At 35.9% G+C, this 56764-nt stretch overlaps 1 protein-coding gene across 2 annotated transcripts; it reads right to left on the reverse strand.

Annotated features, from left to right (window-relative positions):
• Positions 1-28894: 28894 nt before the first annotated feature.
• Positions 28895-56399, reverse strand: LOC129222173 (sodium-coupled neutral amino acid transporter 7-like). Of its 2 annotated transcripts, none has more exons than XM_054856634.1 (11): positions 56215-56399; positions 49514-49760; positions 42489-42656; positions 41684-41805; positions 38813-39011; positions 35943-36078; positions 34402-34494; positions 34262-34319; positions 32547-32809; positions 31232-31431; positions 28895-29496 (listed from the first exon to the last, which is right to left on the reverse strand). In XM_054856634.1, the coding sequence occupies exons 2-11, from the start codon at positions 49710-49712 to the stop codon at positions 29315-29317; spliced, it is 1620 nt and encodes a 539-aa protein (XP_054712609.1). In that variant the 5' UTR covers positions 49713-49760; positions 56215-56399; the 3' UTR covers positions 28895-29314. The 2 variants fall into 2 exon arrangements, with proteins under 2 accessions (XP_054712609.1, XP_054712608.1); XM_054856633.1 differs by having other exon boundaries at positions 49514-49764.
• Between the last annotated feature and the right edge of the window lie 365 nt (positions 56400-56764).

The raw sequence follows: 56764 nt of genomic DNA on the forward strand, positions 1-56764 counted from the left end.
TTGACGTAAACACAGGCAGTTTGTTCTGAGTATTTATTAACGCAATCGATGTGTCTTAGTTTGCTTTCAACTACAGAAATTAATTCGTCCCTTAGTAGTATTCTCGAGCTCCTCAAAATAATGTTAGTTTTCATTATTTCCTTAATAATAGGTGAAAGCGAACATTCTGGATTAACAAACTTGGATAGCGTTCTACAAGGTAAAAAATTTTATTGTTTTGTATGAATTTGTAAGAATATGGGAGTTTTTTTAATCTTAAATTAATTAAACTTACCATATTTTACAGCAGCATTTAGTTGGAATGGACAGTATGCAAAATATTTTCTTGAATATATTATCGTAGAACAAAATGAATAACCGAGAAAGAATTTACTTTATTCCTTTTATTCTCAGCTGAAAGGTATCGCCAAATTTGTTTAGGGTTATAATTTTGGCATTGTGCGAGCAAAGTAGCCTTGGCGAGATTTCGCGTTTTTAGTTAAACCATTTTCAATTTTTATCATGAGTGGAATAAAATGGTAGTAAGATTACAGAATTCGATAAGTAAAAAGAAATAATTGTCAATCAACTGAAAAGAAAACTACCACCATATATCCGTGAGAATTTTGTTGATGATTTGCATAACATGACACAATTAAATCGTAACTCAGAAATTAGAAAAATCGAAACAGAAAATTTTTAAATAAACCGATTCGGGAATTCAAGAGAAATAACTCAGCTACAAATGGAAAACAAGCGCTAGCCAAAGCAAAGCAAAGAAGTATCATCTTCTTTTGGTAATAATTTGTAATGTCATATTAAATTTTCTAGCATTAATTGTTATTCTTGTCAGGCCACAATTATTATTTAGTTTTATCAAGAATTGATAAATATCGAATTCAACATCGTGAAAATGGCTGCTTGGAACTACGAACTACGTACTTTGAATTAATGTTTGACGTTTAGTAATGCTTCTTGAATTCTCATTTCTTTCTACGTGGGTCAGAATATCAACAAGACTTTGAAAATTAATTTAAAAAGAATAAAGCGAAACAATCATACGTACGAACAAAAATCACAACACTTTTAGCATTTTCTTCGTTACCATGTGCGTTTGTTTTAGTTTTCAATTCCGCCATTAGACAGTGACTTCAGTGCCCCCTATAGTTCGTTGGAGTTGCGAATCATTGCGCTATAATATTGTTACAAATTCTGTAAATAGTAATTATTGTAGGAACGTAACCTGTAAATAGTTTCCCGTAATGAATATACAACCCCTTTTTCATTCGGCTAAATTATACGACCCCTATTTTCTTTCTTTTCATTGATAACGGTCTACTACTTTACAGAAGCGTGTGGAATATTTGAGAAATTTCTTTTCGGTGTATTTAAGCCGTTAGCGATGGATAAACAGTTAGTTTCGATTCAGATTTCGAACTGAGAAGATTTTTGCTCTGTTTATAGCGAGGCATTTCGCTGTGTTGTTTTCGTATTTGGAAGTAAATACGTGTGTAAACGTTGGGTTTACGGTGTTGTGTGATAATTGCTTAATTGCTGATGAATAATTTAGCAGTTGTTGAAGATCTTTCCTGTACATAGTGTAAATAAATTTCCTGTGTTTTTATCAAGAACTGTGTCTTCATTTCAAGAAAGTGGAAGTCGCACCGAATCCGCTACAATTTGGCGCCCAACGTGGGGCTACTTCAGGACTTTCTTGCAGTAAGTGTGACTTTGGACATTTTTTCATAAAGACTTTTTAAATTTGGACTTTATTTTTATGGTGATTACTCGCGCAATGGATGAACAATTAAAACAACTGCTTGATGCAATCAACTCTGTGAAGAGTGATATGGCGGCTAATCAAGAACAATTAAAAAGTGACTTGACTGCGAGTTTTACAGCTAATCAAGAACAATTAAAAAATGATATGGCAGCTAATCAAGAACAATTAAAAAATGATATGGCGGCTAATCAAAACCAATTGAAAAGTGATTTAACGGTGCTGAAAAATGACCTAGTTTCTAACCAAGAGGAAATTAAAAACGATCTTACTTCGGTAAAGACCGTGATGGAAAATAAATTTAATGAGATAGAGCATCGAGTTGATGCTATTGAAGGAAAGTTTGAGGCAGTTGAAGGCCGATTCATCGCAGTGGAAAATAAAATCGAAGAGAAATTTGAAGAAAAATTAAGTTTCGTTGAAGCCGATGCAATGCTGTAGAAAATAAACTGGAAGAAGAAGATAGAAAATTTCATCAACTTAAAGAAGACATCTTTAAAGACCTGGAAAGGAGATTGGCGACCGCGGAAAGCAGCTCTGTACAGTTTGGCGCTCCCACATCGGTTGCTCGACCGTCCATTAAACTTGCCACCTTTGATGGGAAAACTTCGTGGCAGGTTTACAAAACTCAGTTCATGATAGTGGCGGAAGCGAACGGATGGGACTCTGCTACCAAGGCCTGCCATCTTGCAGCATCCCTGAGAGGTGACGCAGCGGACATTCTTCAGACCCTTCCGGACGGCCAGCGCCTGGATTTCGCCGCCCTCACATCTGCGTTGGAGCTTCGCTTCGGTGAGAAGTGCCAGAAAGATTTCAGCCGACTCCAGTTGAAGTCCCGTTTCCAGAAAACCGGGGAAACCCTGCAAGAGCTCGCGGCGGACATCGAGAGACTGTCTCATCTTGCTTTTTGTGACTGTCCTGCGGATGTTCGGGACGGCCTGGCACTCGGCTACTACATCGACGGGGTTCGAGATCCGGAAATCCAGAAAGCTCTACGGATGGCGGATGTCAAAGACCTGAGTTCTGCTGTTGTGTATGCGATGAAGTTGGAGGCCGCCCAGCAAGCAACCCGCAAAAATCGCCATTCAGTCCGCGGCGTGAAAACTGATGAGTCTGATCCGGTTTCGTCACGCTTTGCTGAACTGGAAAAGCAAATAAAAGAAATTGCAGGAATCCTCAAAAGGACTTCGGCTCCCAAGTACCAAAATGGACAATCACTTAAGTGCTGGAAATGTGGCGGCGAGGGTCACTTACGAAGAAACTGTGAAGCTCGCCAAGAAACCAGAGGGAAGAGCACCTCTCCCTCCCAGGTCCAGGAAAACTAAGCCATGGCAATCTCGCGGGGCGGAGGTCGCCAAATTGGAATGAGCCCCATCTTAAAGTTTTCCAGATTTCATCGACGAGTGGCGGCAGTAATGGACTGTTTGTTTACGCATACGTGAACGGGTTTCCCTGCGAACTGATTATTGACATTGGAGCCAATGTTACAATCATTAGAACAGATGTGGCTCGTCAATTTGGACTCAACCTTCTATGGACGCCGCCCTGTGTTACCCTCCAAACTGTGACAGGTGACAAGATCGAGATTGAAGGTAAAGTAAACTTAGAAATTGTGTTTGGAAATGCCACTTACCATCATACGGCATTCGTTGCTGCTATCACAGACCCCTTCATTCTCGGATTGGACTTTTTAAAGAAGTATGACTTCAACCTCGACTTCAAGACTAACGAGCTGCACTCGACGAGAGAAGACATAGCAGTCTTTCCCGCAGAAAGTGATGTAAAATCCGCTCATCAAATAATAGCCCAAACAGATTTATCGATTCCCTCAAGGTCAGAATCATTAATACCTGGCTCCATTGAAGAAACCAATAGTTTTCGATTTGGACTCATTGAATACCCTAACCTAAGCAATAGCCTAAAAGGAGTGCTGGTAGCATCTACGCTTGTGGACCTTTCTAAGGATGTAATTCCTGTGAGAGTCGCCAACGTGAGTGAAAGGCCAAGGAATATCCGAAAAGGTGAAGTGTTGGCAACCTGTACTCCAGTAAACTGCATCATTAGAAGAATCAATTCCCCCGAGACTGTGTCTTCTGAGTCCTTGACATCGAAGTTAATTGGGAGTGCGCCATTATCGAAAGACCAAAGAACTGCTGCGGAACAATTGGTGGACGACTTCAAGCATCTGTTTTCATCTACATCGGAGGATGTGGGCCGGACGAATTTAACGCAGCATAGGATCTACACTGGAGAACACCTCCCTATTAAACAGCATCCAAGACGACTACCGTTCGCCAAGAAGGAAGAGGTTGAGACCCTCCTGAAAGAGATGAAGGAGAACGATGTAATCGAACCTTCATCCAGTCCTTGGGCGTCTCCCATCGTCTTGGTCCGAAAGAAAGATGGCTCCACCAGATTTTGTGTCGATTACCGACGGCTGAATGAAATCACCAAGAAAGACAGTTACCCTCTTCCACGGATAGACGATACCTTGGACACTCTTTCCGGACACAAGTGGTTTTCGACCCTGGACTTGAAGAGCGGCTACTGGCAGGTTGAGATACGCCCTGATGACCGAGAGAAGACAGCGTTTACAACTGGACAAGGCTTATGGCAGTTTAAAGTGATGCCCTTCGGCCTCTGCAATGCACCAGCTACGTTCGAGCGTCTTATGGAGACAGTGTTAAAAGGACTTTCCTACGAATCCTGTCTGGTCTACTTAGACGATATCATCATCGTGGGACGCAGTTTCGAAGAACATCTGGCAAATCTTAGAAAGGTGCTGCAGAAGCTTAAGGAAGCCAATCTGAAGTTAAGCCCGTCCAAATGTAATTTGTTCCGCCGGGAAGTGAACTACCTTGGTCACATCATCTCTTCTGAAGGTGTACAAACCGATCCAGAAAAGGTATCTGCAGTCAAGAGTTGGAGTCGTCCCGAAGACATCCATCAGCTGCGAAGTTTCCTGGGGCTCTGCACGTACTACAGGAAGTTTGTAAAGGGTTTTTCCAACATTGCACGAAATTTGCATAAGCTGACGGAGAGCAAGCAAAAGTTTCAATGGTCCAAAGAATGCGAAGATGCATTTCTACGACTGAAGGAGGCCTTAACATCAACGCCTATCCTCGCCTATCCTCAGCCTGAAAAATCCTTCATCCTGGACACTGATGCTTATCAAAGTCGGAGCGAAATTACTGCGTCACCAGAAAGGAGTTACTGGCCATAGTGAAAGCTGCAGAACACTTCCATCATTACCTCTACGGCCGAAAATTTCTGCTTCGGACAGATCATGCCTCATTAACTTGGCTTTTGAACTTCAAAAATCCGGAAGGCCAGATAGCCAGATGGATACAGCGACTCCAGGAATATGACATGGAGATCAAACACCGAAAAGGGTTATCTCACGGTAATGCTGACGCTTTATCAAGGAGACCCTGTCCTGAGAACTGCCACTATTGTTCCCGAATCGAGAAACAGTATGGAACGACTAGCCCTATCGCCTATCAGGTGACAGTGACTCCAATATCATCAGAACCTGATCCATGGAGTGACGACCAAGTTCGAAAAGATCAACTTGAAGACCCCGACATAAAACCAATTTTAGAGTTCATGGAAAGTGACAGTCGACGCCCTAGCTGGCAGGACGTTTCCATCTTCAGTCCTGCAACAAAAAGATACTGGGCTTTATGGAACTCACTCCATTTACGGAACGGCGTGCTGCACCGGAAATGGGAATCTGACGACGGCAAGACATCTAGGTGGCAGTTACTACTTCCTCGATCCAGGATTTCAGATGTTCTGAAAGAAATACATAGTAGTGCGACTGGAGGACATTTTGGTGTCTTGAAAACTCTCAATAAAGTTCGGGAGCGCTTCTTTTGGAGCAAGGCAAAGGATGACGTGGAGAAGTGGTGCCATTCTTGTGACGCCTGTGCTGCTCGTAAAGGACCGAAGAAGAGAAGCAGAGGGAAGCTACATCTGTACAACGTTGGAGCTCCTTTCGAACGAATTGGGACCGACATCCTGGGTCCTCTACCAAGAACTGCTGATGGGAACAAATACATTCTTGTTTCCATCGACTACTTCACCAAATGGCCGGAAGCATATCCCATTCCAGATCAAGAGGCTACTACCGTAGCAGAGACTCTAGTCCAACATTGGATCTCGAGATACGGAACACCTTTGCAGATTCATTCCGATCAAGGGAGGAATTTCATCTCTGCTGTGTTTAAGGGCCTATGTCAAATTTTCGGAATTGAGAAAACTAGGACAACACCACTACACCCACAATCGGACGGCATGGTGGAGAGATTTAACCGCACAATCCTGAATAATCTCTCACTTATGGTATCCAGAAATCAACAGGATTGGGACAAGAAGCTACCTTTGTTCCTGCTGGCCTACCGCAGTGCTGTCCACGAGACTACCGGATATGCCCCATCTCAGATGCTCTTCGGACGAGAGCTTCGGCTACCTTGTGATCTCGTCTTCGGTCGTCCTCCGGATGCGCCTTCATCGCCTGAGGAGTACATCCAGGATCTCCAGGCCCGGTTGGAAGACGTTCATAACTTCGCACGAGAGCGAATCAACATCGCGGCGGAGAAGATGAAGACCCGATACGACACAAGGTCTACTGGACATGAATTCAACGAAGGCGACAAGGTTTGGTTATGGAATCCCATCCGACGGAAAGGTCTTTCACCCAAATTGCAGTCGCATTGGGATGGACCCTACAAAGTCGTTAACCGACTAAATGACGTCGTAGTGAGGATCCAAAAATCACCTAATGCAAAACCTAGGATTGTACATTATGATCGGTTAGCCCCATACTATGGCCATAGTTCATGAGTATTACGTAAACAACCATGGTTGATAACATAAAAGTTGTAGATAATTTTTGCTTTTAATGTTTAGTAATATTTCTTGTTATTATTGTGTTTTCTGTATCTGTTAGTTATTAATTAATGTGTATATTTGTAAACTTGTGAAAGAAGTTTGGCACCCTTTCTGGGGATTGTACTGCCCGGGACGTGCAGTCCTTAGGAAGGGGGCAATGTTACAAATTCTGTAAATAGTAATTATTGTAGGAACGTAACCTGTAAATAGTTTCCCGTAATGAATATACAACCCCTTTTTCATTCGGCTAAATTATACGACCCCTATTTTCTTTCTTTTCATTGATAACGGTCTACTACTTTACAGAAGCGTGTGGAATATTTGAGAAATTTCTTTTCGGTGTATTTAAGCCGTTAGCGATTTATAAACAGTTAGTTTCGATTCAGATTTCGAACTGAGAAGATTTTTGGTCTGTTTATAGCGAGGCATTTCGCTGTGTTGTTTTCGTATTTGGAAGTAAATACGTGTGTAAACGTTGAGTTTACGGTGTTGTGTGATAATTGCTTAATTGCTGATGAATAATTTAGCAGTTGTTGAAGATCTTTCCTGTACATAGTGTAAATAAATTTCCTGTGTTTTTATCAAGAACTGTGTCTTCATTTCAAGAAAGTGGAAGTCGCACCGAATCCGCTACAATATTTTTATCTTTATCCATGGCCCCACTAGATGGCGTTGACACTTCACGACGTTTTTCTTTCTTTTTTTTTTTAAAGCGTAAGTGCATCAAGAGCGTCCATGCTTTATCTAATGGCAAAATATTGCGCTCAGCGCAAATGGCATCAGTGAATGACATTTTATCAGTTCTGATGTCATGCGCAGAAGCGAAAAGATTGAAACTGAATCTGCACACCGATTAAATTTTTTTAAAAAGATCATTAAACTTTGTTAAATGATTTAAAAATGGTAAAATTTCTGTGTTTTTAAGCATACTCTTTCAAGACAAAATACTTTTAAAATTTGGGAGACAACCCAATTCAACAACTACAATTTCTAAATGCTAGGGCTGCCATAAACTTGTAGACATCGCCAATCGCTTTAAGCAACTTTTCGATTGCCGCCGAGGTAGAAAATAAACAAACGCCAAATCAAGTGACGTAACTTTAACGGAAAAGTACCAGTTCATGTCTTGTTGTACTGCTATTGTTTAAAATCATAATTTAAATAGACGTGTTTATACAAGCATCCTTTATTTACAGAAATGCTTGCGCGATGTGTTTAAACCTAGATATTTAGTTTTACTACATCTTCTTGAAAAGTAAAGCGCTCGTGAGAACACTAAAATTTTATCAAAATTTCTTCAATCACGATTGAAGTGAGAGTTTCGGCTAAAACGGACGTTCACAATTAATTTATCCTGCTTTTGCGTTACTGCAATGATGACTAGCTTTATTTGAATGTGTAGTAATTTGGTTGTTAAGCAGCATGCTAAATTATTGCAGTTTGGGCTTAAAGGCATCATCCAGTCAGAAAAAGCATATTAGTGCTACTAACTTCGAAAACAACACAGAACAGAGGCTGAATAGTAAGGGAAAGATAAAAAGACATTCAGCTCCCAGTACAAAAACCGTTACTTTATATTTAGCAAAGAGTTTAGACGACAGAAGGAACATCCGGTTAAAGTCATCCATTATGTGTTGCACACCCAAACGTCGTGAAAATAAAAAATCTGAGAATGCACTATTCAGCACTGTAAAACAGGGTAAATATCTTTTTATGGTGATATTTTCGTTAATTGTAGTGAAGTTTTGTCAAATAAAAGACTCGCCAAACCTGCTGCCAATTGAGGATTTCTCGATGATTGGGAAATCGGCATGGTCGTCACATTTTTGGCGTAATAATTTCGATTTGAAAACGAAGTTACTTTACGGTAACCCTAACCCAATGAAAATAGATTCTCTCCCACTCTTATTTTTCGTATGCAAAAGAAAAATCTGTACCTCAGAGCCGAACTCAGTTTAGTCCAAAAATTGTGATTTTCCGTTTATTAGTGCATTTTATGTGGAATTTGATTAAATATCGGGGGATATTTCGATAATTGGGAATCTGGCAATCTTTCTTCATTGGCGTCAATTTTTTGCTCTATAGAGCAGGTGCTATAGCACCTGCGCTAGAGGTATTTTTCTTTGCAAATCAAAACAAAGGCATCGGAAACATCTATTCACATAGGGTTACTATAAATCAGCAGGGTCACCAAAATAAAATTATTTACGCCAAAAAACAGACTACCGCGCCAGATTTCCAATTATCCCTGCATCGAGTCATATGAATGCAATCCTTTAAAAAAAAAAAAAAAAAAAAAAAAAAAAAAAAAAAAAAAAAAAAAAAAAAAAAATTAATTTGAATTTTTGGCATCTTGAATTCAAATTATGTTTTTCGCAATCACGAGCGTATGTGTTTGTGTAGGCGCATGTGTGTGGGTGCGTAAGTGTATGTATGCATGTATGTGAGTGAGTGTTGTGTACGTGCGTGTGTGTAGGCGTTCGTGTGTGTGTAGGCGTTCGTGTGTGTGTGTGTAGGCGTTCGTGTGTGTGGGACATGGACGTCACCGCCCAGCAAAAGTGGATTTCGGGGGACAGTGCTCAGGACCAGCCGCGCCGCCGCCGGTGGACGGTGGTGCTGCAGGCCTGGTCCAAGCTGAAAAAGGAACCGGAACATCAAGGACTGTCAAGTGAGAACAATAAGCAATCGTGATTGCTCAAAAAAAAAAAAAAAAAATTTGAATTACGAAACTTTGAATTCAAATTATGTTTTTCGCAATCACGAGTTGCGACAAGACTCTACTGGTTAGAGTTATTGTTTCTAGAAATGGCTCCCCCGCCCAAGCATGTCCCTCCTCCTGGGCGCTTACGTGTATATATAGTTGTGTGCGTGTGTGTGTAGGCCTACGTGTGTGCACGTAGGCGTGTGTATGTGTGTAAAGGCGTGCGCGCGTAGGCGACTGTGTATGCGCATGCGTGTGTAGGACATGGACCAGCCAAAGTGGATTCCGGGGGACAGTGCTCAGGACCAGCCGCGCCGCCGCCGGTGGACGGTGGTGCTGCAGGCCTGGTCCAAGCTGAAAAAGGAACCACAACGTCAAGGACTGTCAAGTGAGAACAATAAGCAATCGTGATTGCTCAAAAATCATTTGTGATAATTTGCCAGTGTTGATCACGAGTCTAGTCCTTTGTATGCACTACGTGACCGTTTTTCCATTTTCTTGTAAAGTAGCGATTATGTGAATTACGTTAGTCTGACTCTGAGTTACAGAAATATTCCTCGAGCAGGTTTTGGTGCCCAAAGATTGCCAATTTCCTATAGTTATCAAAATGCTCTTTCGCTTTTTTTTTTACTGGGGTATTATCTTAGCGACGGGGTAATTATCTTAATACTTCAGTCAATAAAGGGTATATGTCAGAACAAATTAGGGACAAGCTGAATTTTTGCCAGTTGTAGCACCTAAGTAGGGGAGTATTTTCCCAAAAGTCCCCGCCTCTCCCCCTTGAGCTTTTCCCCCTAACCCCCCTTTCGTATAAAATTAGAAGTTTTTAAACAAACGCCTATATGTCCATTAAAATAATATCCAAGTTTTTCAACTTAACATATTTTTAATCTTTATAACATGATAAATGAGAAATTATCTTTTAAGTTTTTATACGATGAATATTTGTACATTTAATAAAAAGTTGTATTTGCTCTATGCTCCAGGGCATATGTGCCCCCCCCAAGGACGTAGCCAAGGGGGGGGTCCATGGGGTCCGGACCCCCCCCCCCCCCCTTCCCGAAAGACCACTGTCTGCTTTTTCTCAGTTGTTGCACCTCACGACAACAAAAATTTTCCAAAGAGAGAAATTTTATGAAACCCGGTATTTTCCCCTTAAATATTCCCATTTATCGACAATTTTCCCGCGTCCGAGTCAATTCAGAACACGAGAACCTCGTGAAATAACTGCGGGTTCCGAGTTGCCGCCGGTCTCTTCCTGTGTCGCGAAGAATCCGTCCGAAAACGATGAATTTCCAATTCAACCCAACTGGGTTGTGACCTTGAAATTCGGCCCCTCTCCCTCAGCCCACCAAATTGCCATCGGCAAAGTAATTGAAAACAAACATTCCCCAGTCTCATTGGGGTGGTTTTCTTTCTTTCTTCTTTTCGTTTTGACTCTTTTCCCGTTTGGACTTGATTTCCTAGACACATGCTGCACGAAGGACAGCCAGAGTGAGGTGCATCCCTGGTGAATTAGTAATTGAAATTCCTATTATTTTCTGTTTTAACACACAGTTTTTTTCTACCACGCACTTATAGGAAACATATCTTGAACAAAATTGTAATCAGAAGAAAATTAAGTGTACATAAACTAGGTAAGTTGTAGTGTTTCCTTAACAATACGAGCAATTTGTGTTAATATGTTTTCCCATTTAAAAACTAAGTTCCGACAGCAACGAAAAAAAAATTCTACACATTTCGTGTGATTGAGGATGAGAAAAAATAAATATTAATTATTAATTTATTTTTGAACTTTATATTTTTGGTATGATTTATTTCAGATTCATTTTATATTTTGATTAATAATCTTATTTAAACTTTTAGTTTATTTTTAACAATAATAGATTACTTATCTCCCCGGAAGCTTACAACTTTTAAACTGTTATCCTGAAAAGTTCGTTTTTTTTTTTTTTTTTTTTTTTTTTTTTTTTTGAACATAAGTGAATAAATAAATTTGAAGTTGATGCAACGAAATTACTTTTCGCTGTATCAAAATTTTATGAAGCGAAGAATGAAATTGAAAATTACTTGAATATTTTACTGTAATCAGTTTATGAAATTGCAAGTTCGGCCATATTAACACATGTAATTTAAAAGTAATTATTAGAAATTCGTACTTTTAAATCTTACTGAAATGTGAGTCTATGGTCCCAAGAGAAGAGCAGCTAGTCATTTTTAACTGAAGAAAAAAATCTTTCTTCGATGTTGTTCTGTTTTTCAAGAAAAGCATATTTGTATTTGTTTCATTGGAATAAATTTTCTGATTAGTATTTACCGCCTTTTTACTGAGGAATTATTTAATAAGCGTCTATGCATCCATCATTAGTAAATTGCGAAGGTAGCATTAAACGTAACAAAAAACGGACATGTGCATTTAACTATAAAATTACCAGGTGAAAGTTTCTGCTATCTACGCATATAATTAAAAAAAGGTCAATGCGAGGTACATTTTCTTGTGTTTTTCACGTCTATATTAGATTTTTTTTTAACTCTTAATTTCTTCAAGTTAAAATATTTGCTATTTCTTGCAATAGAATATCTTTTACTAACATCACATAAAAGAAAGAAAAAAAAAAGTCTATACGTTATAAAATATGATATGCTTTCGAGAATACATGATGATTACAAAATCGCTCCTAGAATGGAAGTTATACAAATTTGAAAATGAAAGAATCAGAAGTGTTATTATTGTTAGATGAATTTTGGAAGGTAGATTTAAATCATTACTGGATTTTTAACCACAATCATTCTAAGATTTTTTTACAAAAGATTGTCTTTAGGCTTTTGAACATCAGATGACTGTTGAGCAAAAAATTTATAAACTGAGGCTATACGAAACCTATAAGTTTTGATTTCAAAAATTGGCTAGCTTTATGCATATTACATATTGTTGAAAATGTATCTAATTTAATGCTACTGTATTATCGCAATCGCAAACGGGACGAAGATTACCTTAATGATCAAAATTTGACGTTTGACTCCAAATCATGGAATTTTCGAGTCGAACACTTGCTTACTGCTAATAAAGACAGTAAAGTAACCAAGTTATAATCAAATATTGACACGATAATTCGTAATAGAGTATATTGCCATTTTCCCTGTAGTTGTTTACAATTATATTTTTAATTTGAAAAAGACTGATTTGTACAGATGTTTTTTTTTTTGTATTGGCAGAATAAACTGAACTCGTGTTTGGTGGTGAGATAGGTGGGTGCGATGCTTCCTCTTGATCTTTTAAATGAAACATCAAATTGAAAACATCAGAGGAAAATCGCCAATAATGTTTAAATCATTCATGACCTTATAAAAAACATTTATAAAAAGCAATCATTTGCATTTTTTCCAAAATGTTGTTAAAATAAAAATACATAGATGCTTAATTTCATTCACCATACATTCCACTACTCGACAGGTAAAAGATCTCTCAGGTATTCGTTTGGCTTGACAAAATTAAACCCCTAGTGCAGTTTCGCACCGAAGAGAGCTCAAGTGTCTCCATCTGGTGGAAACTCGGCATCGAAATTTCCTATGCAGTCACATCCGCGCCTTAATGGTAGCATTTGAAAGACTAGATGCCATATCGGTGGTTCGCACTAGGTCAGAAAAGGCTAAAGCCTCCAACGAAGCCCCATTAGAAAGAAAAAAAAAATACCATAACGGATCCTAAGATAGCTTATTTTACCAATTCGTTTTGCAAAAAAATAACGATTTAAAAAAAACGGCAACACGCATTTTTTTTTTTTTTTAATGATTGCAACAAAGGAAGTCTCCATCCATCAAAGAGTTAATAGTTTGTTCAAGTTTTTAAATGATGGTTAAAAATGATAATTAGAAAACGGATAAAATTAGAAACTTCATTCAATTTCGTATAATCAAAAGAATGTTATAAAGTAGATAAATAAAGAACTAAATAACAAATAAATACCTTTGTGCTGAAACTTGGATTACTGATTATTTGAAATAAAGAACTAGTTCAAGCTTTTTAAATGAAACCTTGCTAATATTTTCGTCGAGAGGGTGGTTGAATTTTGCCAGAAATCTTGTTCAAATCGGACAGGGTGGCGGAATTACGTTATATTGCATTCATAGTTATACATTCGACTCGATAGATATAGATTTCTTTATTTTTTTCAAATAAAATGACTTGTACATATTTTGTTGAAATATATTACAAAGCTTTAATATTTTATTAAACTATTACCTGCGTTTTCCAAGTAATCCATAGAACAGTTTTCGTTTTCCGATTTTCTTTTATTGTGAACTTTTTATTAATAGGAATTATATCACTCATTTTCAAAGCATCAGAACAGAGGAAGCTTATGTGATGGAATTTTTCTATCCATGTATGAAAACTTAGTATGGGAAAACTTTTAGTTTAATGTTAATTTTATAAACTGAGTAATTTTTTTGCCACTTAATGTAAAATTTTTGTTAAATAATTTTTTAATAAATGCTCTATCACTTTCAATTATTTAATTAATTTTAGTTAATTATAATATTTTAATAATTAGTTTTAATTGGATTTATTTTTTAACGTAAATATGAGCTACTAATTTTGCTTTAGCATGCCTCCTCTTTTGAAGTTCGTGAAACCTCGGACCCCCCCCTTAACAAAATTCTAGCTACGTGCCTGCCCCCCCCCCCTATTACACAAAAGATAAATGCACTTAATTTCAAATACGTTCTAATTCTGATTTTTAGTACATTTTTGGAACATACATTCAAGGAACTGAACTAAAACTCATATTAAAAATATACATATATTTTTTAAATGATTGTTTAATATATTGCAGATACGTCCTCACCAAAAGAAAAAGATGTTCGCAGAGCTAGAAAGGTTAGGTGGGGCAAGAAACTTCTACGTGAGTTCAACTACTATGCTAATTTGGATGAAGCAAAGTCTTCGAAAAATCAATGGATGTCATTTAATGGTGCTGTAAGGTATTGTTACTTGTTTTTTTTTCTTCTTTATTTTACTTATTCAAGTTCTAGTGGTTATTTTTTTTTCTCGCGCAAGACTTATTTGCAGTCTCGATCAACCTAAACCCACTTTTAAAAAATTTCCTTATTTATTTATTTACTGCCGGCCCGCCCCGACCTTTTGTTCAAGTTAAAAAAAAAACTATCTATCTCAAATAAATATTATGCAGTTATTTTTTAGTTAAAAATTTAATAATAAGCGACATTTTTTATTTCGTTTTTATGAGATTTGAAACAAATTCATTTACCTCATTTCCTGATCAAGAAAGACCAATATATTACCTTAGTGAACAATGCAATCTTCCTGTATGTAACGTTGTATTACACATCGTATAGTTGTACGTTTGAACTTCAGATTTGATGATAGTAATGGCATTAGAAATTTTCTTTGCAAATTGTGATCACTTAACTTGGAAAATTTATTATGCAGGGACCATGGGGATGCAAGGAAAATGAGCCAACTGATATACTGCTGGTGCTGCAAGAACAATAATCTCAATCATATTATTCCTTAGTGATTTTATTTGGGGTTCAATTCCATTGCATAGATTATGCAATTTTAAGTTGCGCAATAAAACTTATTTGGGTGTCACTTTTTATTTTAATAGCATGAAGAAAACTCCTGAGGAGTTAAGGGAGTTAAGGAATTCATGTGCATGATGCACAGCGTTGTTGGCAAAAACTATTGTCCTCTCGTACATCCACATGCAATTTTCTGACAAAGAGTTTTAGTTTAGGATACACATTCAGGATTAAATCTTTTAGAGAGAATTTTCCAACTCAACTATTTTGATAAGATATCCTGTACCATGTGTTTTCCGGTTACTTTCTTGCAGTAAAAGACTCTAGTATTACCACCAACTCCTAAACGGTGTTTTCCAGTTCCACCGGGTATGCCGAGAAAAAGTGATTTCGTTCTTGGTTTTCATACACCAATCTTGTTTTTATAGAATTGTTTCCGTTGATTCTCTGCAGCAATGGGAAAAAAAGTCCTCAATTGAGTTTCCGCTTCATTGACAAATTTTACCATATATTTAAATTAGACTTCCGTTTAAACACTAAAAACAATTAAGAAACGTTCCTGGAAATTAACGTTCAGCTGATGTGCCCAATTTTTGCAAGAAACGTATCTTGCAAAAAACAAAAATGTTTTCTGCTAAAATTCAGTAACTTTCCAGTAAATTATCCTGGATTATTTCTGAAGAATTCCGTAGCCTTTCCGGTTAAAGCCAGTCGTGTTATCTGGAATTTTAGGTAGGTGTAATATAATAGCTTTTCACCTTCCTGCTTCGCCAGAAATTCTCTAAAAGGTTTTTTTTTCTTTTTTTTTACAATCATGGCCACAGCTATGACAAAATTGCAAGCGAGTACCATGAATCTAACTCGCTTGCGGAGCTACGGATTTTAGTGTCTTATTTGCTCTTGTACGGGCTTAGTCACTCTGGACTGGTCGTAATCGAACTGATGCCGATACGCTTATTAAATACGTTAAGTTAACCTTTATACTAGTAGCTAAAAATATTTTTCACAACAGTGGAAAGTATGCATTCGTACAACTTGTAGAAATTTAGGAAGCTTTTTGACAAAGATGCTTAAGTTCTTTTTTGGAAGAGAATAAAATCCTGTGAAATCCAGAAACGTTCCACGGAAATAATCACTAACGCTTCGGATTTTTTTTTACAGTGTGTTATTTAACATTGAACGACAATTTTAGTATTTCTGCTGACGTTCGCCTTGCAATATGTCGTCACAGTAATCTTTTTGAAATGTTTGCCATATAGCAATAGGATCTAAAAGTTGACATAAAAGTTAGAGTAGTTATAAACAGTTCTCAAGGTTAGTTTCTGAGGTTTGTCGTCCTCTATAAGACCGAGTTCTGTACTTGCTGCTTGATGGTTTGGCAATACCTTTAACTGTCAAAAGACTTTGGAAATGCGTTGGACCAAAAAAATGTTCTAAATGAATTCTTACATGACAAAACTCCGATTGGCTAATAGGATAAATATTGTAATTCGACTAAGAGTTGACTCTTTCTGAATCGCAGGATGCCGTTCAACCTCTTGTACTTGTTTTCTTCAAGAAACTTTTTTCACATGCGTTTATTTATTTATTTATTCATTTTTTTGGAAATTTCTTCTGATGTTATATTTGTGAGCTATGTTCTTTAATTATATCGTTTGAAATGCCTAAATACGATCATGAAGAATATTTCTCCAAATAATGTTATTTCTTTTTCATTTTGTCAATTTCTTTCCTATCGAATGTTCTTTGTTCATCATTTTTTAACTCTTGACTTTGAATGTATGGGGTAATTATGTGCAATTTTTCTTTAAGTGTAAGAATGTATTAAACTGCATGTACTTAAGTGGATTTATCAGCGGATATTTTTCATTTCGATGTATATGAATAAAAAACCTTAAAAGATAGCCCAAAATACATGCAAAATTACAACCTTTAGAAGCACAGATTAATATCGACTATCTGCACTACTTGAATTCAAAAACTAATTTGCTCGAAGCGAATCTCAGTTAAAATTTATTTTGGATAAATTTTACGGCATTAGCATTCCGTGATTCTAATTAATTTGCAATGTTCATTGCCAAGAGTATGCTATGTAACTTATCCTCGGCAGCCTCACAGGTTTGGCGGGATTTCATGCTGACATCGTGATATTCACTTCTTTCACGTGTTCCCAACCCTCAGCATTCAGTTCGTAGAGAACCGTCAACCATTTTGTCATTACGGATGCGGGGTTATCGGGAATTGCTTTTCCGTATATAAGAACAATACAGTACGAAACAAAAACTGGTAGCAAAGACAGACTATTAGTTTAAAAAATAGTATGAATACATATATGCATAAACGCATAAATTATAGCCTATGTCACTCAGTGAGAATGCACCTTTCATGTAGTGAAATGATTTTTCAAATAGTTGCAGTAGTTCCGAAGATTACCTCGAACATATAAACACACAAAAAACCGCTCTCTCTCTCTTTATAATATTAGTATAGATTTACACAGAAGCTAAACGGCTTCATAGACGACTGCGTACATAGTACAACGTGCCTTGCCTCCGGACACACAGAGGAAAGATTCACAACACAAGAGAAAGAAATAACACCCAGTGCACCTGCGGGAATTGAATCCACGACCTCCGGCTTAGAAGGCGAAGCAATTCAATTCAAGGCAATCATTCCCAGCATAACAAAACATTCACACAAAGGAAGACAAAGACTGGAGAGAGAAAGTATATCCATGCGCGAGCCGGGATACGAACTCGAGACCTCCCTATCGCCGGTATACTTCTCTGACCACTAGACTAGAGTGCCTTGACAACAGAGTGGCGACAATAGCGGTGTTTTTTCCCCCCGGACAAGTGCGGCCGCAACTTTCGTCCAGATGCGAGGAGAGAAAATTTTGACCGTTTGGCGATTTGCCACCAAGTGTGAATCGTTATCGCGGTTTTGGCAGCAGACGTGACTTCAGTTTCTGAAGCATTTCGTAGAGGCTACTGAGTTTCTCTTCATTCTTTCTTTTCACTTATCCGCCAAAAACAAATACATACATAAGATTTCTAAGAAAAACGAATTGAAAATGATAAACGGCATTACCATTTTCTTTACATATTATGTGTGCGTGAATGAAAACAAATAAATGACAAATTTTAACTTTCACAAGAGAAAAAAAATTTATAAAAAAACCCGATTGAGTAGCAACTGTAGAATCAAGAGGGAAAATTGAAAATCCTTTTAAAAGCCTTATATTATTAAAAATCAATGTCAGGTATATTATTTGCTATTGAATAGAAACTGGCAACATATTAAAATATCATTTTAAATCATTGCTTTTAATTTCCTTGTTGGCCAACAATGGATTCGTTTATCAATCGCGTGAATAAAGGCTCAGTCGTTATTAAAATCTGCTTTTAAAAAACGTTATATTTCGAATTCTATAAAATATGGAAGTTCCAAACACATTCTATTGGACGCGGAAAAAAATTCTCTTTATTTTGGTATTAAATTAAAAAAAAATTTAACTATGTTTTCACTGCAAAAATTGCGAAAAAACTTTTAGACGGGTTTAATTAATATCTTCGTTAATTAATGTCATCCAAAGATGCAGCCTAGCTAAGAACACTCTCGATCAGCTCTCCTTTCGAACATTTTTTTTTTTTTTTCAAAATCGGTCCATCCGTTTAGTCGCTAGAGTGTCTCAGACAGACACACAGATACAGACACGTCAAACTTATAACCCCCTTCCATTGTTTGTCGGGGGTTAAAAATGAGTCTTGAAAAAAAAAAAAAAAGCTATGATAATTGTTTTTCAACGAGAGAAAATTCGAAAGATAAATAATTAATTTTTATTACTTATTGTAACATGCAATAAAAAAAAGTTCCTCTTGAAGCAAATTAGGAAACATAATATATCTGTAGCTGGGCGGTTCAAGGCAAATCACCCGATTCAAGATCGAGATCGAGACTTTTGCACTATCTTACTCAACATTTTAAACTATATTTAGAAGTACAAGAAGAATTATATGCGAAGATATCAATGAACTAATTTTTATTCTATAAGTTCATAAATGGCAATCCAATTGAGTAATAAAAATTATCAGAAATTTTTTTTTTCTAACTCGTCATACATGCATACGAATAAGTTTAATTAATTTCTGCTATAACCAATTTTTACGAAAATAAGAATTGAAATGATCAAAACAAAGTATTAGCTATAGATAACTGAAATGTATAGTTTCTCACTGTATAAATGCAAACAAATTCTAAACAAAATGAACGATTCACTTCTAATGGTTATCGCAACGTATATTTAAAAAAAAAAACTTTTATCTTCGAAGAAATTAGAAAAAAAAAAAGTATATCGTAAACTGAATGCTACAACTAGGTAACTGCAAATTTGCGTAAAGTTGAATGTTTTACGAAGGGTTGGTTCAATGATACATTAATTTCGTGAAAAGATACTAATTCCTTGAGTTTTTTTCGAAACAGTATGAAAAATACTGAGTTGAATTTGCGTACTTTAGGATATACCCCACACAATGAATATGAATGATTTAAATTAATTTTAAACTTATTTAGTTTTGAACATTCACACTGTGAGTTATTGGAATTGAGTTTCACACCCATTCCCCTTTATGGTTTCTGTGTGTAAACAATAAAAATGTGCACCAGTTTCAATTTTCTCTATAATGAATCATAAATAATAAGCAGCTTCATAGAATAAACTTTAATAACATAGTTTCCATATAATAACTAATATATATTTCTTTTTCTTACAAACAAGATGCATTTTATTCTCAGATAATTATTTCATTTGAGTAAAAATATTACGGGATGAAACCCATTTACTAGCAAAACTAACTTCTAAAACCCGAAAATCAAACGCTCCTGAAACGGAGAATGGTTGTCGCAACGTTAGGGAAGCCAAAAAGTCCGCCAACACTATCGGAATCCAAAATCCCCAGATAAATGCTCTATAATTAAATCAATTTCTCGCTTAGAGTTCCAAAAATGATAAAAACTGATAGCCCATACATTTATGCACTTGAGACATAAGGTAAAATGTCAGTACGAAACTGATTATTCACAAAAAAAGCGTTTTTCTGAGACCCATCCAATCTTCCTATGTTAAGTCTACGAGACTTTCGTCAAGATGCCCTCCGGCGGACAGAGGCGCTTCCCCGCTTCTCAGGGGGGGGGGGGGGGGTGCTTGTCGTCACTCTGATCATTCAAGGCACTCTACACTAGACAAGGCGCCCGGCAATTTTAGTTATTGCTTAACAAAATCAAATTATTAAGCCTAAATCACAATATTTTAGCTATTCAAAAATACAAATCCTTTGTAAGCAAATACATCAAATTAGTCTTTGGGGCAAATCTCCCTGAGTCAAAGCTCCCTAGGTAGCTTTCTTTTGATCACCTTAAGTTTTTAGCGACTTACAATAAAGTTACATAAAACTGCTGCATATCAATATATAGCTAGAAAAGTGACTAAAAGATGTATATCTTACTCAAAACCGGAAGGTAAAAATGTAACAAATTCCAAAATCTGCAAGCTTTACTTGTAAGGTGCAGTACCATTTAACACTGAATTTTTTGAAAACTACTGATAATTTTGAAATGGCTTCGCCCTGCAAAATACTATGGTGCAAGGGCGCCCATATAGGGGGAAAGGGGGGCTTGAGCCCCTCCTTTGAAAATAAAACTTCCTTGTTTTTAGTATTTTTTTTCTTGGCAAAACTGTAGAAACATTTCTTCTCCAGCCATTAATGAATAAGTTATTAAAAATGTCAAATTTTAATGACTCTAAAATGTCCAGAAATCGGTTTCCATGGGGAAAATGCTAAACCATGGTTAAAATATCTGAGCCACCCCCCTTACAATTTTACATATGGGCGCCCATGCTATGGTATGAATATTCAACCAATAATATGACTAATATTTTCCCTAACTAACCTTTTCATGGAAAAAATACCCCATAGGTCAAGTCTCCCTGTGCCTCAAACTTCCCTCGTTTCACTTCTCTTCTTCTCAATAAGATGAAATAATGGACAAAGCTATTAAGTGTATATACGAGTAACTGTTCATACAAGTAAATACTTTGAATTTATGTTAATACAAACAAAACCGAAAGTTTTTTTTTCTACGAGTAGTTTAGTAAACCCTAATGTAGTTTACAATGTTTTCGCGGCTGTCACCAAAACCTATCTGTATTAAATGACTGATAAAAACCAGTAGTGTATTTTCTTTGTACAGGACTTTCATCGACAGCAGCGATGACGTGGTCTGCTAGTAATGAATCATTATTATTATTATTTGCTTATTTTCAGGTGGCTTAAAGATGCTGATCTATTGGACAACAAGCGAATTAACATCCATGATGTTGAAACACATTTCATCAATAAAACGAGGTAAGAAAACTAAAGCTATGCTAATTACGACAATAAGCTAAATAACTTGAATTAAATGCTATCACACAATCAAAATGAGAAAGTTGTTTAAAAATCTAGCTGCCCTTTTTTTTTTCAAGTATGTCCTTTTCCTTACATCCTTTTACTCTGGATTAAGTTGGTAAAAACCGGCTTTGAAAATATCATTTCTGCTCGGCTGAAAAATTAAGAAAAGATTTTTCCTTATGACTAGTATGGTCACTCTGGAAACTTACTAAACTCGGCTATAATATTCTTGTAAGGGGGAAAAGGAAGGGCGTAGTGTCATAAAAGATCGGCACTAGTTGTTACTTCGATTAAATAAAATTTATAGCTACTGTCTGACCACGGATTGTATGGAAAGACAAGCATCCGTTTTACAGCCAGAAATGGACGAATCTATTATTTTTTAGCGATGCCAGCTTTTGCAGAAGCAGAGTCTCATTCAAATGAGCGGAATACGCGCATCAAATTTTTACTTTTCCCCCTTATTCACATAGATTCGTCTTATCTAGACGTATGAAAATACCATGAAATCCTTGGCTGGACAGTAATGGGGTCGTGTCCGAAATTTTAAAAGTTTTTTTTCTGAAAGAACATGATTAAAAACATAAGAATTGACCATTTTTCAAACAATTTGACCAAGTTTAATATAATATATATATATATATATATATATATATATATATATATATATATATATATATATATATATATATATATATATATATATATTAATTGGTGTGCAGATTCAATTTCTTTATATGCTTTTGCACATGCCATCACAAGTGATAAAATGCCCTTCACTGATGCCAAAAGCGCAGAGCGCAATATTAAATTCGCTTCTTTACCTACATGTACTGGCAACGATATGGTTGATAGCAAGCGTAGAGCTCAATATTTAATTCGTTTCTGAATTATCATAACCAAGAAACGCGGTGGACAGCAAGCGTAAACATTCAGCTCGCAAGTGGAGTGCCCGCTTAAGTTCATCACTTGTGACGTCATAAAGATCACGCCTTGTATGAAAAATTGGACAGTTTAAAACATTAATAAAAAATTAAACGTTTCGAAAATAAAAGATTTTCCTTCCTGCATGTTTTTATTATTTTTTTTTTCTCTCATTCTATCAACTTCAGTGACTAAAAGTAGTAGTTTTGATTGATGGAAACAATGCCATTGACTAATGCAAATAAAATAATGCATTTATAAATTCGTTTTATTACGCGCCATTTCTTAACAATATATTTCCAATTTTTATTTTACAGGAGGGCATTTGATCTCAACATTCTGAAATTTATATTATTCTTAAAAACGCTTTGCGAAGACAGAGGTTTAGAGATGACATTTGTACTGGCACGGCTTATTAGTAGTAGAGTAAAAAAGGAAACTTTGGTAAGTATATTTAAGTAACCAAAGGTTGGTCATTTCAGAAAAACAAAGAAAAAAAATGAAAGATCATGGGACGCGGGAGCGTCCCGCCGCCAAGAAAACTAAACGTCAGCAGCCAACAAAAGCAAATCCACTGAAAAGAAAGAGAAAAAAAAAGCGACCAAGAACAGTTTACACTACAGAACAAGTTGTGGTTTTTTGGGTTTTTCACCCTTCTGCATCTATGCCCCATGAAGACCCCCCCCCCCCCCGGTGTTGATTTTTGGTATACTCAATCTCTAGTGGCCTCTGACGACGTAAACCAAAATACAATCCCCTGCACCATCAGGAGGAGGAGGAATTTAAGTTATAAATCGCTGTTCAAAAAAGTTTTCGTTTTCTTTTACGGGGCTACAGCCCAGACGAAAAAACGAATCAAGCTGAAATTTCGCACACACATTCCTTGTGCCCTACTGATGTGCCTTTTGACCCTCCTCCTCCTCCCCTCTTGTTTTTACTCCCAAATCGTACCTTCCCGGGGTTCTGCAGCAGCTCCCCCGGGCGGCTATGGTAATGATTTTTTGTATACATATTCTTAGGGACCATTGAGAGACCATCCCCTGTTTCACCGACAGTTCAAATTTCCTCCACCCTTTAATACATAAAAAGGTATGACTGAAACTAAAAAAAAGGGGAGGGGTTAATTTCGTGTCTGCGAAACTGGGAGGCCACCATTGTAAACTAATATTAATTACTAAGAAAACACGTTTATAATAAATCATTTTTTCTACAGGACAGAAAAAGCCTTGGTAACTTCGAAAGTAAAGAGGGGGATGTCACTAATAACGTGAATTCCACTGTACCTAGTAAGAGCTCAAGTCCCTCGACTTTGGAAAATCGTCTGAAATTTGCTACGCGGAACACTGAAGAATCTACAAAAAAGAAAAAGAAGCTTCCTAAGAAGTTGCTTAAATCAAAGATCTCAAGTAGGAAATTTGTTAAATTAAATTCTGTACCGATGAATAAAGTTCAGGTAAACGGCGTAAAGAAATCATTAGGTATGAGGAACGATCCGAGTCCATTGGATCATTTAAGAATAAATTTGATGCAGCAGGAGAATAGAAATAATGGAAAGATTAATGTTAATTCTGATCCTGGATTCGCGTTACGGGGAAAAACGACAAAAAGACTCGCTGAGAGTACTGTTAATTCCTTAGAAAAACGGAATTTACTTGGGAAGAAAAGTTCTGTCATCGAAATGCGGAATATTCACTGTCAAGAGATGACAAATAAAATCACATGCTGTGAAAAAAATAATGTTGTTCACGTGAAGAAAACTTCCAGCATAGACAACCGAAAAGTTCATGATTCTTCCTCCCAAAACAGATCAGAACCATATACATGTCTTGAATCACTATCATTGCAACCTGGAACGTCTTCAGAGGAATCATTGACAGAAATTGATCTGAGGCATTCTGATAATGAAATTCTGCGCTTAATTAATATATGTCTAAATGATGAAGAGGATGACGAATGTTTTAGAACTTCAAAAGCGAATCAGACAAATCAAAAGAGACTTTCGGAATCCGAAGACGAACAGATAGAAATTATTTGCAAGTCAATTGCGAAATTTAACGAAAAGTCACATTGCTTGAATCAAAGAGATTTTAAATTGGGTCCTGAAAAAAATGGTAAACCTGTTAAAAATGAGACAAATCAGTTTACTCCAATATCAGAAACACGATCAACAATTGTCAATAAATTGCGAGAAGATTTAAATAAAGACATCGATGACCAATGGAAAGTAAATACCAAGAATAGAAATTTCAAAGCCACTGATGAACTCAGAAGTAAGAGAAAGATGAAAGAGTTTAATAGAAGTATCAATAACAAGTTGCAGGACTGCAAAGAACAAACTCCTAAAACAGAAAGAAGCAATTTATTAGTTTCCAGCCATAAATGCAGGAGCAAAGAGGGCAATCGAAAGAATTTGGAAGGTAAAGACAATCTAACTTCCGATTTGAAACATTTTAAGAGTGAAAAAACTAGTGAAAAGGGAAGGAAAAAGTTTAGTAAAAATTTGAAAGTTGAGGAAAATAGCATGAATCGTGAAAATAGAGAAAAAAAATGCAACTATATTGTAAAGAAAAATAATGATTTGAAAAATCAGTTAAAACACAACAAGCTTAGAAAATGCGGAGCAACTGAATCGGACAAATGTAAGCGTTCTATCGAAAGCTCAAATCAGGCGACTGAAGAATTTAATAATAAGATAGATAAAGCTTGCAAAATGTTATCAATGGACAACGAGGACAGATGCGAAATAAAAGTAATGAAGGAAAAAGTTATTTTGTATTCAAAACAACAAAGCAACAGTACTGCTGCAAATAAAAGTATAACAGAAAAGTTAACCCGCACTTCAACTGAAAAATTAGGAAACAACGAACATTTACAGAAGAAAAATAAAACGGTTGCCGTGAAGAAAGGAAATTTTCAGAATGAAGATTTTTCGAACAAAAAGGGTGCTCTGAAGAGCATCGAATTGAAATCAGAATCCAAGTTACTGCTAAAACCAAGTAAAAATAAGAAACAATCGAATTTCGAGTTGAATAATCGTAATGTTAAGAGGAAAAATAAATCAAGTTCAAAAATAAAGATTATCACGAAATCCAAGTCCACTGTTACCAAAATTTCAAGCGCAAAAAAATCATTGGTCATAGACCAAAAACTGCATAATGAAATACCAGAAAAGGATGTTAAACCAAGAGTCAAGTTATTAGATAAAGCAAATACGGAGTTCTGAAACTGAAAACATATCCTCTGAATCTAGTGAAAGTAAGAAAGTAAGTGCTAATGAAACTATTGGTGTAGCTGAAAACACCATGTTGGAAAATATTAAAAAAGTGTACAAAGTAAGAAAACGAATAACTGTAACACGTAAAGATATAGAAGATCCAGAAACGATGGTTGAATTGTCTGTCTAGGTAATGTTGCAGCAGTAAATGTAATACTTTTCAAAAATTGTATTTCGTGATTTTTTTTAAACAAACGCTATATTTTTAGTTTAAAAACGTAAATGACTCATGCAAAATTTTCTAATGTAGATTTAAAAAAAAAGGAAGTAGAGTTTGTTTATAACCATTGAGTTTTAGTCCTCAATTCAAAAAGTAAGGTATCGAATTGACCGATACGCAACTGAATCCTTATAGGAACTGATGCTCATCAGTTTAACGGTTCAACCGCTCAACAGGGTGGCGCAATCGAAGTTTCGCTTTCTTTTTGTTTAGCATGATTGTTATCAATAAGTTATGCAAGAATCAAATAAATGTTGATATATAGATTCCCCGATTAGAACTGGTGCTGGTTAGTTTTGGCCGACAATTGCTCAAAGATGGTTCTATGTAGATTTCTTTCTTTCTTTTTTTATCAGTAGCACACGGTTCTACTCTAGTCTCATGCTGTATGCTTTTTTAGTGGTTTTTTTTAAAAAGTATGTTATGTAAAAAAGAATTTAAAAAAATTAAAGCGTCAGAATGAAAGAAAAGAAACAAAAGCAACGATCGCTCACGACTATGTGCACCGGTAGTAATAAGAGTATTTAATGCAAAATTTTAGTACACCATGTTATATACTAGTGTTCATCACTAGGGGGACGTCATCATATGCAGAAGTGCCGTTTTTGAACACCCCGTCTGCGCACAGTTCAATTAATTTATTAAATAATCGGTTGACTTACTATAAAATAGTTTTTTTTTTCAATACCCTCTTTGCATAATAATATTATCAAACTAGTATGTTGTGGCCATCACGAAACTTTCTTCTATATTTTTCCTTTTTCTGATCCCTCCCCATGCTTGACGAGGAAGCAATATTCCTAACAAAAACAAAATTACACATGCAAAAACTTGACGACCATCCCAATGTCTGAATATTGCAAAAGCAAAGCAAAGAGCGAAAATTGAAAGTTATTTTAAAAGCCTTGCTTGAATTAATTACAAATATTTTATTTGTTAACAAACATAAGATGGCAACAGTTAAAAATTTTAAATCATTGAGATAATATTTCCTATCATTTCCATACAATTAAAATCACGAGAAATACGCAGACGACAATCTATTACGATTTATCTTTCTTATTGTTGCATTAATAAAAATATTTTTACTCGCAAAAAAAAAAAAAAAAAAAAAATCAACACCTCTTGGAGCGATCGGCGTCAAAATTGAACCAGAGCCTGTTTACATATGGATTCACATATATTCCAAATTTCAACCAGAGCGTAGCATTACTTCTTGAGATAGGGCACTCAAAATGGAAAAAAAGAACGGGTGATTGCGCTACCCCCTTTTTAGCTGTTGACACAAAAATAAAATCAGTTCTTATACCCACTAAGGGCTACTTGCCGATAAATTTTTCTTTCATTCCGTTCATTATTTCTTGAGATACAGCAGTCACAATTGACGACAAAAAACGTTCTATAGCTCAACCCCCGTTTGAGTTATTGACACCAAAATTGAATCAGCACCTGTTCCTGTTAATACCAACATATGGACCAAATTTTGTTTGATTCCGCCAGTTACTTCCTGAGGAATAGCAAGCACGCGTAACTCGAAAAACGTCCCATTGCTCCACCCCCCTTGGAGGAATTCGCGCCAAAAACTAATGGGCAGAAGTTCACATAGTGGCACATACGTGTACTAAATTTCGTTCGATTTCATGCTGTAGTTTTTGTTGTAGAGCGGCCACAAAAAACTGGTCACACACAGACGTGACACACATACACACACACATACAGACAGACAGACATTTTCCAAAAATGGTCGAAATGGACTCAGCACACCTCAAAACGTTCGAATCCGTCAAAATTCGAAATTCGAAAATTTGCACGAATCCAATACTTTCTTCTATATATTAGATATAGAAGAAAGTAAAAATGGGAAACGCCCCAATTTGTGTTGAAATCTACGTGCTTTTTTTAAATCAATTTTGCTTCTACTGTTTTTAATTTTCAGTTTGTCTTGCAGTTGCTGTCCCCTTTTCCTTTTGTGCTCTTCTTTATTCTGTTAAGCGAAAACATTTTTGTATAATTCAATTATTGTTTTAAATTTTTTTTAAAGAATTGTTTCTCCTTTTTTACAACCTTTTTTGAAATTTAAATTCTTATCTTTCATTACGTCCAGGCTTCTGACAAAAGCCAACGAATTCAAAAAGTTGCAATAATAGCCCTAATCAAATCACAGCCGATCATTTATTCAAGGGAAAAAACTTGTCCTTTCAGACTAACGTCGTGTCACATCCGAGCTTACTTCAAATATGTTTTTACTGTACTATTTTCAAAATACATAAGGATGCAGCCCAAAAGCAGAAGCAATAAAATAGATACAGCAACAAGTAATACATTTTATTAACAAAATAAACGAACGACTCACATGTAAAACATCAACTTACAGAACAACACAAATTCTCTGAAACATATGAAACGTAACATATTTTGAAACACGAAAGTTCCAGCATCAAACGAAATCAAATACAAATTTTTGTCCATAACAGAACTTGAGTTAATAGCATTTTTCATTCGAGTTGAGTGCAGTGGAATTGATCGCAAATACAATAGTCGTTGCCAACTTTTCATCCAACATATAATTCGTCCAGGTGAAATTGCATACTTTATTTTTTCTATGAATAATAAATAATGCTGTTACCAATGTGAAGAAGAGATTCGGTTTTCACTAAGTTATGTTTTAATAGTTCATTCTTAAAAATATGATAGCTTTAACTTGAGCACAATACTCAAAAGCAAAAGGAATTCATGCGTTATCAACAAAATTTGTAGAAATTAGTTGAAGAACAATGTCTCCAAATAAAGTTTCAGAATGAAGTCATTGTTTGCGAGCTTTGAAAAGTTTTGTCTTTTGAGTGCGTGTGCAATTACATATGTGTTTGGCTTATTTCCATAAAATTACCCTAAATAACAAGATAAGTAATTATTTTACATGCACAAAAGATTCATCATGGCATCAGAAGTAATCTAGTTAGTTTAATAAGTTAGTAATTTGAAAGTTATTTCTAAAACCTGATTTCAACAAAGTTAAACAAATACCATTTTAAGACTGAAAGAGAATTGGAAATAAAATAAGGCAAGCAGCTTTGTATGAGCAAAGCTATACATATTTTAAAAAATGTCTTCTTTTTAATGTATATTTCTTTATTATGGGGGGGGGGGTGGATAGAAGAGTTTAATGAAGTTTTCGTTTCAATCTGCAAAAAAATATAATAAAATTCAGTTACTAACTTATATCTGTTATTACATCCGATTCGCTTCTTCACGATGGAAAGTTTGCATATTCTGCTGATCTGAGTTTCACCGGATTCAGATCAATTACTGTCTTCAGATGGATTTTTTATATCCATAAAAATTCCATTATAACAAAGTTTTCTCATGTACTAAACTTCATAATAAACTATCCTAAAGAGGAAAACTCATACTCTCGTTTCAATATATCTATCCCTGATATGCAAATACTCTTTTTTTGCAAGTAGAGTTGGATTGTAAATACAACAACACAATTACAATCCTACAATACATTGGAGGCTGCAATTAGACACAAGATGAACATTCAAATAATTTAGGAACATAATAGCTCGTTGTCGTAGCTAGCTTTTCCGGTGAAAAAAGTGTCTACAAGTATTATTCCGGCAAAAAAGGCGCCAAGTGAACACAACACTATAGCGCCAATAACGAGGAATACACTTCTCCATCGTCTGAAGTCTGGATCTACTTGAAGCACAACTTTCAGAAGGCATAAACCTGCAAAAAGAATAAAAACTGAAATTAGATAATTTGTAAAGCATTAGTTCAATGTTATTAAAATTACTTTTTTCTGTTATCTATATCATTTTATGATACAAAGAAACCTTGAATGGGTATAACAGAAGTTAACTAGAACGGAATTAATGAACAACCCCATTTGCTTCTTGGCCAAGTGAAATATGACAGTAAAAATAGCTATTAAAGTATTAACGGATTTAGTGGTAGTTAAAAAAATAATGACCAACAGTACGTCTATAAATGATGAAAAGCCAATTAGTAGATCTATTAAAAACAAGAAACATAATTATTAATATTAGTAGATTGATTTGAAGTAACACGAGCTAACAGTAGTTTTGGAGGCTCTACTATTAACAGTAGTCGTAGGTGGCCGGATCACCGAAAAGAAAAGGGGAGGGGGTCTAAGGGAGTGCGGACGGGCAGGTTAGGGGGTCAGCACCCTTACAGCTGACTTTTTTTTCAAGTTGGGCGATTAAAGTTTAATGTTATTAATTAAATGACCTCTAAACAAATTCGGGAAATGACGTCAAAATTCGGGACAGATGGCCACTTAAGTTTCCTTTTCTCTAATTCAAAGTTCCATTTTACTTTTTTTTTAAAAATTAAATATTAACATGAGAAAAATATGAAACATACACTTGTTGAGTCAATTCTTCATGTTTTAATCAAGTGAATCGATGAATTTTATCCTTTTTCAATCGATTGTTTATTTTGAACGTAGAAAAGTAGAGGAGCAAAGCTCCTTTTCTTTTGAAAGTAAGGGGCAACTGCCCCCTTTGCCTCCCCCCTCCGTACGAGCCGCCTATCACAGTAGTTAATGGTAGATGAGCCAGTTCTTACAGTAGTTAATGTTAAATATGTTAAACATTTCTAAAATGGGTGTCATAAGAAATTAGCAATTTCACTGCCAATTTTCACTACTGTCAAAACTTTGCATTTGATCTGTGCGTGTGAAAGCAATAAGCTGAACACCGATTCATTTCCAAAAGAAAATAACAGGTTCTAATCTAATATGAGGTCGTAAGAAGAAAGGGGTTTTTTGTAAATAGACATTTTAAAGTTGAATAAAACGCGTTTAAAGTTCAGTCTTAGGAGGGTTTTCATTTTTTTTTTTCTAAATTATGCTGCATAGCAGTACCTACCAAGACGACTTGCACTATCTGTAGTCCCGAAACAGAAGATAGGTTATCCTACCATTTACACTCATTATCTGCAAACTTTTAATTTCGGCAATTGCCCCTTCTCACTGCCTCATATCTCCTTTTAAACTGTTATATATATAAAACCAAGATGGATTATTAACTAGATACACAACTTGAAACCTGTTCCGTGGGGAATCAGACGAACTATTAGACCCGCAAAAGTCCTAAAAGAGCATGCGCGCAAACAACTTTAGCCGATTAGGAAACAAACAGCATTACTTCTTCTTAGGCAATGCTTTTGCTCGTTTAATTCAAGGCTCGCGCGTTATATCGTGGATAATGCTTTCTGCTACCCAGTTGTGTATCTACTTACACTACATATGTGGTTAAAACACTATGCCTAAAGTCCATTTCTTTTTTAAGGAGCAATTATTTTAATGAGCACCTCTGTGAGCAAAGCCATTATCTCGCATCAATAGTTAGATCAAGGTTTTACCATTGTATTGATTCAATAACCACTGGTCATGACAAGCTTTATGACTTTCATACGATTGGGAAAGATGTATATGCACCTGGATAAATAAATATGTTAGCTGATGATACAGCACCAAGGGCGTGGATTACAGTCCCGATACTGCTGGTATAGAGCGCCACCAAGAGTGAGCTTCCAAACCAAGTGCTTGCAATGATGATCCGCCGTTTTTTCTCACCGTGAATGAACTCTCCAGCCGACAATCGAAAGAATTCAGCGTAGAGTCCATCAACAGCACCCCTGAAAAAGATAGTTCCAAAATATTGAAAGGAGTAATTTTTTGGTAAGAATTATTCGCAATGACAGTCCGAAATAACAATTTTGGCTGACAACTGTTGCTGCAATGTTTTACCAACAGCCTCTACTCTTTGCGGAAAAGGAAAGTTGTCTGTAAAAGGGCAAGTTAAAAAAAAGTACATTACGTACCGTCAACTGGGGTAAATTTGGCAGTGTCTGATTAATGCTCGGTCCTGCAGACCTGCCAGGAAAAATATTGAATACTTTCGGTGTAAGGGATAACGTTTCACCGAGATAAAGCGTAGATAAAGCACATAACTAGCAACTAAGCATAACACCCTTAGCAACTAACACCATACTAGCAACTAAGCATCGTGAATATTCAACTCTTTCTCTTCTACCCAAAATTCTTTTGCTTTGGGTTTAACGGGATGTGATGTTGTTTTTACTCTCCTCTTTTTTTAGTGTGGCATCATTGCTTTCTGGCTTATTTTTAGCTCTAAATTTGGCGAGAAATCTCCTATTTAGCAACTTTTGGTCATCACTGTTCCGTGACAATTAAAGTCATGTGATACCCAATGGCCAATCAGAAGCGACTTTTAGCTGGACAATAGATACGGTTAACTTTTAAAAGTGTAGATACATATTTTCTGAATTATTAGCAATATAAAATTTGAACAAGTAGGAACGAAAATTTAAACCAAAATCCCCCAAAACACCCTGGGGCCTCATCAAATCAACTCAGAAAATTTTATATTGTTAATAATTTATCTTCTACCAGTATCAAAGTGCTGCGTATGACGCCTATTTAACTGAGTTGTGAAGCCTAATTCAAGTTCATTTCTTTGAATTGTCCAGGTTAAAAATACTGTTTATGTTAATGTTTCTTAGTACATATTTTTTAATGTATCATAGCCCATTAAGTGGGGCCATGAATGTATATTCATATACGGGAATTTATGACTGATTAAGAAAAGAGCCTTGTTCACTATTGCGTAACTTGGAGGCGTTACGACGATAAAAAAAAATTTATGACCTCCGCTTCCCCCTAACTACATTTCTGAATTTGCAACTGATTACGTTATTTTTTGCAAGAAAAAATTGGGTCAGCAATTTACCTTCCGCATAAAGCCAGCACGGGATAGGTGACAACCATTTTCAGGATGAGAGCTCCAATGCCGATCATCACAACAGGATCATCGGCGTTATACATTTTCATCACGTTTGGGGAAACCAAGGATCCAAACGTCAAGTATCCGAAGCACCCGATGATTGAATAAATAATCACAAGAACGCTCATTGCCAAGCAGCATGATTTAGAGAAACTACGCAGAGTCCTATTTTTCATGCAAGCGTAGACGGGAACAACAACTTCTTGACACTGAAAGAGAACATAAGTGTTAATAACTGATAGTGCTTTAAAACATGCAATCTATTCTAGGTCTCAAACAGCAATTAGACAAATACAGTAGAACCACAAAAATCCAGAAAATGTGGACCTAAAAGTGGCCGAGTTTGAAAATTCCGACTTAAGGGCTGTTCACTTATCGACCGTCCGTCCCGTCCATCCCGTTTTTTGACGTGACGGACTGCCGACGAAACCAGAGTAGCATTCACATACGGCCGTTCTACTTTTGACAGCCGTCAGGTATCAAAGTTCTTCTGTTCGAAACCGGTCCCGTCCAAGATGACTTGCTGTCATGGCAACCAGCAAAGAAAACCTGTTTCGAAAGGAAAAAAACGTGATGGACGGAACGGACGGCCGATATGTGAACAGGCCCTTATACGGATTTTCGCGCGAGAGTTCTGTACCTCAGAGACTGAGGAACGTAAGTCACATCACGATAATTTTACAGTAGAGAGGAAAAACTTTTTTTTCTGGCGTATGCAAAGGATGGGACTCACGCTCTTTTAACCCTGGTAAAAACAGTGGTAAAAAAGAATTTTTTTTTAAGGAATTGCATTCACATGGCTCGATGCGGAATAGGCTTCTACATACGAAGCACCAATAAACAAAAAATCGCAATTTTTGGACTTACGCGTTTCTGGTTCTGAGGTACAGAGTTTTCCGTCTTGCAAGAATGGCAAAGTTTTCTGAAATCGCCCGAGTTGTCGAGTTTGAGGCTTTAGTGCTCATGAATCAAAGTACATAAATTTAAAAGTAAACTAATGCAAACATTCAGCGATATAAAAATCTTAAAATCATTTGAAAAAAAATTGGAAAGGTTAAAAATCGTTAAAAAAGTAATCGAAAATTCAATAAATAAATTAATTTAAAAAAAATAATAATTAAACACTATGGAACCTGTCAACATAGAAATAAAAGTTTCTTATTTATTTTATGAAATAGTTTTGAAGAATGCAAAAGGAATTTGGCGAATTATCCTGCAAAGATATATTACACTGTTATGGAGACTATGCGCTAGATATCCGACAAAAGTCGGATGTCTGTTCCTTGTAACCGCAAAACACGTGTATGCAGTAATTTGCGACTTTGTATAATTAAACGTTGTTATTTCTTATTTTAATATGAAGATATTTTAATCAGTCTGGATTTATTGAAAGATCAAAATATTTATGAACGTCGAGAAATAGAGGGCACGATGGCTTGTCAAGAAATCGAGTCGAGCAAAAATGCTCCGTCAATAAACTGGAAATGGGTCGTTTTTAATAGTTCTTAAGTACTGAAAAATTTCAAAATGCGACATTTATAAAAAAGTAAGAATACATCCAGATTATATTTCCATATACTAACTTAACAACATTCAAGATTCCAGAAACTTGTTTTATTCTTAATTTGAATTATGTTTTTGAAGAGAAGTTCAATACTAACTTGGTATGCAAAGCAGAGTACCGGTACAACAACGAAGAGTTGAGCTATGCTGTCTGGTCTGTAAAAAAAAAGATTATATGTAAATAAATATCATGATTACAAGGCTCGGTACGGAAGAAAAGTGAAGTTTAATTACTTACTCTGTTTTGATGTGCACATTTTTAACATCTAGTTTAAAATATCCGTACACTGTTAGGAACACAGGGTAGAGCATAGCAAAAATGCCCAATGAACTGAAAAGAGAAATGTGCACATTCACATGAAACTGCTTAACTACAACTGCTTTCATAATTCGCATCTTTCATCGCATATGAATTTTCCGACTACAAATATGTACTTCAAATTACAAAAATGGTCAAAATAAGATACTGAGATAAGATATTAAAAGTGACAAATTTGAATTACAAGACAATAAGTTTCTTGGAGCCCTTGAGTAATCACCATGTGTGACTGGATTTGCTGAAATACAGGGTGATTCAAAAGTCAGGGCCAACTTTAAAAATGAATGCTAATTCGAATGGAGATAAAAAGATGTGGTTTGCACTGAACAAATCGAGAAGAAGTCGGGTTTTGTGTTGCAACGGAACAAAAATAGTTCGGTTTTCTTCCAACAGATGGTGTTATAGCTTTTTATTCCTCCATATTTCTTATAATACAGTTTAACTAAACGCGTTTTCTCAACCATGGACAGCGTTTCGATGCCTATTAGCTTCGACTACCATTACCTGCAGCCGTTGCTCCTTTTTTTATAGCTTATAGCTTCGCATGATCCTTGATCAGACATCCGACTGCGCCATCTTTTGGTCGCCAACAGAACTATTTTTTGTTCGTTGCCAGATAAAACCCGGCTGCTTTTCCATCCAGTTAGTGCAATACGCATCTTTTTATCTTTAATCGTTTTCAAATTACTTATTTTTAAGTTAGTCCTGACTTTTGTATCACCCGGTACTTAATAAACAGGTTTGAGTGGTAATGAATGAGACAATGGATTGAATGGATCACTCGCAATTTCATCGAATTTATTTCAAAAAACCTTACTTTTTGACGTTTCACCATTAATAAGCCTAACTTTAATAGTTAAATTAACCGTTAAACTTTTAAAGAAAGCTAGATGTAACCGAAAAATTGAAATTTCAATAACTCGCAAGACTTTTCCTACTTTTACAAAATTACACCACGAAACCCTCCTGGTTTTTACATTTTGTTATACATCTTCACTACGGTTTTTATCCAGTTTTATTGTGTGCATAAAATGTTGGGAAGTATAGCTAAATCAATTATATTTAAAATATAGTTTTATAAAATATATATATTTTCAAAACTTTCACAAGTTTAAACTTTCATAAAAGCTGCAATTTTTTACGGACTAAGCCTACTGCTCATTTGAAAAAACCAGCTATATTATCAGTGATAACAATTATGAAGTTAAATATCAAGTTTATAGAGAGCACTATTGGTAGCTACGACAAACTTGCAGAAATGTTACACAATTACTTGTCACTTGTTCTTAAATTTATTTCCTTGGGTTATTTGAGATAATAAACGTCATTTATCACTAAATTTTAATTTTGTTTGAAATCCGAAGAAATTAGCCGTATTGAAGTTGCAAAACATGTCTTAAACAGCTTGCTGAAGTTATGATGGAAATAACTGAAAAATATTCTGCTCTATGATTACATACCCGACATATCGTAAAAAGTCCACTCTTTTGAAGTAGCAGATGGGCAACACAAGCAAAATAGACGCCACAGTTATTGTAAAATGACGCTCTAAGTACCACTGATGACAAAAAGTTGAGCCAAAAATTGCTAGGAACACTAAATTAAAGAGGTAATTAATCAACATTAGTTTTATGCAAAATAAATAAATAAAAGTAAGTGAATAAAATAAAAACATTCAAATTCTGTCCCTTCCCTCCTCCACGATGCAAAAGCATTCAATTTTCACTTGGCAGCAAATAGTTATACTTGCACACATACACCTTTTCTCTTTTAACGGTGTATAGATAAATATCTCTCTCGATTGTTTTACAACTTAATTACTTCTCGCTATAGTTTGAATTTAGTTATTATCATTTTCCTGATTCTATAGTCATTTCGATACCAGATATTTTTGAATCCTCCCATTTACGGCAGGAAAAAAAAAAAAAAAAAAAAAAAAAAAACATGGCCTGTGTTTAGATATCTTTTAAAACCTCTTTAGTGTAAGAAACAATACCCAATATTTCAGCAGTAAAATGAATGTGAGGTATGAATGACAGCAATTAAATGAAACAGTCAAACTAATTTGAATTTTGGCTTCTTGACTACAAATTATATTTTTTGGAATCACGAGTGTGTGTGTGTGTATGTAGGCGTGTGTGTTTGTGTCCAGGCATGCGTGTGTGGATATGTGTGTGTGTATAGGTATGTGTATGTATGCGTGTGCGTTTGTGTACACGTATAAGTTTGTGTGTGTATTTATGCGTGTGTTTGTGTCTGTGTGCACGCATAAGTGTGTGTGTGTAGGTGTGTGTATTTATGCGTGTACTTGTGTCTGTGTGCATGCATTAGTGTGTGTGTGTGTAGGATATTGACGCAACCTGGAGACGGTTTTCGCTAGAGCAGCAGCATCGTGAGGCGGCCGGTTGACGGTGCTGCTGCAGAGGGAGGCGGGGGGAAAATAAAATCATAGGACATCAAAACAGTCAAATAAGAACAATAAGCAATGTGATTGCCCAAAAATCAAACTTGAATGCTTAAAAATAGTGCAATATTGCAAAAATAGTTCATAATATCCTTTAATTAAATTTCAGTTATTTTCGTTGGGCTATTTAGAACATTCAATGCAAAGGCAAATAAAGCACTAACATCGACCAGGAGTAAAATCCAGCAGTAAAAGACATAAGCGGCTGGTGAACCAAAAAGTGGACGGTCAAAAGAGGCGTGAAGGAGGGTTAGGGGGCGGAGTCTTTAAAGCGTTTTTTTTTTTTTTTTTTTTTTTTTGTAAACTTGGGATACATTGTTAGATTTTAACATTGCTGATTAAATGACCTAAAAAAAAATGCGACATATGACCTCAAAATTTTGAGATGGAGGAACACCACTGACTCCTCTTTTCCAATTCAAAGTGATATTCTTGTGAAATGTTATAACATGAGAAAAGTCCATTTATTTAGTTTTTAGTTTCGATTCCCCTGAAATAAATCACTCCACGGTGTAAAAAATCATAAATCAATATTTTTTATAGTTAATTTTTATCTCCTGAAAAGTGGGAGATAAAGCCCCATTACTCTAGGAAGTAAGTTTTTAGTTGCCCTTTCTCCCTCACTACCCCCGTTCGAGCCTCCTGTGGTAAATGATCACAGTCTTCGCAAATCAATCTCGTCTAAATAAGTCTCTGTCTTGCGCCACATGTGCAAACAAATGGGCCTGGAATATGTTAGACAATGTTTCAGACTATAAAGTATATGAATGAAAGTATAGCCTAAAAATTAGAGAACCTTCTCTTATTTTTAGGATATTAAGTTCATGTCGCCATATGTCATCAACTGGACGACTATTTTCGTTACCAAGCCCACTGTAAAAAAAATCTTAATGAAAATAAATGAAATCCGTAAAAGTTTCTTTGTCAATAGAGCGTCATTGCAAGGAAAACAGCTTGTCCTTATTACGCTATACCAGGGATTCCCAAAGCGGTGCTGTAGGGAGAAGTGAGAGGCGCCGCAAAATGCTCGCGAAATCAAATTTTATGTATGTATGGAGATAGAATATTGTAACGGCACCCTAGTCTTAACTCTTCAAAGGGTGCCGCGAATCCAAAAAGTTTGAGAACCCCAACGCTATACTGTATTTCTTGAAATGCGTTGTAACGATAAAAGCATTAGGCTCTCCTTAGCTCCTAAACTTTTACAAACCGAAACATATCGCTTAAAGTTTCATTATTTACTAGTGGTACCCGCACGGCTTTGCCCGTAATAGAAAAATTAAAAAGGTCTTTTGGTTCGCCTGTATATTTACAAATAATGTATGGTGAATTTTCTCGCCAATTGGCTTGTACCCATGTTACGATTCCACGTTATGATAATTTCGTATCTTGCCAATTGGCTTGTGCCCATGTTACGGTTCCACGTTATGATAATTTCGTGATTTACTTGTCCATCTTATGATATTTTTGTCCTTAAAATTGGAATAGAAAAAGAACCACATCGAATTTTCGAAAGATCGCTTCGAGGTGCACACCCCCATGCTACAAACTAACTTTGTGAAAAATTTCATGAAAATCGGCCGAACGGTCTAGGCGCTATGAGCGTCATAGAGATCCAGACATCCTACATCCTCCGGACAGAGAGACTTTCAGCTTTATTATTAGTAAAGATGCTGCTTTCTTAGTTTTTGAAAGTTTTCAAATTTTCAGCATTGCCTTTCGTAGCTAAGAACGAGCTACAATATCTGTATTGGTAAAATATATTTTTTCCTCTAAAAGCTTACATTCTGTAATTTTTTTTTAAAGGATTTTTTTTTATACTAAAAGAACTTTCTATTTTTAAAGCAAACTCATAACAATACTCACTTCGATCTAATTGATCACCAATGATGATGAAGATGGCAACACAAACTCCGTAACACGTGCAACATATTGAGAGAGCGGCCAATTTTTGCGCATTGCGACCGCACATGGATAGGAGTACGTCGTGATATGTAACATCGAGGTTGACATCGGAACAATAAGCCAATATGAGCATGGTGAGAATGATGATTATGACCATGAACTAAAGAGAGAAAAAAATAAATATAGCAATATGTTATCCATTCTGTAACAACGTTTCATGTTTTCAAATTTTGAAAAAGCTGCTGCGATTGGAGGTATTGAGTTCCATTTATCAAAACAGGTAACTTTTTAATACCAAAAAGAAAAATGGCTGTCGTTTAACTTTGGAATTATTTTGAAAAAAAAAAAAACCTCTTAGTGCAAGAAAAATTATATCTAAATAAAAATAATAATACAAATTAACAATAGCAGCTAAAAAGTCTACTAAATGTGAAAGAAATATTTTTTCCTGAAGTTGAGATAAAATGGATACTAGTTGCGTTGCAAAAGTTGTGTAGGTAGGAACTGAATTGTAGAGACTCCTCAAACAAGCCCGTCATTGCTTGCGTTCGACGAACCTCACCGGTCGACTGGTGAGTAACCAGTTACTAACCGCAGCGTTCTTGAGATCACCGGTTAACTGGATGTCGTTTTATGAGCCTCACCGGTTGATCTACCGGTCGACCGCAACACTAACTGGTTGATTGGTTGATGGAACCATGTGACTTTTTGACCAATTATATGTATATATCACCTGCGTGCTATTCGTCTGCGTCATGTCTGCGCAAGTAACTGATGATCAACCGAAAGCGTTCAATGAAGCATTGGTTCGTGAAAAACCGGTTAGTAACCGCTAACGTCATTACTGTCATGTGATTAAACAACCGGTCGCTACCTGTCGTGTTCGTCGAACGTAAGCATTGAAGGTGGTCATAAGGGGGAATATACGAACTATTCCGAACTTTATACCGCCCGGGTTCTGATTCGTGGTCCAAGCGGCTAGTCAGTGAATTTTTGAGATGCAGAAAAATGAGGCTGAGTTAGCCGCCATGTCGGATTATGCACAAAGTAAAAGATCCCTTGAATACTCGTTTGGCTTTGAGTACTCACGTCTGGCATTGAGTTGCAAAACGTTTTGAGGTTTATTTTAGTTTGAACTTTGAGTTTGCCCCGAAGAGAGCACAGTTGTCTTCGTTAAATGGATGCCTCAGTTGCCAAATCGCTTAACTCCACTTTTTGGAAAGATCCTCATTTCTGCTTTAATAGCGCTTAATCAATGCTTAAAATGTGAATTTCTATTAAACTTTTGGATCAGTACATTTATGATCCTGCGATGGCAGAAAATGTAACACGAAGGCCAATTCACTCCTTTAGATAACACTATCTTCTTCATCACTTTTCTCGACTTTTTGTTTTATGGAGTTAATCGATTTGGCAGGTGAAGCATCCAAATAGGAAACCGCGCGTTAAAATTATCTGCGTCATTGATATCCATGCCTTAATGGTGGCCCACGAAGGACAGGATGCTATGTAAGTAGATTGCACTAGGTCTGCAAAAAAAGCATGCTAACGCAACCTCATTAAAATGAAAAAAAAAATATGTTTTGAATTTTTGGCATCTTGAATTCAAATTATGTTTTTCGTAATCACGAGTGTGTGTGTATGATTGCGCGTGTGTGTTTGTGTAGGCACATGTGTGTGTGTAGGCACATGTGTGTGTATGTGTTCGTGTAGGCACATGTGTGTGTGGAATGTATGTATGCATGTGTGTGCGTGTTGTATATGCAGTGCTGTATGTGTAGGCGTTCGTGTGTTTGTGTCTGTGTGCAGGCATGAGTGTGTAGGTGTGTGTGTGTGCGTGTATGCGTGTTGCGTAGGATATGGACGCAACCTGGAGACGGTTTTCGCAAGAGGAGCAGCATCGTGAGGCCGGTCGACGCGGCGGTGGTGCTGGCAGAGGGAGGTGGTGGGAAAATAAAATGATAGGAATTCAAAACAGTCAAATGAGAACAATAAGCAATCGTGATTGCTCAAAAAAAAAAAAAAAAAATGCTACACCAGATGATTATTCAAAGTCACGATGGTCAAGAGCATTTGGAATCAATGTTTCGAATTGAACGAATTTCAAATGGGGCTATTCAAAACGCTTCATACTTTTCAAAACTCAGTGCAACACTACGAGAAAAATCAATTAGAATATGACCATATAACAATGCGAAATCTTTTAATCTTACTGAAACGCATTTGCGAGTTTGTAATAAAAAAGTGGATGTTTTTTTTTCTTCAAGCTTTGTTGATAACTATTGTTCTTTTAACAGTGATGATTAATACCAGAGCAACACCAATAAGAAACTACATGCAATATACCAGGCAGTCCGGATACCATATCCAGAGACTATAGTTTCGTTTGTGATAGAACTCATCAGTTTGGGAAAGTGAATAACCGAGCTGGAGACATGGCATCTCATTGAAGCTAAAAACGCCAAAAAACTGTTAGATAAAGTAAATTTATCACACTAGCGCTTGTCCGCAGCATGGTGCGGTTCAACTCGTGAATTGAAGACAAAGCTTGCGTATTAACAGTAAGTTACTGCCCCTAAGCTAAATTCCTTTATCTACTAGTTTTTTTCAAGCTCTCAGATTCATTGAGATGAGATCTGCCTCCCAGTTCGGCTATTCGCTATTCCAGACTGATGAGTTCTAATAAGAAAGAAACTGCAGTTTCTGGATGTGATAACCGGGCTGTCTGTTGTATTGCATGTACCAATAAAAGTAAGTCAGAAAAAATATTATTGGAATAAAATGAGATTGAAGTCTCCAAGATAATAACCATTATTATTATTTTCAACTTACTAGCTGCGTGAATGTAGCATATAGAATTCCGCCCGCTTGATCGTAGCCTGCAGGAAAGTTGAGTATTCCAATGCCAAGCGCAGCATTGAGAAGAAGGAAAGCTGCCGTTATCCAACTGACGCCTAAAATGCAATAAGGGCATGAAAATTAAAATTCGAACACAGTATGAAACTAAGCACCTAAAAGCAGAGGAGTATAAGGGACAAAAATGAAAATTTGAAAACTACTGTTTGATAAACAACAATCTATGAAATACACCGCCAGCTCAGTCATTTCCAGCAGAGTACTGCAGTTTCGTGCTTATTAGCACTCATCAGCCCGGCATAGGAAAGTGACTGAGCTGGAGATGGATGATTGCTAATAAGCACGAAACTGCAGTCCTCGGCTGGAAATGACTGAGCTGGCGGTGTATTTCATGTATTTCTGCTTTAGCCCTGGCTATTGGGCCCGGTAATTTACTGAATATACCATGCCTTGCCTTCAATCCTCGAGCTGAACCGAACCATTGCTTCGGTCACTCGTCTGGTCTGCGCTAATTCAACGTTAGCTACCAGTTTGTTTGGCACTCTTGGCTTCCTTAAGAGGTTTTCCATCTCCAGCTCGGTCACTTTCCTATGCCGGGCTGATGAGTGCTAATAAACACGAAACTGCAGTCCTCGGCTGAAAATGACTGAGCTGGCGGTGTATTTCATGTATTTCTGCTTTAGCCCTGGCTATTGGGCGGTAATTTACTGAAAACAACAGTCTAGTTCAGTGGTTCCCAACCTGGGGGCGATTTGGTTCAAGGGGGCAATAAATTCCTTACCTTCTTCATGTTCTGGAATGGGTGGGATTAGAGGTGTGACCGTTCTGCAAACATCTGATATGGTGACTGGTTCGTCTGCTGACAGGTTTGAAGGTAGGTGAGTCCTTGATAGCCATAGAGGTCTCTTTCCATGCGGGTGTAAGTACGTCCTGTACTGTACTGATTTTCCTGTAAATGTGAATAACGGCGTTATAGTGGAATAATAATATTCATGTTGTGATGCAATACGTAGAATGCGAACGGAATAATTACATTCATGTAGCGATGCAATACGTAGAAAAAGAACTGAATGCAATAAGTAGAATGAGAATTAAATGCATTAAAAGTGTGAACAAATCATGATTACTTAAAAGTAAAACGAATACATGCGTCCTTTGTATAACACGGTTAATTCGTTCCGTGTAGTATCGAAACCGTGTTATACGAGACTTTATTAAAAATAACAATTTTACTTATTTTTAATACTAATTATGTATGTGCAGGAGAAAAACCAGGTTAAGATTATCATGTTATATCGAAACCGTGTTATACGAGACATAGAAATAACGTATATCAAGGATGTGTACCGTGTTATATCGAAACCAAGTTTCATAAAAACTTATTAGAGTTATCAACCATTAACAGAATGTATTAAACAAAATAAATGAAATTTCACCTTTTATAAATATAACATTCGCGTTATATCAAAACCATGAAGTATTAAATTCAAGTTTCGTACCGTGTAATATCCAAACCGTGTTACAATAATCGCAAATTCGGTACCGAGTAATATCGAAACTGTGTTGTTCAAGTACCGTGTTATACGAGGGACGCCTGTACTTTTTTGATTGCTTCTGTTAAAACTCACTCCTTCTAACTTATGTAAGGGGAATGTGGGCCAAAGTGAAATAGTTAAGACACAGTCTGGCCACGGATGATGTGGAATTTACAAACGTCCAGTTAAAACGAGTCTATCTCAATGAGGGGGGAAAATAAAAATTTAATGCGCGTTTTTCGTCAATTTAATGTGACTGTCTAATTTAAGGGCCAACACGCATCTACAAAAGCTGGTATCCCTGAAAACTAAAAGGTGCGTCCACTTCCGCCTGTACATAAAAAAAATAAAAATAAATTATAAAATAATAAAAAAATAATAATTTGAATTTTGACATCTTGAATTCAAATTATGTTTCTCGCAATCACGTGTGTGTACGTAGGTGTGTGTGTGTGTGTGTTTGTGTCTGTGTGCAGGCATGATTGTGTGGGTATGTGCGGGTGCATATGTGTATGTGGGTATGTGTGTAGGATATGGACGCAACCTGTAGACGGTTTTCGCTATAGGAGCAGCATCGGGAGGGGCCGGTCGACGGTGGTGCTGCAGAGGAAGGCAGGTGAAAATAAAATCAAAGGAAAGCCATTCAAAGGCCAAATGAAAACAATAAGCAATGTGATTGCTCAAAAAAAAAAAGTGTCTTACACTAAAACTTACGGTGTTTCTTTTTCCGCAAAAGTTTGTCTTGAAAAAAAATTTTCAATTCTGAAATTTTGAATTTAAATTATATTTTTTGCAATCCCGAGCTGCGACAGGACTCTACCCATTGGAGATATTGTTTCTAGAAACGTCTCCTGTCCCCCCAAGCCTGCCCCTCCTCTTGGGCGACTCCGTGTGCATAGGTGTGTATGTGTTGGCTTGTGTGTGTGCGTAGACCTGTGTGAATGCACGTTGGCGTGCATGTGTGTAAAGGCACGCGCGTGTGTGTGTAGGACATAGACGTCACCGACCAGGAGAAGCGGATTCCGGGGGACATTGTTCAGGACCGGAGGAGCCGCGCCGAAAGAGAACGGTGAAGTTGAAAAAGAAACCAGAACGTCAAGGACGGTCAAGTAAAAACAATTAGCAATCGTGATTGCTCAAAAAAAAAATAATAAATAAAAATAAATAAATAAAAGAAAAAAAGAAAGGGGGAGGGGGCGGGGGATAAAATATTTTTCTGACGAAGCATTTTTTGTTTGTTTATTAAAAATATTTTTTATCAAATGATTGAAAAAATTTCTACATAAATAATAAAATAATGAACGAATAAAAAATTATTTAATGTAGGAGAAAAATGAACTAGTAAACAAGATAGCGAATGAATTACAAAATAACTGAGTGAATGAACAAATAAATGAATTAATAAATGAAGGAATGTAAATGAAAGAATTGATGGATAAATATGTAAGTGATTTAATAAAAGATTGAATAAGCAAACGAAATGAGCTTTTTCACTTGGCTCCTCATACACTTGATAAATTGAATAAACATTTGAAATAATCTCATGTCTAAAAATAACTAAATAATATTACGACTTCATACATCAGTAGATCTCAATTGATAGTTAAAATGTAAATTAAAAAAAACTATTATTTCATAACTAGAAAATCGCTCGTCAAGGTATGACGGGTGAAAATTGCTTCTACATTGGAACGAAGCCATCGCCTGTTTGGTGATGAAATTTGGACAGTGTAAATTTTAACCAAAATTCCAGTGAATTAACCCTAAACTCCAGATGATAGCGTTCATTGTTGACCCTTTTTCGCTTCTTTATTCGCATAAAATGACAGTCTTGCTAATAAAACAGTTAAGTTACCGGAACCAGTTAAGCCTTGTCAAAATAAAGCATTTCTCTGCATTTCAAACAAAAATTATTAAATGATCATGCTATGACGCGAGTTTCCTTCTTGATGACGTCAGGAGCGTTACTCGATCTGTGAATTGACTTGTATGTATGAGGACAGCAAAAATTATTTTTTGACAAGCCAAAAAGGGTTACAAAATCTATTTTAAAAATGACTTTCATCATTACATACCTTGATTTTTAGAGCTTTTTATTACTTCCTTTTACATAAAAGGAAGTATTGTATTCGCGAAAAAATTTTCACTCAAAAATCGCCCTTAATTTCCATTTTGCTCACCCCCAAATGAATGTTGAGTTTTTTTTTCGATTCGACCACATGCGGAAAAGTGCCTAAGAATGTATAGACACGCGAAATATCCATTTTGACCATCACCGAGGTAATTACAACGACTTTTCTCGTGACGTCTGTATGTATGTGCGTATGTGTGTATGTGCGTATGTGCGTATGTGCGTATGTATCTCGCATAACTCAAAAATGGTATGTCCTAGAAAGTTGAAATTTGGTACATAGACTCGTAGTGGGGTCTAGTTGTGCACCTCCCCTTTTGGTTGCTTTCGGATGTTCCTAAGGGGGTCTTTTGCACCTTTTTGGGGGGAAATCATTGTTAATATCAATGCAAACTTAAGTGGTGTTATAATTTGGTAAACACTTCGTGACGTATCGCCAAGCTTTTGGTCGCCAAGTTTTTTCGCCAACTTGGCGACGATTTTTTTTTTTTAAATAACTTGGTATTAACTTGGCCACCGATGGAAATATTTAGAGAGTTAATCATTGAATCACATTATTTTTATTTATTTTTGAAAGTACAGTAATTCATTTTCAAAATTATTTTTTGGCAACAGGGGAAAAACAAACGATTTCTTTTTTCTTACTTTTTTTTTTTTTACTTAAGTATTATTTTCCCGAAAGAATTTTCACTCAAAAATCAACCTTAATTTCCATTTTGCTCACCCCCGAATGAATGTTGAGTTTTTTTTTTTTTTCAAATCGACCACATGGATAAGTGCCTAAGAACGTATAGACACCCGAAATATTCATTTTGACGATTCCCGAGTTAGTTACAACGAATTTTTTCGTGACGTCTGTACGTACGTATGTATGTGCGTATGTACGTATGTGCGGATGTGTGTATGTGCGTATGTATGTCGCATAACTCAAGAACGGTATGTCCTAGAAAGTTGAAATTTTGTACGTAGACTCCTAGTGGGATCTAGTTGTGCACCTCCCCTTTTGGTTGCATTCAGATGTTCTTAAGGGGGTCTTTTGCCCCCTTTTGGGGGAAATCATTGATAATTTTGATGTAAACTCAAGTGGTGTTATAATTTGGCGAACACTTGGCGATATATCGCCAGTCTTTTGATCGCCAAGTTTTGTCGCTAACTTGGTGACAAATTTGGCGATTTTTTTTAAGTTTTAAATCTGGTTTCAATTTGGCCACTGTAGGAAATATTTACAGAGTAAACTATTAAATCACATTAAAATTACCAATAATGGGAAAATGACATGAAATTGGAGTAAAAGGAAGTCATGTGATTCACACATCAGCTCGTTTTTTTACTGGGATTAACTATATGTTGAAGAACATAGTTAAATTATTGCTAGATAGGTGGCGCTGAAAACTGTCAAAATATTTTACCATTTCACTTTTCCAAATTATTTCCTTTTAACCCCACAATCCCCTACCTTCTATTTTCGCAGATGTTTTCAACATTCTGCTTCTTAAATATACGATCTTCAAATGTTCTATAACTTAGTCTCAATACAAATTGAACTATTGTTCGTTTTTCAAGAGAAGGCACTTCGCCACGCCTCCTCGAACGCAGAGTTTCATTTTACGCGGGGGTGATCGGTGCGCAATATACACGCTTCTAAAAGACACAACCAGACAGCCTGAACTTAGTCGTGCATTTTAATGTGCAAAAAAGTCTTAGTGTCCTTTACCTCACTTGCTTCACTTGTCTGTTCTCAATTTGTTTATCCTTACATTTTAAAAATCGCTGCTTTTACAACAAAATGCTGTGATCAGAATATACCTTCTGCCAAAAACAGCAAAATAGAATCATCGGATACCACGTGACAAGGGAGGAGTTAAGTGCCTTCTTGTGAAAAACGGACAATACATAAAAGCATGTTTGGCGGTTAGAATATTTTCCACACAGACATAGGACTTAAAAATGAATAGGTATTTTTTTTTTCAATTGCACACAATCCAATATGATTTGAAAACGTTTTATCCCCCTCTAAAGAAATCTTAATCTATAAGAAGCGCACAAATTTTCTTCTGGCTCACATAAAAGATGTGTGAGAACAGTTATGCTAATGGTCATATGAAATCTATGTTGTTATTCATAACAATTCAAAAATGTGGTAATGCCGGCGTGTCATTTCGTTTTTTTTCCTGGGGGGTAGGAGGCAAAGAGAGTATGCTCAATGAAAATTATATCGAAAAAAAAAGGCCAAGTCCTCAAGGCGAGTGAGGGGCAGTCGCATCCTCATGACCCTCCCCCCCCTGAATGACGCGCCTGTGGTTAAGTACTGCATAATTATTTCAGTCATAGATTTTCAACCATTCATTTATGAAATAATGTTTAGCTTAATTTCAATGTGAAAACGAATTATGAACTAATTGAGCATAATTATCTATTTCAAGAAAAGAAAAGGCGCAATGTCCATGAATATATGTAAATATAACGAATTGACGCAAAAGAAAAATCATGAAAGGCGAGGAAGACAATCAGAATCGAAGCAAAGATGAAACGGTATCACCATTAATAAAAATTAAACATCAAATATCTGGAAAGATCTAGAGTAAAGTGGTTATTATTCAAAACTATGCGGTAAGTGAAAGCTGTCTCTTAACCTTGAGCTATGAAACCAGAAAAGACCGGTCAATGGTTAAAGGTTACAGTTTAATCTAGATTCAGATCGCATTCATAGTCTTCCTTAATGGGCGCCATTTAGGAAAGAGATGATGGAAGACTCTTTTTTTTTATTATTTTTTTCAATTCGTTGTAAAATCTGAAGCTGATATGTAGGCGAAAAATAAACAGTGTTAAGAGCGACATTTTAACACACATTCAAGTTATCGCAGTTTAAAAAACGCGCTGAAATGCTGATGCTACTTTTGGTGACAGATCGCTTTGGAAATTTTATTTGTAATTCATAATTGCTCGATTTTAACCCGATTTCATTGAAATTTTCTGTTTATTTTGTCTGAATAATAAGAAAATCTTTTCCTTCGAAGCTTTTCCTCTTTTTCAGAATGAAATGTTTTTAAAGTGATGAATAAGTTTCATCTTTTACGTTCTCTTTTTCCCCGGGGGTGCCCACCTGAGGGGGGCATTGAAATCTTCAGGGGGGTGTTTTGAGGTGTATTTTCCGTTTTTTGGGGTCTTGCTCTTGGGGGAGGAGGGTCTTCGCGATATTTATTATTCGCCCTTGCTATTAGGGAGATTGGCACACCTGCTTTTACTAATGGCCATATTATTAGGGTTCCTTTACAAGTTTGCCTGTATTTTAAAATACTTAAAATTGCACCCAAACAATAAATTTCTTCAAATTTTTATCGATGGTATTTCATTTATCTTCTGATTAGAATGAGTTTTTAAATTTTCAGTCTGGAAATCTTTTTTAACATGTTTTCTCATTTTCAAACGCAGGACATTTCTTTCCAATTTTAAAATGCTAAAAGAAAACCAAAACATGATTTTTGATAAATTAAAAACTTGTTCTGAAAACATTAACGAAAACACCGAATCCTAGCTGTTGCAAATCATTGCCATGATATGACTAAAATGGTACGCTATCTTGCTAAAAATTTGATATTGTGAAAGGTAAATATCACCGCTCATTATGTATAAAAATGAAATACCAGTAGGATAGTTCGACGATCCATTTACATAAAAGAAAACTTATTGAATTATTCTTTCATTTTAAATTTTACTTCAGATTCAATTTCAATCGCCCCTCTGGCAATAAAGTTTGAACATAAAGTTGAGTAATTACATGAACAGAATCGTTTACTATGTACAGGGGAGTCCCGACGGGAGGCCATGGGAGATCACAGTGACCTCCCAAAAATTCCTTCATTCGTCAAGTTTGTCTGACAACCCAACAAAAATATCATTATTTCGCAAAAGTGGGAGTTTTATTCGGCCAAATTATCATTAATCGGCGAAATTTGGAGCTCCATTCGAAAAAATTATCATCTTTCGTTAAAACTTGGGGTTCCATTCTGCAAAATTTGGAGTTTTATTCGGCAAATTAAGAATTTCTGCCCTCCCAATAGTTTCAATTTTGGGCACTCCTGACTACATGAAATATCTGATGATTAGTAACCATTACAAATGGAATCTTTTAAAACTTACCTTGATATAATTCGTTGCAAGAAAGGTTTCTTTTGTTTTTCAGCAAAGATTGTTGCTCCCCGTGTCGAAAATTATGAAGGGTAGCTGTAGATTTAGACAACCATGAGGCTCCAGAAAGAACTTTTTGGAAAACATCTTTGGACAATGTCCATTGAAGGTGGCTAGGTAACTCTTCGCTGCTTTCATGGAATTTCGCCATTCTCAGCTAAGTTACGGATAGTTCTTTCTCGTGAAGTTAGTTGACTAGCTGTCTGAGAACAACGGAAAAATTAATTAGAAGCAATAAGTACAAGTAACATTTCATTCATAAAGAGGGGCTTCATTTTTGGTTGGGAATTCTGCCTGCAAGGTTTTTTTTACTGAAAATATATTAGTTATTTTTTATAGATGTTATACTCATCAACAAAGATGATATTTCTTTATATATGGTAAACAGCTTATGGTCTAATACTGGGTGTCTCAAAAGGTTGTTGACAAACTAAATATGTTGGTGTGTCATATCATGATGAACAAGATTTACAATGAAACATACATTCGCAAACTCAATGCTGGCGCACTACATGCACACAAAGTCAGACACTAATGGATGCACAACATGTCGCATATTTATTACACAAAGACGATTTTACGCAACATTTTAGATTTTCAAGGAAGGCTTATAGCTGTTGTTGAAATTTGCAGCCTTTAGTGCAAGTAAACCAGTTCTTCTGCCCTTCTATAGAAGTTTGGTAAGACCTCATTTGGAGTATGCTGTTCAGTTTTGGTCTCCTTATCTTAAGAAAGATATTAATGTATTGGAAAAGGTTCAAAGGCGGGCTACAAGGCTAATAAATGGACTTTCTCATTTAGACTATGATTCCAGGCTTAGAAGGCTAAAAATGTACAGTCTTGAGCAAAGAAGAGATCGAGGGGACATGATTCAGTTGTTAAAATTTATTAAAATGAAAGATGTTACGGGGCTGAAGTTTAGCACTGAAAACAGGACCAGGGGTCATTGTTTTAAGCTATTTAAATCTCAGGCTAACATGGATATTAGGAAAAATTATTATTATAGCAGGGTAGTGGAACCTTGGAATAGCTTACCGGAAGAGGTGGTAATGCACAAGGGAGTAGATAGTTTTAAGAGGGCCATTGATCTTCACTGGGGGTTGTAAACTGACTAGGACCAGTCCAGCTGAGCCCAGAGCTTGCTGCTGGTCGTCACTTTTGTATTTGTATTTAAATGCGTCGCAACGGCAAAGTACCGACCGTCGAAAAATAATCCATTCTAACAAGATTTCACCAATCGCTGCGTTGTCGTTGAAACGTGATTATGATAGCTGGCGGGACGCACATTCTAGTAACTGCTTTAAGCTTTTCTTAAAAACTAAAATGTTGTGTAAAACCGTTTTTGTGTAAAAGATATGCGACATGTTGTGCATCCGTTAGTGTCTGACTTTGTGTGCATGTAGTGCGCCAGCATTGCGTTTGCGAACACATGTTCCTATGTAAACCTTGTTCATCATGATATGACACACCAGCATGTCTAATTTGTCAACAACCTTTTGAGACGCCTTGTATACATAATAATGGCTGATTGAAGAACAGAAAAATAATGAATTAGTATTATGGTTAGCATCCAGTATTGGAAAATTTTCCACACGAAAAATTTGATGTTTCAAAAAGTGTACTCTTCATCTCAACTGTCTGATCAAGTCCGTTACATATAAATACCAAAACAAGAGTATAAAACAAAGAAATAACTTTTTCTGCAAATAGTTTCTTAGTGACCAAGGTTTAACGACATCACCGTTAATCGAAGACACCTATTCAGTTTTTTAAAGTAAAATGAGACAACGTGAGTAAAAGTATACAAATAAAAGAGATAAAAAGAGTTAAGAGGCAGTATTTATAAGAGTCGGGCAGGTGAGACATATACCATTTTTGCTTTTGCTCAAAATTTTACAGTTTAACGATTTTAGAAGACACTTTTTCTCGAAAAAAAAATTCTTGTAGCTCACATAAACTCCGGAAATTGGTTCCAACTTAAATGTTTTTCTCAAACCGAATTTTTTCAATGTTCTGCTATCTGCGCATTGAGCATCAGACAAAATATTTCTTGCTATACGTCATGACATCGAACCATACTGCAGATTTTATGGCAGACCTTTAGTGCAGCCTAGTGTGACATTCGTTTATTTATTTTTTTAATTAATTTATTTTTTGCGCTTTTAAACCTGCGAGCCTTCATTTTTATTTTGTTTTTTTTGTTCTTCCTTAGACCTGTGGGCTATCGTTTTCTTTCTTTCTTTTTTTTCAAATCATTTTTAATTATTTTCATTTATTTGCACTTTTGAGCCTGTGCGCCTTCGGGTTATTTATTTATTTATTTGCGCCCTTGAACCTGTACGATTTTTTTTTCTTTTTTGCGCGTTTAAACCTGTGCACTCTATGAGAGTCAAAGTTGACGCCCTCTTGGGGGGACCCAGTCGGCCCCTGCACTAACACTCAGCACACTGGGATACATGACCATGAAAAACGCCCATTTTAGCATCTCTTGATACAAAAATTGATATTTTTTGTCAGCCCTGAGGGTGAATCATGCAACTATGGAGCAACTAATAATCTAATTAAATGATTAATGAGTAGCAATGCATAAGTTATATGCAGGGGCGTGCACAGAAATTTTGGGGCCTGTCACAAATGACTTTTCCGACGACCTCCACATTGTTTACCCCTATATTCCACGCCTAGTTTTAAAAATATTGTGCCCCTATTCAGGCTCGTGCTCGAGCCAACAGAGGTGTCTCTTCTCCCCCCCCCCCCCCCTCACCTGTGCTAGACCCTGGTTACACGCATATACTGCGGTTGAGCCGAGCCTCAGTGCATGGAACCAGGAAGACACGAACATGGTACTTTTTCACTTTCCTCGACAAAGTTGGCCATCCGTGCCAGGCTACACTGAAGATCATCCATGAAGTATACGATATAGTCCAATTTAGGAACCAAATGTCATTTTTTAATCACAAGAATTTCTTTGAATGATCTCAATACACAGAGATAATGGAATTTAAAAAATGTCGATTTGGAAAAGCTTCTACGTGTTGCCTACTTTGCGAATTTTTGCAGGTACGTTTTTTTTTTGAGGGGGGGGGGAGAAGGGAGAGGGGAATACTTCACTGAAACCTTTAGAACAATCCACAAGAAAAAAATTTTAGAAAATATATATCAACGTTCATCTTTTTCTGCCCTGTGCTTTTTAAAAACTTTCTAAAAGCTCAGCAAACAGCTGTTTTGAGGTTATCAAAACATGTCTTTTCATCAGAGCATATAACAAAAGAAAGATTTGGTTCACTCAGCCTGTGTTTCGTTGATTTTGATCTTTTATGCACTTATGAAGAGACTTGTTTCGATGACCTAGAAACTGTTGTTTGCTGAGATTTGAACTTTTTTCACGGGTTTTATTTGCACATATGTACTTTTATTTCCATCGCCGCATTTTACTCACATCTTATTACTCAGTTTCGGTTGTTCTTACAACTATTCTTAAATCTTATTTTATGAAAAGTTTCCCGGAGTTTTTTAGTTAAAAAGGGGTTACTTGCAACCCTGAAGCATGTAAAGTGGCTCCCAAAATTGTTCGTACACTTTGAAATTTTTTAGTAAAACCAAAATAACGTGAAACATGAATTCGAATATAATGTCCAATATTTTGTCACAACATTATGTCATTCTAAATAAAAAAAACCCTGAAATTTTTCCAAAATATTGACCGATTTTCTTTTTGAAAAGGGTCAAAAAACGAATAGACAGAGAAATAATACGCCACAAAAGTCATCGTACACCCAAATATTTTCAAATAAATTCATGATTAAAATTAACATTTGTCGTTTTTTTATTATTTTTGCGTAGTGTTGACCCTTAAAAGTCATTTGGCTTTAATTTTTTGTTTATTTATTCCTTAATGTTGCGCTTATTACTTTAAAATGAATGATATTCGTAAAATCCTGAAACACCATTCGAAATTAGAATGTTTTCCTCACAGTAGCGGTAAATTAGTTTAAAATGTCTATAAATTAGTTAATTTATTCTATTCTATAGTGAAGTGCTTGATAAAATGCTTTAAAGAAAAGAATCGGACCGAATACAAGGTAAGAAAAGGTCAACCGGCAAAGTTGACAAAGCATGATCGGAGATTTTCAGTTAAAAAAATTATGAAAATTAACGCATTCGAGTGCTGCAAAAGTTTCTGCAGACTTAAATGAAAATTTTTGCATTTAATTTAACCTAAAATTGTTCGCAAAGTTCTCTGATTTACTGGATAAAATGGGACCTCTTCCCGCAGAAATTTTCTTGGCCGTGCGAAAAGCAGAAAGCTAATGCTTTTCGTCGTTAAATAAAAAATAAATAGCTCAAAACGTTTTGGAATTGCGTCTTACTTATCGATAAAAATGAATTTAACATTTTTGGTTAAATTGTTGCATAATTGTAAATAGAATAAAAAATTAGGAATTTAATCTCAAGATCTTAGTTATACCAGTTAATCAGGACGGTGAAGGTGTTCTTGTGTAAGGGTGCATATCAGCATCAGGACTTCGTAGTTCGGAATTTTTTGATAAAATAAGGAATCATGCTGTTCATTTAACTATTTTAAAATCAATTTTAAACTCTTAGCCAAAAATTTGGTTATTAGAAACAACTTTGTTTTTTATCAAGATAACGATAAGACGCACACGGTTTTCAATGTTTGCGTCTAGTGCCTCAAAAAACCAAAATTGTCCTAAAGTTTAGAGAATCTCCAGATTTGAACTTAATGTAACATATTTAGAGATATCTGGAGGCTAGATTTCGAAAATACGACTTTGAAACGAAAATAGAACTAGAAGCAGTAAGAAGAATAGAACTATGGTTGAACACTTACTCAGAAATTACGCCAAAAAAAGAAAAAAGAATTAAATCTATTCCCAGACGTTTTAAAGTTGTTGATACTGCAGGATATTCTACTAAATAATAACTTAATAAAAAGTAGATCATTCAATAATATATAGACATTTTTTAAAGTGTACGAAAACTTTTGTGAGATAAAATTTCCGGCACTTTTTGGTTTTTGATTTTTAAAAAATTAAGTTTTAATATTTAAAGCAAAAAATTATGTAGTGTTGTTTAAAATTGATCATAGATCTTATAATTAAGTACCTATTCCGAAATATTAAATTCTAACCAATGGAGGTAGGGGCCTATTTCATTGAAAGTCGTAGATGTACGAACAACTTTTGGGAGCCACTGTATCTGTAATTCCTTGATTTTGCCTTTATAAATTTGTTTAATTTACTTTAATATTTGAAAATAGTTTCGTTAGTTGTGCTAAATTATTAACCACAACTAAATTCACAATTTGTTTTTGAATATTATAGGTCAAGAGAAATATCATACAAGTAACTACTTTTATTGTTTTTATATTCCTTGGTATAGCCAGAAAAATATTTCGGAGGAAGATATAATTAGTTTTTGCCCTTTCCTACGATCAAGAAAAGAAATTTTATGAGTTTCACAGGGGATCTCTTAACTGCCCCCTTGGATATGCGACTGTTTATGACTGCAGAACTGTCTACTGCTAATAAGCAGAAAATTTGGATGAATGTAAGTATGTCTGTCTGTAACTAGTCTAGATGAAATAAATACTGAATTTACAACAACAACAACCACAAAAAAGGAACAGAACGAAATTCGCAACATAAGTTTCAGTTTAAAAAAAACTTTTAAATTCGCGCAGATTTGAATGATTTACAATTGATCTAGCCTATTTGGCTTTGAATAAAATTTTTATGAAATACAAATTGCTTTAGATTAGACTAAGTTAAATGTAGTTTCAAATACGATGTGTATACCAGGGCTTAATTTCTGATGAAAGAAGTGCAGGATCCCTACTCATTTTGTTGCGTAAATAGTCTAAATTTCATTTAATCTGAAAATAATGACAAATTGAAAGGAAATGCAGGAGGAGATCCCTTGACTTTTAATGAAAATTGAACCTTGGCAAAGATTAAAATACACATATGACAAGCGATGCAAAAACGCTTAAATAACTTAAATTTCTAAAATTGAGATGCGGATTAATAATCTTCCAGAATAATAAACCCTAACACACCCCGATGGAAGATCACGGGAGCTCACTGTGATGTCTCATAAACTACTTATTCGGCAAATTTGGAGACAGCATCGCAAAATTACAGTGGATAAAAAAATCATAAGCATTCTTACATTTTATTATTCAGTAAAACTTTTATTCAGTTCAGAGTTTTATTCAGCAAATTGAAAATTGCCCCTATAAAAAATTTTAGTTCGAGGCTCTTCTGCATAAAACTGAACATTGCCGAAAATTTTTTGAAGTATACATCGGTTAAATGTTGCAAGCATTTTTTAGCTTTTAACGAAAGAAAATATTGTGTTGAACGTCGAGGTGTTTGAACTTTTAGCCTTCTCTCCGCCTAAATATGGCTTTGCCGAAGTTGAAAAACATTGATCCAACTGAAGTATAATTATTTTACTCACAAAAACTGTACTTTAGAAATTGATATTAGAATTTCAATTTTTACAAAAATTGACAGAAAAAAATCAATTCTAACAGAGCAATTTAACAAGATTCATTTTTAGAAACTATATGAAGTAAATACAAGAAACAAGGGATCCATTTCAAATATTTTGCAAGCAAAACAACTTACCTGTACGCTTAGTTACACGAAAATTCCATTTAAACAACACTGATGACTGATATAAACAAAAACCTCGAGGGATTTTCTTCAGCAACTCTCATGATCACAAAGCACACAACGATTAAAAGTCAGAGGAAGACTGTCCGAGTACATATCACAAAACATTTCCGTATTTCAAGATCTGTCCGAACTGATAGAAACCAATTTAGAGCGGTTCGAACCAGAAGACAGAACATTTGGTCAACAAATCTCGCTCGTTTCCCCAGTCTTCCGAAAAGGAACCTTCGCTTTGCTACCCTTCGACCTCGAGAAACGTGTGGGGAATGTTTAGTGACGTCACTTACCGGTCAGAATGTTTTTTTCTTTTTGATTTTTCGTAAGAGCTCCAGACAGATGGGTCACGTAAAGACCAGACGATTATACAAGGTTGGAAGAGATACATGGCGTGATTATCTTCTGAAAATCTGTAGGACATTTAGCGTGCACGGGACACACGTGCGGGGGCGCGACGAACTTAAATTTTTGGTAGGACGGAAATTCTTAAATTGCCGAATTAAAC

This window comes from Uloborus diversus, chromosome 5 (genome assembly GCF_026930045.1).
Source record: "Uloborus diversus isolate 005 chromosome 5, Udiv.v.3.1, whole genome shotgun sequence".
NCBI classification, from domain to species: domain Eukaryota; kingdom Metazoa; phylum Arthropoda; class Arachnida; order Araneae; family Uloboridae; genus Uloborus; species Uloborus diversus.

What these genes read in the sequence shown, in the direction of transcription:
- LOC129222173 (XM_054856634.1), bottom strand. Translation starts at nt 49,712, where the DNA reads ATGGCGAAATTCCATGAAAGCAGCGAAGAGTTACCTAGCCACCTTCAA. An exon ending in ATGCTACATTCACGCAGCTA is followed by an intron (nt 39,012 to 41,683) that starts GTAAGTTGAAAA and finishes TTCTCTCTTTAG; the next exon opens with TTCATGGTCATAATCATCAT. An exon ending in TACTCTGCTTTGCATACCAA is followed by an intron (nt 32,810 to 34,261) that starts GTTAGTATTGAA and finishes GTTCTCTTTCAG; the next exon opens with TGTCAAGAAGTTGTTGTTCC.